Source organism: Carya illinoinensis, chromosome 16, assembly GCF_018687715.1.
Source record: "Carya illinoinensis cultivar Pawnee chromosome 16, C.illinoinensisPawnee_v1, whole genome shotgun sequence".
Classification (NCBI taxonomy): Eukaryota; Viridiplantae; Streptophyta; class Magnoliopsida; order Fagales; family Juglandaceae; genus Carya; species Carya illinoinensis.
Genome location: NC_056767.1, coordinates 25950717 through 26022805, shown reverse-complemented (window position 1 = coordinate 26022805; position 72089 = coordinate 25950717). Strand labels below are relative to the sequence as shown.

General features: G+C 39.9%; 3 protein-coding genes and 1 long non-coding RNA gene across 5 annotated transcripts; 3 read left to right on the top strand and 1 right to left on the bottom strand.

Moving 5' to 3' along the window:
• Positions 1 to 3309: 3309 nt before the first annotated feature.
• Positions 3310 to 10954, top strand: LOC122299938 (putative disease resistance RPP13-like protein 1). Its single transcript, XM_043110424.1, has 2 exons — positions 3310 to 8038; positions 10437 to 10954. The coding sequence occupies exon 1, from the start codon at positions 3509 to 3511 to the stop codon at positions 7742 to 7744; it is 4236 nt and encodes a 1411-aa protein (XP_042966358.1). The 5' UTR covers positions 3310 to 3508; the 3' UTR covers positions 7745 to 8038; positions 10437 to 10954.
• A 13519-nt stretch (positions 10955 to 24473) lies between these two features.
• LOC122298970 (putative disease resistance protein RGA1) lies at positions 24474 to 25466 on the top strand. The gene has a single exon (XM_043108813.1). The coding sequence runs from the start codon at positions 24474 to 24476 to the stop codon at positions 25464 to 25466; it is 993 nt and encodes a 330-aa protein (XP_042964747.1).
• A 3862-nt stretch (positions 25467 to 29328) lies between these two features.
• On the bottom strand, positions 29329 to 32438 carry LOC122298969 (amino-acid permease BAT1 homolog). Its single transcript, XM_043108812.1, has 7 exons — positions 32385 to 32438; positions 31141 to 31235; positions 30728 to 30988; positions 30306 to 30324; positions 29984 to 30203; positions 29695 to 29876; positions 29329 to 29472 (listed from the first exon to the last, which is right to left on the bottom strand). The coding sequence occupies exons 1-7, from the start codon at positions 32436 to 32438 to the stop codon at positions 29344 to 29346; spliced, it is 960 nt and encodes a 319-aa protein (XP_042964746.1). The 3' UTR covers positions 29329 to 29343.
• A 25-nt stretch (positions 32439 to 32463) lies between these two features.
• On the top strand, positions 32464 to 42440 carry LOC122298682. Of its 2 annotated transcripts, none has more exons than XR_006239505.1 (3): positions 32464 to 33749; positions 33841 to 33928; positions 42331 to 42440. It is a non-coding gene; the product is annotated as an uncharacterized LOC122298682 (long non-coding RNA). The 2 variants fall into 2 exon arrangements; XR_006239504.1 differs by lacking the exon at positions 42331 to 42440 and adding an exon at positions 40658 to 41351.
• Positions 42441 to 72089: the final 29649 nt, after the last annotated feature.

Below are 72089 nucleotides of genomic sequence, written 5' to 3'. Positions count from 1 at the left end.
GAGGTCGTTATGTTAAGTAGGACTTCGTAGATTTTTGTGTTTGGACTTTGGGCTGCACACGTTTTCAGGCAAATGTAGATATCAGATTTTAATATGGTCTTTGGACTAATTGTTTGGAAAAATTATGTGGATATTGATGAATATAGAAAGTGATGATATTTTTTTAGACTCAGAGGAATTTTAGGTTTCTGTGAAAAATTATAAAAGGGTATTTGGGGTCGATGTGAGGGCTGTCTAGTTTAATAAGTAGTTGTTTGAGTTGCGTTAATTTGCTGAATATAGTTAGGGATTATTTTTTTAATTATTTTAAATTGGGTTTGTATTGCAAGTTATTAAGACTTAGTATATATTTTATGTATTAGGTGGCAAGACTAACATAGGTTGGACTCAAGAATTTGATAGTAAACTACGAGAGTCGGGTAAGCGGAATTCCTATACTAGATTTGCATAAAAAAAAAATGAACTGAGATTCGTTTGTAAAAATGTGCATATTATATTTTGAAAAGAAAATATGAAAATAACCTTAGTTATGTGTTTTGCATTCGCTCATGAAATTTATATAAAAGAGAAAATGTTTTTTGACATGAAAAGTGTAGACATGAGCAATATTTGACATGTTTTGAAATGTGAAAAAGACTGAATATGATATTTGATTTTTGTTCATATGATATGAAATGTTTTGGATTTGTTATTGATATATTGAAAATGATATGAATGTGTTTGACTCGTGATTTGATATGACATGAAGTGCACCCACTTTGGAAGTAAATTGGTCTTTTTATGTATTCTTTCTTGTGTGCACACTCAGGCCTCCGAGATTGAAAAATAGAAAGTTTCATAGTATAATACTACCTGGTTTTACCACCAGAAATTGCACAACCCTACTACGGGAGTTAAATATGGTATATGATATGATACGATGCGATATGATATGATATTATGAGAATGTTCAATTATGTTATGCCAAAATATTTTAAAATATAAATAGTTGGTTTTTTGAATATGAAGAGATTGAAATGTCGCTCTGTTTTTTTAATAATATGTTTTGAGATCTGCATATGAAGATGAAATGTTTCTGTTTATTGCATATGAAACTTTGTGAAATGGCTCATGTCGTACACACTAGTATATGTGCTTTGTTTACTGAGTTATTGATAACTTACCTTCTTATCTCTAAATATTTTTCAGATGATGTAGATGATTCAACTGAGAATCTGGAATAGAAATTATGAGCAAAGCTAAACTGAGGATAGGGTATTGGGTACCTTAGGATACTGTTGTCCCTTAGATATATTATTGTATTTGGGTTTAGTAAGACTTAATGATTTATTAATTATTTTATTGAGACTAATGGCAAATTGTAAATCCCTTATTTATGTTGTTTCATAGTAATGACTATATGGATATTATTATGCATTTATTTAAAAAATATGATATTATTTATTGTTTTTGAAATCTTTGAAAATTTCAAATTTGTTGGGAGATAAATTTATAAGTGACATGTAGTAATTCCGTAACCCATCCGGATACGGGCATTACAAGAGTGGTAGAAATGCAGAGTGAAAACCAGTGGAGTGCTCCCCCTCCTCAATTGTTTAAAGCCAACTGGGACACATCAATTGATCAAGTTAATTGTTAGAGATTGGAATGGAAAAGTGATAGCCGCTGTTAGATCTCAACGTGACTTGTTTCCTGATGCATATCTAGCTGAGGCTTGTGCTGCACTAAAAGCTGTTATTCTCGTTAAACAGCAGGGATTGCAAGAGTTAGGCTCCTATTGTTTAACAAAATCTAAAATATTTTATATCATTTTTTTAAATTTTTAATTAATTTTTTAAAATTTTAAAATAATATTAATATTAAAAAAATTATATTATAATAATATTTTATTTATTATTATTTAAAATATTTCTTTTCAACAGAATATGAAACTTATATTGACGGGTGATGCTAAAAAAGTAGTCAATGATATTAAAAGGCAGCAGACAAGTGGGCTCTAGCTGGCATGATTCTGTCTGATATTAAATCGATGCTGCAACAGTTTCAGCAATAGTCTGTTTCCTATTGTGTCTAGGAAGTTTAATAGTGCTGCGCATTGTCTTGCACAGTATGCATTACGAGGTAAGGTGTCAAATCGTATTAACGAATCATATTTGTATCATGTTAAAATATGTATATTATATTATATAGCTCAACCTTAACCCGACCTGTTAAGTTTATCGTATCAAAATCTCAAATCCTAATACGATCTATTAACATAACGGATTATATCGTGTCAATCCATTTTGACTCATTAGTTAATATTATGAACTAGGTTAACACGATACAATACGACACATTTCAAACTATTTATGTAAATGGGTTGAATAGACGTGAAATTAATCAATTTGACCTGATTAAATTTAATATAATTTTATATAAATTTTAAAATCACAATATTTATAAAAATTATAAAACTAACTACAAGTTTAAAATTACAATCCAACAATAAAAATATGAAATTGAAATTCTAACAATTTTACTTTTAAGTATAAGGGTATAATTGTAATTTTAACTTTCTTATCGTGTCATAACGGGTTATAATGTGTCATAACGGGTTAATCCATTATCAACCCATTAAGTAATCGTGTCTTAACGAGTTAATCCGTTTTGATCCGAACCTATTAAGACTAAACTCTAACCCGTTATTATCGTATCGTATTCGTATTGAATTAACATATTGCCACCCTTACTAGGAGAGCATTGTTGGAGGAAGTCCCTCATTGTATCCGGTCTTTATTGCAATAAAGTGACTTTATTCTTCAAAGATTAAAAAAAAAAAAAAAAAAAAAAAAAAAAAAAAAAAAAACCAACCTCTTGTAGTGTACGAGTAGGAACTCTAGCAGTAAAAGTGCTACGTACCATGAATTTTTGCTTTTGTGGCTTATACAGTTCGCCGTACACGCATTTCATTTTTCTTTTTCTCTGTTGAATTTAAAAAATAATAAAAATAAAAGAGAAGAGATTTTTATTTTCTTTGTTTAATATTGTTAACAAATAGCAAATTAAAGTTAATCAAGAGAAGAGATATAGATTAGCCAGTTTTAGATTCCGTCATGATGAGTTGATTGATCAAGCTGCAAATTGTAATGGACTCCACCCAATCTGATTGAAATGTAGAGGCAATAAGATAAGGATTAAAAGATAAAGAATTACGGGATAAAGGTGATCGTGACAACAAATTAAAAGAGACCGCACAATTTGTAAAGAGAACGGCCACCTAATCGTGGAGTCAAGTGAGCATGCGCGCACTCGAGAGGGTTGCAGCCAGCAAGTGCTCTAAAGTACGTACGTCCCTTGTTCCTCCAAACGATTTGGGATCGTTGCAATAGCCAATAACAACTTTGTGACTACTTGTTAAGCCTTTTGCCAGAAGAAACGGCCAGTTACTTCTCCTTTATTCTCAGTGTTTGGCTAATCTTTGCATATTTAATTTCTTGATCATTGATTCCTTTTTCTGAAGAGAACAATGGTACTAGTAGGAGAGATGTTTCTTGCTGCATCCATTCAAGTACTGCTCGAGAGGTTATCCTCTCCCCAGTTTCTGAACTTCGTTTACCGAAGGAGACTTCAGAGACGGTTGGACGAGCTTTCAACAATTGAGATGTTGCTTGAAGATGCGAATGAGAAGCAACACACTGAACGGGATGTGAAAGCATGGCTTGATGATCTCAAAGACTTGTTCTACGATGTGGAAGATATTCTGGATGAGCTCGGCACCAAAGCTTTGCAGCACAAGTTAGTTGGTGAAAGTCAGGCTAGCACTAGTAAGGTACGGAATCGCATCCCTGCTTTGTTAACTGGCTGGACTCCAAGTGCTTTTAAGATGAAGATTAGGATGAGAGAAAGGATCACAGAACTCACAACTCGATTTGATGAACTTATGACAAGAAAAGATAAACTGAACTTGAATAAAAATTCTGATGGCCGGAGTCCAAACATAATAGATAAACAGATCAATAACCCCTCAAGTTCTATGGTGACAGACAGAGATCAAATGCATGGTCGGGATGGGGAAAGAGATTTTATCCTACAATTATTGCGCATGCACAGTGAAACACGTAGTGATGCTGCTTTTAAAGTAAATGTAATTCCTATATTTGGTATGGCGGGTATAGGAAAGACAACTCTCGCCAAGTTTGTATACAATAATCAAGATGTGCAGCGCTCTTTTAATCCGAAAGTATGGGTTTGCGTTTCTGCTTATGATGGAGATTTTGATGTTGCGACGATTACAAGAGCAATATTACACTCTATGACACCTGAAATTAACTATTACTCCTCCATGGATTTAAATCAGTTGCAAGTCGAACTAAAGAAACTGCTAAATGAGAAGAGGTTTCTAATCGTTCTGGATGATGTTCGGAATGAGAACTACCGTAAGTGGACTAGCCTATGTGCTCCTTTCGACGCAGGGGCTTCGGGGAGCAGCATTATCGTCACAACTCGCCATCAAGATGTCATGTCACTGATGTCAACGGTTGGAGTTCCACCAGCTTGCAGGTTGGGACTATTGCCAGATAAAGATTGTATGTCTATATTGGCCAAACATGCATTGGATACAAGAGATTTTAGTGCACATCGGCATCTTAAATATGATGCCGAGGAAATTGTTAGAAAGTGTGAAGGCCTGCCTCTAGCGGTAGAAACAGTTGGAAGCCTCTTGCGTGTTAACAATGATTACTGGAAAATAGTTTCAAACAGTAAGATGTGGGATATATTGAATGAGAAAAAGGAAATTGTTCCGGCTCTTATGTTGAGCTATTACCACCTACATTCACATTTAAAGAGGTGCTTTGCGTATTGTTCTATATTCCCAAAGGGTTATGAATTTGACGAGAAGCAGATGGTTCTATTATGGATGGCAGAAGGTTTGATTCAACCAGGAAAACAGAAAATTGAAATGGAAGATTTGGGTAAGATGTATTTTCGTAATCTGTTGTCGAGATCATTTTTCCAACAATCGCGCCAGCATAAATCAAGATTTCTAATGCATGGGCTCATCAAGAAGTTGGCTAAAATGGTTGCAGGAGATACATGTTATAGAATGAAGCTGGACAGAGTTAAAGGTAGACAACAAGGGAGTATTTTTGAAAAGACCCGTCACTCGTCTAATTTGGCAGGAAAATACGATGGAAGTGAAAAGTTTGAGGTCTTTTCTAAACTTAGATGTTTACGTACCTTCTTACCTCTCAAGTTGCCATCTCTAGGCGAGTCTTATTTGGCGCCTCATGTTCCTCTTCAATTGATTACAAGATTACGATACCTAAGGGTTTTCTGCTTGAGGGGGTACCGCATAACCGAGCTATCCTATTCAATCGGTAATTTAAAGCATCTACGGCATCTTGATCTTTCTGAAACTTTGATAAGAAGCATGCCAGAATCAATAACTACTCTCTACAACTTACAAACTTTGTTGTTAGAGAATTGTTTTCATTTAAATAAATTACCTTCAACATTTGGGAACCTTGTCAACCTTCGCCACCTCAATATTCAAGGAGCGATTCAACTGGAAGGAATGCCTACGCAAATAGGTAAACTAACGTGTCTCCGATCACTATCTAATATGGTTGTTGGTAAAGACAATACTTGCTCTGGGATAAAAGAGTTAGGGTCTTTGCCACATCTTCGAGAGACACTCTGCATTTCACGATTGGAGAACGTGACTAGACCCAAGGAAGCAGAGGACGCTACTTTAAGCAACAAGTCCGAAATTACAAGGCTTTCGTTGGAGTGGAGTGAAGATATTGATGAGTCGAAAGATAGAGCAAGTGAGTTAGAGGTACTTGAAAACCTAGAGCCTCACGAGAGCTTGAAAGAACTCACTATTAGATGCTATGGGGGTATAGATTTTCCGACTTGGTTAAGACGTCCATCATTTCTTAATATGGAGCTCTTGAAGATTGAAAATTGTGAAAATTGTAAATCGTTGGCGGCAATTGGGCAACTAGCATTTCTCAAATTCCTTTCCATCGGAGGCATGGCTAATGTGGAGAATGTTGGTCCTGAGTTTTGTGGGAATGATATCTCTCAACCGTTTGGGTCCTTGGAGACTCTTCACTTCCATGACATGATGAAGTGGGCGAACTGGAGTCCCTGCGAAGAACTCCCAAAATTACGTGAGCTTTCCCTTAGACGTCCCAAGATATACGGAAATATACCAAACCAACTCCCTTCACTGAAAAAAGTTAAGATATATGGTTGTGGGCAGTTACGGATCTCAGTTCCAAAAATTCCGGATGACTGTGAAATAGAAGTTGCCAGATCAAATGGAGTTCTGCATAGAAGTACGGTTGGCTTCAGCTCATTAGAAATCCGGTCTCTTTCTAAAATCTCAATGTTCACATCTCAAATTGTAGGGTTTGATAAGCAATGGATGACAAATGCAAAAGATTTAACTATTTCTACGTGTGAGGAGTCGACACATTTGTGGTCAGATGATTGCGAATCACTGCCGGATCTCCCATTTCTTGATCTATTGTGCATTGAGAGTTGTCCCAAACTTGTTTCTTTGGTCGTTGGGAGAAAAGAAGAACGGCTCGAACAGGATATGCCATGCCCGCCCACACAAATCGAGATCAAGAATTGCATAGCCCTGAAATCCTTGCCAGAGACATTGATGTACAACAACACTCGTCTTAAGTTGATTCGAATTGTAAAATGTGATTTGCTAAAGCATATTGCAAGACGCCAGCTACCTCCAACTCTAGAGCGGATAGAGGTAAGTGAATGCGAGGACCTGCAGTATTTGCTGGAAGATATTGCTGATACCAGTAGTAGCAGCAACACCACATCTCATCTTCAGTACTTGAAAATTCAGCGATGTCCATCTCTCGAATCCTTGACAAGCAGCGGAGAATTACCTGCATCACTCAAACACGTCGATTTGTTGAAGTGTAAAAAGCTAAAGTCAGTGGCGGACAGGTTACATCATTACTCGTGTCTTGAATGCATTGTCATCGTATGTTGTGAAAACCTTGAATACTTACCCAGAGACGTACACACTCTCAGCACTCTTCGTGAAATTGATATTACGGATTGTCCGAGTCTTAGTTTCTCCTTGGGCGAAGAGTGGCTCCCTGCCAACCTGAGAGCGCTTCATGTATCTGACTGTAAGAAAATGCTGGCCCTACCCAAAGGTATACACAACCATACCTCTCTTCAAAGTTTGACACTACACCATTGTCCAGACGATGTATCCTTTCCGGAAGAAGGTTTTCCCACCAACCTAAAATTACTTTCTATATCTCATCTCAAAATCATTGATGCCTTGTTGGAATGGGGGTTGAACAAACTTACCTCTCTTAATAAACTTGAAATTAGTGGATGTCCACATCTGGTGTCCTTTTCAGATCAGATGAAGTTGCCTAAATCTCTGTCAAGTCTCACCATATCACACTTTACGAATCTGCGAAGCCTATCTTCTGAGGGCCTTCAAAACCTCACATCTCTTAATGAACTTATTATCTTTGAGTGCGGAAAGTTGACTTCCTTTCAAAAGAATGGCCTACCTCCCTCACTCTCGAAACTTTATATTAGTAGGTGCGAAAGGCTCTTGTCCTTTCCAAAGAAACCCCTGCCGGCCTCACTGTTGCAACTTTATATATATCAATGTCCTCTATTAGAAAAGCACTGTAAGAAAGGTGGAGAAGAGTGGTGGAAGATATCTCATGTCCCTTGCGTTAGATTCAATTCATATCATTGAATGTCATGATCTCCATCGAATGTGGTTATTGAAGAGATCCGGTTGCTGGTATTTATCAAGTCTGGATAGTTTTGCACAAAAGTGGGAGCATATATGCACGTATAGTCATCACATCACAGTCAATTTCCCTTTTTTCTGGTTTATTTATTTTTAAAAAGGGGAATTGATTAATTTTAGTCTTATGATTAACTGGTTACATTTATCAGATCTCCTTTGCCCAGGACTGGTAAAGGGATTATGCCAGCACAGCATTCTTGGGAATGAACTGATCAAGAAAATGAATATGAATTAGAGGTATGTTTTACAGCTGATCATGCAGCATCATAGTCTTTAAGAACGCCATCCGTGGGGTCAAGATTAATAATTATTTTTAATTTTTATATAATACATATTTTTCTGTTTATAGTAATACACCAAAAAAATATTAACTATTTTCAATGGCAAAGTTTAAAATGGTTTCACATCAAGATGCCAAAAGACCAATAACAGGATAAAAGCAATCACATAATCAGCCTCCAACTATGGGATTACATTGATAGTTATGTGATCTCAGGACATTATTTCTAGCGTCATTACAGGAGCACTGATCGTGCTATTTATTTGTATAGCTTGTATAGCATATTCTGTAATGATCCTGTTAGGAATTGCTGTGATGTAACTAAGGAAATGGATGGAGTTGTAAAAGATGGCTGCTGCGATGAAAATAAGGAATGTATGGAAGGTATTTGTGAAAATGAGAAAGAGAGTCACAAGTATATTGATAAGGGATTCTTCGAGGGAACCCAACCTCCTTACAAATCCAAACTATTGACAATTTGCCAGATACCTCTTCCCTTCTCTCGGCTCTCCCTTATACCCATACAGTAGTGACAGCATATGCCATAACAGAAAAGGAAATAACTGTAAAATGATCAATAAAAGCAATAGTACTAAATGAAAGACTAAGGGACCCAAAACGCACACTTCAACTAAATGCACAGCTTAGACTTGAGAAACCCACATAACTATTTTATTCTCCCAAGCTTCAACGACAACGTTTCTCTTCAAGCTTCACGATGCCGTTTCTTAAGCCTCAACTTCAGACGGCAATGTTTCATCTTAGGTTCATGACAATCTCCTCCCCTTAAAGAACCTTGTCCTCAAGGTTTAGAGTAAAGAACAGCTTCCATACTAGTTCCAGCTAAATTTTCCACTCCAGCAGCACAAGACCTTGCCTTGCCTTGTCTTACTGCACAAGAATTGCCTTGCCTTGTCTTACTCCATTTGATGTAGTCCCTACTTCTACGAGCCAAATGCTTTCAAATGTCCATCCACCGGGGTAAAAAACAAGGATAATCTTTATATTATGATACATTTCCACATTCATCTTTATAGCCTCCTTGAAAGAAGAAGCACCATAAGAAGCATGAGCTCCAGCGTTGCAAGTTGCCCATCTTTAGATTGGGCCTACCACTCTCTTGTAATTTGTTCACAGCTATTCATATCTGAAAAAAATGACAAGTCCTTGCTTGTGTCCACATCACGCATAATGGCATAAATGACTTCTTCAGTACTTGTCTCAATTTCATCAGCCAAGGCATCTCGTATCTCCTCACTTTGTATATATCCACTTCCGTTTTGATCAAAAATTTCAAAGGCTTTGCAAACGTACCCATCATCCTTGCAATTTATTCGTACTGCATCTTGCCCCATTCCTAGCTCGCAGCAACTTTTCCTCTTGCAGGAAATTACAGTAACGCTCTATCACCCATATTGCATTGTTTGTACCAGCTAGCAACAAGTCCAACCCAAATTCTTCCATCCCCTTCATTGTTGGGTTCATAATATATTTATCACCTACAAGTTTAACATGTACTCCACCATCCCCTCTAAGATCAAAATCAACATAAAAATAGTGAAATACATTATCCAAAGTTTTGTTCACCCTATGATTCCCCACAATTTCTTTTCCCCTTCCTCTATCAAAGGGCCACAAGCCATCTTCTTCTATCAAATGATATTTCCAAAGCTTAAGTAATTTTATCCCATACCATCCAAAAACAACCCTACTAACGTTGTAAGAAGCTTCACCTAGAACCTGGGTATCCCACTCTTGTTTTACTACTTCCCAGCATTTAAAAAAAAAAAAATGACAAGTCCTTACCTTGGTTCCCTCCTTGTACGTACCCTGAAATCATAACATTCCAAGACCCCACATATATTCGAGACATTTTCTCAAACAACTCTTTCGCATCAAATAAACACCCCATTACTCTTCTATACCCAAAATTCATCCATGGGATCCACCGACAGACAAGCAAGCCCCTGCCCGAAACACACCCCACTAACCATGAAAAACTCAAGGAAATAGAGATTACTGCAATAAAAGCATCAAATCGACTCGCTTGTTTGATACCATGCTTGAGAATTGGATTGTGATATGAAAATAATGCAAGTGGGCAAGATAAATGTGGAACCTCATCGCGGACCTTTTGAAAACCATCAAGAGTTAGTTTCAAACCAACAGACCTTGCAATAGAAATCAAGTGTAATACAGCATGTGTAGAGCCACCTATTGCAATGACAATAACCATCGCATTACGTAGGAACTTTGGAGTGATAAGATCTCATGGTTTCAAGTCCATCTTTAGTAATTCCAAAAGATACCTTCCTGCTAAACGGCACTCATCCAACTTCAATGGATATTCAACAGGTGTTGAAGAGCTATAAGGCAGACACATTCACATTGCTTCAATAGCAGAAACCATGGTGTTGGCCATATACATCCCACCACAAGCCCCTGCTCCAGGGCATGAATTACGAACAACAATCTTCCTCTGCTCATCAGTTATGGATCCACTAACAAATTCTCCAGAACACTGAAAGGCAGAGACAAGATCATAAGAATGGCCTTGAAAATTACCAGCATCCTCTTGTGCATTAGCTTTTAACTTTTCATGAATGGTTTCAAGGAGAAGAAGGTAAGAAACTTCTTCAATAAAGACCCATTTGACAAGAACTCGATCAAATGAAGAAAGAACTTGAAAAAAGAGGAAAAGAAAGGAATTCTGAATTGTATTGAAGAGTAAAGATGAAAAGAAGTAATAATCTGTGTCTGCTATTACATCATATTTATATTGAAAATGTAAAGTAACAAAATTAACTAACTACATTGTATTGCCTATTTTAGCATTTTCTACTTTGGACTTTAATTCCATATTATTTATATGTGATGCAATACTCCAACACCACCCCCCCCCCCCCCCCGTTCATCTTGCGAAGAGTATGGTGAAAAGGCAATGATCCAAGTGGCTTTGTGAGTATATTTGCCAACTGTAGCTGAGAGGGAATATAAAACAACTTGATGAGCTTTTCCTGCAACTTTTCTCAAACTAAATGGCAATAAATTTGTATGTGCTTGGTTCTCTCATGTTGTACTGAGTTTGTGGCAATGCACATAGCAGATTTACTGTTTGTATACAAGAGTGTTGGTTGAGAGTGATCAATCTGCAAGTCTTGTAGTGCATAGATTAACCATTGTATTTCGCAAGTTGTAGTTGCAAGAGCCCTGTACTATGCTTCATTAGAGGATCGACTAATGGTGGCCTACTTTTTAGCCTTCCATGAGATCAAAAAATTTCTAACACTGGAAAACCTGTTATGCTTTTCCTAGTATCGATGTAGCCTGCCCAGTCACTATTTGAGAAGGCTTTTAACTAAAGTTCTGAGGATAAAGGGAAGAATAAACCCTGTCCAAGTGTGGCCTTTTAAGTATCTAAGTACCCTCATTGCTGCTTTGTGGTGATTGACTGTCGGTTTTGCCAGAAATTGGCTCAAAACTTGGACAGAATAGGCAAGGTCTGGTCTGGTAATTGTTAAGTATAACAATCTGCCAACCAGTTTTCTATAAGCTGATGGATCTTCATATGGTTCTGAATTATCAATAGTCAGTTTAAGATTAGATTCCATAGGAAATGCTGCAGGTTTGGAACCAATGAGGCCAGTATCTTGTAGTATGTCCAGTGTATATTTTTGTAATTGGCAAAGAGAGATCCCAATGTGAGATCTTGCTACCTTTAGTCCAAGAAAATATTTCGTTGGCCCCAAGTCTTTAATTGTAAATTGATCATCTAGAAACTTCTTCAATGGTTCAATATCTTATAAACTATCACTGGCTAATAATACATCATTGACATATACTATCAATGCCATAAAGGATGTTGTTGACTTTTTGATTAACAATGAACAATCAGAGCTACCTTGAGAGAAACCATAGCTGATGAGAGAGTTAGACAGTTTTTCAAATCACTGTCTAGAGGCTTGTTTAAGACCATAGAGACTTTTTAAAAGTCTTCAAACTTTGTTGTTTTGATTTGGCAGACCAGGAGGCAAATCCATGTAAACCTCTTCATGTAGTTCACCATGTAAAAATGCATTGTTCACATCTAATTGATGAATATGCCAATTCTTAATTGCAACAACAGCAAGTAGAAGTCTAATAGAAGTAATCTTAGTAACAGGTGAGAAGGTATCAAAAAAATCTAAGCCTTCTTGTTGAGTGTAAACTTTTGCTACTAATTTTGCTTTATGTCTCTCTATTGTTCCATTAGCTTTGTATTTGATTCTAAACACCCATTTACAACCAATGGTCTGTTTATGTTTAGGTAAAGTAACAAGCTCCCATGTTTTGTTTAACTCTAAAACATTAAGTTCATTTTTCATAGCCTTTTGCCATTTTGGAAATTGAGCAGCTTGTTTATATGTTTTGGGTTCTAATGAAGTTGTGATAGAAGCAAGGAAGACTTTATGAGATGATGAAAGTCTATTTATAGAAAGGGAAGGAGAAATGGAGTAGAAATTACCTTGTCTAGAACCATTAGCAGAAGAAGTTGAAGGAGCTGCATTTGAAGAAACTTGACTACAATAATAGTCCTGCAGGAAATGAGGTGCTTGTCTAAGTTGAGTGGATTTTCTAAGTTGTTGAGGATTATTGGAAATCTGATTGTTCTGAGGTATAGGAGAATTGATGGTCATCATTATGGTCATCATCAATATGTGAAGTTGATAATATAGGTTGATTAGCAACTGGATTACCATGGAAAATATCATAATTGTATGGATTTTTTGATGGAGGGAATAGAAAGGGGTGATTTTGACGATCAGGTGGTACAGCTGTAAAAGGAAGAATGTTTTCATGAAATATAACATTTCTGGAAATGAAGACTTTCTTAGTATGGAGATCCATTACTTTGTAGCCTTTTATAAGGACAAATTATATTATAGCAATCTTAGACCAAAAACACTTCCTTCACTAGGATTGTTGCACCATATTTTAGAGTACTCTCTCATTTGCTTTTTTTTCCTCTCTTTAGCCAAGTAATAAGCACTTCCAACTGAGAACTTCCCAATCTCACTGCAATTCCAAATTAACTTATGTTCCCCCCCCCCCCCCCCCCCCCCCAGCTGATGGTTAAACTACATATCAATGTAGCGTCCTCATTACTGACATGCTCCTGTACTACATCTTCCTTCCATACCCTTAAATCTTCTTCAATAAGCTCACTAACTCTTGCACACCGTATATGTAGTTTACATAATGAACATCTAGAAATATGATATTAATGAAATAAAGGAGCGAGTCAAGAAAGCTTCTAAGGATCAAGATTGTTGGCACTTTCAATATTTCTGTCTCCATATCAATATTCTTGCTTGAGGATATATGGCACTGATGCCAAGCCATAACTCAAGTCAATGATCTCATAGTTTCTTATCTTCTGGAACCTTTGATAGAAATTCTTAATCCCATAAAGAAGATAGATATCATTCTGGCTAGAATGAAAGCAGCTAAGAGCCAGCAAAAGAGTTATGTTGATAATCGCCAACATGAGTTAGAGTTTGAGGTCGGAAACAAAGTGTTTTTTAGGATAGTACCAACGAAAAGAGTTATGAGGTTTGTGAAGAAGGGCAAGTTGAGCCCCATATACATCGAGCCCTTTGAGATTCTTGATCGGGTTGGACCGGTGGCTTACAAAGTAGTACTCCCACCTTCACTTTAGGGGGTGCATAATGTTTTCCATGTGGAGGAAGTACGTCTCCAACCCCACCCACATTATTAATTATAAGCCACTGTAGATTTAGAAAGATATGACTTATGCTAAAGAACCAGTGCGGATCTTAGAAAACAAAGCACATGTATTACTGGCTCGAATCATTCCTTTGGTAAAGGTGTTGTGGAATAATCACGCTACAAATGAAGTTTCTTGGCAACTTGAGGAAGAGATGTGAGATAAACACCCACGACTTTTTTATGGAAACTTTGATAACTTGTAGTAAATTCTGAGAACGAAATTTTTATAAGGGGGGAGGATGTAAAGCCCAAGATTGAGATCCAAACTATTGTATAGCTTAGCCATAGAGATCATGAAACGCCGTCGTTACTAGTAAGTATTCTTCACCTTCATTTTTCTTGATTTTTCTTTCCAGTCGGTTATCTCTCTCATTCTTTACGGTTTTCACTTTCGAAAACTACTCCACTAGGACATATTTTTCCTCCCTAAAAAACATACAGTTTTTATCTTTTCAAATTTGCAAAAGATTTTTCTCTCCTCACTTTCAGGACTCTTGCATACTCACTCTCTCTCCCTGCCTCATGCCTTTTGATTTTTCTGGTAGTTTTTGGTGTTGCGGTTTGCAAGATTTTCTGACTTTGTAGCCAAAGAGAGAACTTGAGTAAGCATCATCTCCCTCTCCATCTTATTTTTTTTCTCTTTCTAGCCTCACAGCCGACCCACTCTTTCTCACCACTTGCAGATTTCTTGTGAAATTGGTGCTATGTTTTAGATAGGATTTCATTTCTGAGTTATCGATTTGAACCCAAGGTAAGCATCATTCTCTCTTTCTCTCTCTCTTCCGCTCTATTTTTTTTACATTTCACCAAAATATTCTAGATCTCTCTTAGTTTATCTTTAAACTTGGTGTTTGTTTATTCATGTTTCAGTGCAAACCAACGAACCATATATTTTTTTTGAGTGGATTTGTTTTACATAATTAAATTCCAATGATGCCCCGTAAACTTTGCAGTAATATTTTATTTTATTTTTTCCGTATGGCAAATTCTAGTGGTTTCGGTAGTAGTATTCTTGGGCTTTTGTTTTAAGTTAGGCCACTTTAAGTGTAACTTTTGTATTTTTTACAATGGACTTGGGTCTTGTTTGGGCTCATTACATCTATTACTAAATTTATTTTTGTTAAGCTTGTTATTAAGACATATTTAGTTTTATTTTTGGGTTTAAGAGTTTGAAGAATGACGTTCTTGTTCACGAGGTCCTTACGTTAAGTAGGACTTAATAGATTTTTGTGTTTGGACTTTGGGCTGCACACGTTTTCAGGCAAATGTAGATATCATGATTTTAATATGGTCTTAGGATTTAATGGAGTAATTGTTTGGAAAAATTATGTGGATATTGATGAATATAGAAAGTTTTGATATTTTTTAGAGTTAGAGGAATTTTGGGTTTCTTTGAAAAATTATAAAAGGGTATTTGGGGTTGATGTGAGGGCTGTCCGGTTTAACAAGTACGTAGCTGTTTGAGTTACATTAATTAGCTGAATATAGCTAGGGATTTTTTTTTTAATTATTTTAGATTGGGTTTGTATTGTTGGTTATTAATACTTAGTATTTATTTTATATATTAGGTGGCGAGACTAACATAGGTTGGACTCAAGAATTTGACAATAAACTACGAGAGTCAGGTAAGTGGGATTCCTATGCTAGATTTGTATAAAAAGAAATGAACTGAGGTTGGTTTGTAAAAATGTCCATATTATCTTTTGGAACCTTTGATAGAAATTCTTAATCCCACATTACGCTACTTCTTTTAATTCTCTAATATTTTTTTCAAATCAGACCTACTTTTGGAGAATTTTTCAATAGCCCTGTTACTTGAATCTTATTTCTTTTATATTCAGATATGCACCATGCCAACATAAATCTTAAAGCAACTTTTATTCAATGGTGTGGAGTCAAATGGTGTGGAATTTAATTGGTATTGCTGAGACTGGTTCTGGTAAGACTTTGCATATCTGCTTCCTAGTATCAATAACTGCAGTCATTACTCCTATTGCATCACTCTGTTTACATGACCATTCCATTTGAGTCTAAAAGATAAAACAAAATGGGTTGTCATCTTGGATCCTGAATGGATTTTAAGTTGTGTTTTATGTTTTCATAATACTAATAAAGACTGATCTCTTGCTTAAAGAATGAAAGTTATGATTTGGTTGGTGTGTATTAGATTAGCCTTCACCAATTACTTCTTATTGTTGAATTATATTTAGTTGCTTCGATGAAATTAATTAAGGAATGCAACTGTCAAACTTTCGTACAAGTGGATCTCTGACATACCTTTGTACTGGACATATTAATATTAGCAATATTAGTAATTATTTCTATTGAGGACGTGTTTCGAGGCTTGGGCAGTAACATGGGCGCACTCTCAGGACCTATAAGATAGACAAATGATGGACTCGGACGGAGCTCGTGAGTCCTCCAATGCTTAAATTAGTTGAGGGTTTAGGTGTGTGTAAAGAGTATCTCTAAAGAAAAAAAAATCCTTTTCACGAAGGGGTTGGGGCATTTATACCTAGCCTAAACCCTATCTCATTCCTGATCTGGTGATGTCTTGTCATACTGTTGTCGCATGCGGGTATATTCTGTCATGTAATAAGTGCGACGTACCTTAGGCTGTCCACGACTGGACTGGTCATAAATGTAATGTACCTCAGGCTACCTACGCTTGGATTGGCCTGACCTCCTTTCTTGAATCTGAGTAACCTGGTCGCGGCCCCAATCTAGATACGACTTCGAGGAGGGCAAGGTTCATGATGGGCTTCAGCCCGACCAAGGCCCATCCCCCAGGGGCCTCCTTGTCCAACACGGTTCTGGGTCACTGGAAGGTCCTAGGCTGGGTAGCCAGGCCCAAGGGTTTGTTCCTCCCACATTACCCTGCAAAATCTTAGCGTGGCCACGTGGTGGGATTTCTAAACGAGACGACCTTTCTGATTCTTCAATTGCTTTGGTCAACCCAGGGGTCATGCCCCATGGGCTTCTTGTTCTTTTGAGCACCAGTAAATCGTTGGTCTAGCCTCCTTGCCACTTGTCCCCTGCTGGACATGCGTCTCCTCATTTCCTGCCCATCCTATACCTGACAGGACTGCTGGGCTGCATGTCCGCTGGTCTCCTCAAGACCTTACTGGGCCATGTCGTACACACACCTATCACTTCTCCGTTACTCATGACGGTTGGGGATTAGCACGTCTCTTCATTGACGTCAGCCACGTCGGTTCCACTTTGTTTCCCGCACCCTGCCCCGTCGTTCTGGCTATTTAAAACCCTGGGTTTGCCTTCCTCCTCTGCATTTCTGCAACTTCCTCTCTTCGAGCGCTTCTTTCCCTTAGTCTCCCAAAACTTCTTCCTTCCCCTTGGGAGTCTCACATCTCTCTCCTTTTGTCCTCATGGTTTCACAGTCCTCCACCGACATCCCTGGTCCTTTTTATGACGGTCGATGCTGGATCTCCGTGGTCACCAGTAGGGATCTTCAATCTCTCTGAATGAGGTTTAGCATTCCTCGGTCAGTTGTTATGGAGATTCCTCAACCGTTGGAACATGCTGTGTCCTCTTAGGGACTAGCGTCTTGGGTCATCCTCTAACCTGGGATGTTCACTTGTGGAGTTTACCTCCCATTCTGCCGCTCTGTCTGGGAGGTCCTCCACTACCTGGGGTTGGCTCTTGCCTAGCTCAACCCAATGGCTAGAGACTGCGGATGTCCAGCTATGTGATTGCCAGGAAGTCCCTCTCTTGGGCCAGGGAGGTGTATCCCGACCAAAACAACTCAGGAGTTTCTGTCAATATACTAGATCAATCGTCATTTGGGCACCTTGTGCAGGTTCTAGGCTAGGGTCATGGGTCGAAGGATCACAACACTAGAGTCCCGTCACTCAAGCGTCAAGAACCACACGAAGAGGTTCTTCTTTGTCTCCGGTTTGGGTTAGGAGTTTCCCGAAGAAGAGCAAGCTCAGGGGGGAGGGGGGTTTTCCATTCAAGTCAACTACGGGCTCCTCCCCTCTGCACAAAGCATGGAGATTTGGCCGACTCTTGAGGAGGAGACTCATGTTAAGAAGGTGATGAACTGGGCTCGGAAGCATGAGTACGAGTCGAATATCGACATTGCCCTTTCCAACCCCTACGTGCTGGAGTATTACCAATCGCCGAGCGGCTCACCCCGTAGCATTCGGGGATCTTCCCCTCGTGGACAAAAGAGGACGATCGAACCCACCCAGTAAGAGGCCAGACGGTTGAAAGCTTGCTGACTCCTTTCCTGGGTCCTCGAGTAGTGTTGGTTCCCAGGAACATTTTCATTGCGACGGGGAACTGGTCAAGCCCTCTCCTGTCAGGGTTCCTCCTCCCCCCACCTGGGGGAGGACGACATCGTATCCTGCCTGACCGAGCGACGCGGTTGATGTATCTTCGTCATTGGCTCCTCGGCCTGCTCCCGGATCTTCCGCTTCTACGAGCCCCTGCTCGGCCCTCGCCGAGCTGTTGCTTCCCATCCTTGAAGAAGAGGATGACTCGGTCTCCGAGGCCGCCTTTCTTGAATCTTTTGAACGTTTTCCCTCATATGTCTCAGGCAAGGAGGGAAAGTTTGAGTCTTTCGAGGACACCTTGAGGGAGGAGCTCATCCATGAAAGCTTGGGGGCAGTAGTAGTGACAAGATGGGGGGAAGAAGAAAAAGAAGAAGAAGAAGAAGAAGAGGAAGAGGAGGAAGAGGAGGAAGAGGAAGAAATAGAAAAAGAAGAGGAAGAGGAGGAGGAGGAAGAAGAAGAGGAGGAAGAAGGGGGAGAAGGAGACGAAGAAGAGAGTGAAGGGGAAGAAGAAAAAGAAGAGAGAGAAAGAGAAGGAGGAGGAGGAGGAGAAGAAGAGAGAGAGAGGGAAGGACACGGGGAGTTAGATGACGATAGGGAGCGGTCCTCTGAGGGAAGGGAGGAGGGTGCGTCAAGGTGGTCCCCCAGTTCTTCTTTTATGTCTGAGTCTCACCGCGATGAGGAGTCCCCAATCTTGTCCCCCTCAGTCGTTGAGCTGAGCAATGACAATCGTCTCGAGGAATCGGGGTTGGAAGCTCGTCGTGATTTCCATGGGGGATTGCCCACTTGGCTCCACAGTAGGGCCGCTTGAATGGTCTTGGAAGAGCCATAGCAACGGAGAAATAGGGACGTCGCGTTCAGGCCACCCCTGGCCCCTAGGTCCTACTAGTTCGCCTCCCAGAGTTGAGACCGGGGCAGAGCAGAGCCCAGAATCGGAGCTTGAGAGGGCTTGTGCAGCTGCCACCGAGTGCGTAGCCGGGAAGCTGCGACCCGCCTTTGCTCAGGTATAATATAGCCTATCCTTCCTTACTGCAAGTTGGATTCTTAGGTCTTTTTTTTTTTGGTGCTGCCAACGTTCTATGGGTTGCCGACTGATCAGCTTATAATTTTGTCTTCCAAGCGTAGAAGCTATCAAAGTAATACAAGGGTAAATCTCATGATCGAATTCACAGGGACAATGAGAATTAAGCAAACCTTTTATAATCACAAGATAAAATATTGACATTTATGGTGACAAGAAATTTTGAAAAGAAGAAAGTCTTGAACTAAAAAGGGGGCTATTTACTAAGGAAGTGTGGACTGAATTAAGAGTATGATTAGTGGCTGTTTTGGAATTTCAAGCTCGAATTAAACTGAAAATAAAGGTAAATCTATGATTCTAAAATGACCAAAACTGTGACGCCCCCAACTCCCACGTACGGACACGTGGAAATCGAGGCGTCAAGATTATGACAACACGGGTCACACATCCCATCGTCAAGTGCCAAGTGTGTGTATATGCAACATGTGTACAATAAAACCACACAACAGATAATAAAAGTCTTCAACTAAGTACCATAATTTTGTTTAAATACAAACTTGCTTAAAACAAGCGTAATAAAATATTACAAGTTTAACATTGTTTCAAATCCAAATTACATAACATAAAAGCAAGTGAAATAATTTCCGAAAACAAAACAACTCCAAACTTAGTACTTTGGCGGAGCATCCTCCTCAGGCTCAGCCTCTTCCTCCTCATCTGCAACAAAGTCTACGGTACCCAAGACGGTACCGTAGGTAAGTAATAATCCAAACAAACCTCAAGATAAAAATACATTTATGCAATAACCAAATGCATGAACATGATACCATATACATATATCCCAAAAATCCACATTTTCCATGCACGCCAAAATCCCATTTTTGACCCAAAACATTTCTTTTAAAACATTACTCGCCATTATCCCAGATAATGGCCCGAAAATCCAATCTCGTCATTTTTCCAGAAAATGGCCCATTAACCAAACTATCAGAACACTGTAGGCGGGAATCACAGGCGGGACTCTACCACCATCCCTGCTCACCACCATCCCTACGCGTGCACCGTAGGCAGAATCGCAGGCGGGACTCTACCACCGTCTCTGTTTACCATCATCCCTACGCCGCGTGCACTGTAGGCGGAAATCACAGGCGGGACTCTACCACCATTCCTGCTCACCACCATCCCTACATGTGCCTTTGACTCAAACCAGTCAATCCAATCGTTCACATATTTCAAAAATCATTTCTCGCTTGAAAGCCCAGTTTTCAAGTTCCAACACATGTACATGCATGCCATTACACGAAAATCCAGTTTTCCTTTTTAAACATGAACATGCATGCACTATGCAATGCAAACATCAAGACACAAAATATCCAACAAATCTCATCATCAACCAAACATAATTAACTCCATACTCAAATCCATCCGACCCCCGACTCCTCGGACTCAGTCCGGAATAATCAACCAGTCACAATTTATTGTTAAAGAAAAAATATATTTTAATCTAAAAGAAAGCTTGAAAAATACTTACAGCGCTATATAATTATTTTCGGAGGATCAACAAGCTGCAAAAGGCAGAAGAAAAACAACGTAACAGTACAAAAGTATTGTGGCCGTGGGTTGTAAAATACCCACTTTTGAATGGGGATAAACAAAGGCTTGGGATTGATGGAGAATGGCTTAGAGTTGTTTATGAAACTAGTGGAAGTGAGGGTTGGCCGTGGGTAGTAGAAGGTGGTAGAAGGCCAAAAATCACAAAACGAAAAGTGAGGTCGTGGGAGCTGCTTCGGCGATGGATCAGAGCAGGAAATGAGTGGTTTAGGATGGCAACAAGTTGGTGATGAAGTTGTGAAGAGGTGGTGGCTAGAGGTGGAACGACAGCGACGGAATGGCCCAAAAACCGTGCGGCTTGGAGGAGCTCGTGGTGGTTAACGGTGGCTCAGATGGAGGTGAAATTTGGTGGAGATGATCACCAGTTGGAGGGGAAGAAATTTGGGTGGCTGGTGCAGGTCACGACGCCGGTGAACGGCGGTTCTGGGTGGACGACGGAAACGAGGGTAAAGGGGAGAAAAGGCTTCACACGAGAGAGAGAGAGGGAATCGGGGGAAAAGAGAAGAAAAAAGAAAGAAAAAGAGAAAGGAAAGAGAAAGGAGAAAAGAAAAGATGGGGAAAAGAAATGAAGTCCAGTCCTCACCTCTGGAGTCCAAAAACTGATCCGACGAAAACAAATTTAAAGGCTATAAATCGAATAAAATAATTTAAACACCATATCTAGCTAAAATATAATAAATAACTAGTAAATACTAACAACATAATTTTAAATCCAAAAACAAACTAAAATAAATTAAATTGCAATTTAAACTCAAAAAAATAATTAATATTAAGAAAGCTCTACAAAATAAATTTCACAACTAAATAAATTCAATTAAAATATGATAATTCAAAATAAAGGGACTAATATTTTAATTAAATTAAAATACTCATTCAATAAAAACACACGTAAAACGGGATATCACAAAAACTAAAAGGTTTAGAGAAAGTGTGTAGCAAATGAATTAAACTTGTAAGAAACAATAAAACAAACACTTGGGATGCAATTTTCACCCACTGATTTGGCGATGGATTCACTTCTATTTTCATCTTTTCTCAACCATGCTCCCATTTTTAGAAGTCATGGTCGGATAATATAGCAATGAACCACAATTCTTAGCCTAATAAAACCACTTGACAGATTATATAACAATTGTAAAATAGTGAAAGAAAGCCATCAAAGTCTTGTTACTTGTTCAAGTATTAATTGTGCCTTTACGTTTACAACTAATCTAAACCAAGAACAAAGAACTTCAATCCTTTCTAGATGTAAACTGAAATATCATCCAACAAGTTAATTATTGAAATCATATAACATTGAAGAAGATCCACCTCAAATCACAGAACATTGAAGAAGATCCACCTCAAAACAGTCATAGGTTACTCATTGAATCCCAAGTCCAAAATTTAGCCTATCATCTCTAAATTAGTAAAATGCTAAAAAATGATGAAACCTAACATTTCAAATTGTTGTATAAAAATGAATGCAGAAGAATAAATAAAACAGGCCGAATGCTAATCAAAATGATTTCATGAAAATAAGTGCCAAAAACATCCGAAAGAAAAACTGCAGGAAAAATAATCCAATGCCGAAAAAAACAGCACTACGCCAACTCCACCACCTCATAAACCCAGAAAAACTACAATAAAGAAGAGAACCCACTGACCCAAGTAAAATAAAACTAAGAAAATAAGAGTCCAAACCGATAGAGCTAAGAACGAAAAGCAATTGGGAAAAATCCAAAAAAATAAAATGAAATCCGAGAGAAAGAGAGAGACTTCGCCCCTTTGTTCTCCGTCTGAACCTACCAAAATGTAAAGAAAAAAAAGAAAAGCCTTTCACGCCGCTCAGGTCTGGAACGAAAAGAAAAATCCACAAAATGCCGAAAACCAAAAAATAAAGTAAATGAAAGATGCCCCTCTAAACCCGTAAAACTCGAAAACGAAGAAAAGAAAAATAAAGCTGAAAACTTGGAGAGCGGCTGCTTTCCACGCAGTTTCCTATGCTTTTAGGTCTTGCTCTGTGTGATTTTTTTTTGCTCTCCTAACCTGCTGCACGTCCAGAATTGAAGTGCTATTGGTTGCCATTAGATTGGTTTCCACCAAAACCATAATCAATTCCTCTATTTCCTCATAGGTCCCCACTCTTTCTTTCCTTCCATAAATGCCCTACAATATTTAAATAAAATGATATTATAGTTTAATTATTTCAAGGGCAAATATGAGACTTTGATGTGCAAAATATTAGCATCAATAAATTTTGTCATTAAGTGTTAAAATTTGATGCATAATTAAGTGTTTAACCCTTATTTGGTGTAATAAATCACTCACTAAAACAACTTAATTATGCATTTCTAACACTTCATCACACCCCCTAACTTGCTGCTATGGTCGGTGAGGAGATCGACGAGCTGTCTGAGGTCAATCGCCAACTGGCCTCCCTGGTTCACCTCGAACGCTTCAAGCTCTAGCAGATGGGGTGGAAAAATGAAGAGTTTGAGACTAATCGGGGGGAGTGGCTCCAGGAGATCGACAAGATGCGTCAGCGCATCGAACAGTTAGAGGAGGAGGCTACTAGATGAGATCGCCAGAGGGCAAACCTGAGGCAGGAGTTAGACACCGCCATGGATAGCGTGTCTCAACTAGCCAACCATAATAGGGAATTAGCAGGAGAGCGTGATGCTGCCATGCAGAAGCTGGCCATCCAAGAGATCGAATGGGCTCGAGACCAAGCCATATTGAGGCAACTCCGTTGGGATCATGCCAGGGCTCGGAGGCAGCATTCGCGACTGTTGTCTTCGAGTTTCGAGAGCCTGGGAGAGGCTTAGGCCTTGAGGGGGAGGCTTGAGCAGGCCGAGGGGGAGGTCCAAAGACTGAAGTGGGAGGTGTTCGAAAAGAACGAGACCCTTTTGTCATAGGACCTTTCCATCACAGGGTTGAAGTCCCACTTGGAGAGTGTTGGCCACAACAGTAGAGATTAGGGCTCGTATTCAGAACTGCAGTGCCATCTGGGACACGGCTTGGTCCTTCGGCTACTGGGAAGGCCTCGAGCAATTAAGGAACAATTGGCTGGAGTTCCTAGATGAGGACTTGCACAAGCTGGATCTACAGTCGCTCAAGTCGAACCCCAAGATGTGGGCTTGCTGCAAGAATATTGGAAGGCCGGGGTACCCTCATCTTCCTCCTAGCATCTCGGCTCTGCGAGTCCCTCAAACACGGAACCATTCTTCGTCAAACACGGAACCATTCTTCGTCAGCACAAGCCATCCCTCACTATGCTCATGGATGAAAATGAGTACTTGCAACGGTTTTTCATTGCAATTATACGCTTATTAAGGTGATCATGAAATGAAAAACCGTTGCAAGTATTCATTATTTTGCAACAACACTTTCGTTGCAATTATACGCTTATTCGCAATGAATTAATTTTACGTAGGGAAAATTTGGTATTTGCGAGAAAATCTAAAAACGATTGCAAATATCTCATTATTTGCAAAAATGGAACTCTAGCAGTAAAAGTGCTACGTACCATGAATTTTTGCTTTTGTGGGTTATACAGTTCGCCGTACATGCATTTCATTTTTCTTTTTCTCTGTTGAATTTAAAAAATAATAAAAATAAAAGAGAAGAGATTTTTATTTTCTTTGTTTAATATTGTTAACAAATAGCAAATTAAAGTTAATCAAGAGAAGAGATATAGATTAGCCAGTTTGTAAAGAGATGTTGCTTGAAGATGCGAATGAGAAGCAACACACTGAACGGGATGTGAAAGCATGGCTTGATGATCTCAAAGACTTGTTCTACGATGTGGAAGATATTCTGGATGAGCTCGGCACCAAAGCTTTGCAGCACAAGTTAGTTGGTGAAAGTCAGGCTAGCACTAGTAAGGTACGGAATCGCATCCCTGCTTTGTTAACTGGCTGGACTCCAAGTGCTTTTAAGATGAAGATTAGGATGAGAGAAAGGATCACAGAACTCACAACTCGATTTAATGAACTTATGACAAGAAAAGATAAACTGAACTTGAATAAAAATTCTGATGGCCGGAGTCCAAACATAATAGATAAACAGATCAATAACCCCTCAAGTTCTATGGTGACAGACAGAGATCAAATGCATGGTCGGCATAGGGAAAGAGATTTTATCCTACAATTATTGCGCATGCACAGTGAAACACGTAGTGATGCTGCTTTTAAAGTAAATGTAATTCCTATATTTGGTATGGCGGGTATAGGAAAGACAACTCTCGCCAAGTTTGTATACAATAATCAAGATGTGCAGCGCTCTTTTAATCCGAAACTATGGGTTTGTGTTTCTGCTTATGATGGAGATTTTGATGTTGCGACGATTACAAGAGCAATATTACACTCTATGACACCTGAAATTAACTATTACTCGTCCATGGATTTAAATCAGTTGCAAGTCGAACTAAAGAAACTGCTAAATGAGAAGAGGTTTCTAATCGTTCTGGATGATGTTCGGAATGAGAACTACCGTAAGTGGACTAGCCTATGTGCTCCTTTCGACGCAGGGGCTTCGGGGAGCAGCATTATCGTCACAACTCGCCATCAAGATGTCATGTCACGGATGTCAACGGTTGGAGTTCCACCAGCTTGCAGGTTGGGACTATTGCCAGATAAAGATTGTATGTCTATATTGGCCAAACATGCATTGGATACAAGAGATTTTAGTGCACGTACATCGGCATCTTAAATATGATGCCGAGGAAATTGTTAGAAAGTGTGAGGGCCTGCCTCTAGCGGTAGAAACAGTCGGAAGCCTCTTGCGTGTTAACAATGATTACTGAAAAATAGTTTCAAACAGTAAGATGTGGGATATATTGAAGGAGAAAAAGGAAATTGTTCCGGCTCTTATGTTGAGCTATTACCATCTGCATTCACATTTAAAGAGTTGCTTTGCGTATTGTTCTATATTCCCAAAGGGTTATGAATTTGACGAGAAGCAGATGGTTCTATTATGGATGGCAGAAGGTTTGATTCAACCAGGAGAACAGAAAATTGAAATGGAAGATTTGGGTAAGGTGTATTTTCGCAATCTGTTGTCGAGATCATTTTTCCAACAATCGCGCCAGCATAAATCAAGATTTCTAATGCATGGGCTCATCAAGAAGTTGGCTAAAATGGTTGCAGGAGATACATGTTATAGAATGAAGCTGGATAGAGTTAAAGATAGAGAGCAAGGGAATATTTTTGAAAAGACCCGTCACTCGTCTTATTTGGCGTACGATGGAAGTGAAAAGTTTGAGGTCTTTTCTAAACTTAGATGTTTACGTACCCTCTTACCTCTCAAGTTGCCATCTCTAGGCGAGTGTTATTTGGCGCCTCATGTTCCTCTTCAATTGATTACAAGATTACGATGCCTAGGGGTTTTCTGCTTGAGGGGGTACCGCATAACCGAGCTATCCGATTCAATCGGTAATTTAAAGCATCTACGGTATCTTGATCCTTCTGAAACTTTGATAAGAAGCATGCCAGAATCAATAACTACTCTCTACAACTTACAAACTTTGTTGTTAGAGAATTGTTTTCATTTAAATAAATTACCTTCAACATTTGGGAATCTTGTCGACCTTCGCCACCTCAATATTCAAGGAGCGATTCAATTGGAAGGAATGCCTATGCAAATAATTAAACTAACGAGTCTCCGATCACTATCTAATATGGTTGTTGGTAAAGACGGGATAAAAGAGTTAGGGTCTTTGCCACATCTTCGAGAGACACTGCATTTCACGATTGGAGAACGTGACTAAACCCAAGGAAGCAGAGGACGCTACTTTAAGCAACAAGTCCGAAATTACAAGGCTGTCGTTGGAGTGGAGTGAAGATATTGATGAGTCGAAAGATAGAGCAAGTGAGTCAGAGGTACTTGAAAACCTAGAGCCTCACGAGAGCTTGAAAGAACTCACTATTAGATGCTATGGTGGTATATATTTTCCAACTTGGTTAAGACGTCCATCATTTCTTAATATGGAGCTCTTGAAGATTGAAAATTGTGAAAATTGTTAATCGTTGCCGGCAATTGGGCAACTAGCATTTCTCAAATTCCTTTCCATCGGAGGCCGGCATGGCTAATGTGGAGAATGTTGGTCCTGAGTTTTGTGGGAATGATATCTCTCAACCGTTTGGGTCCTTGCCTCCTTGGAGACTCTGCACTTCCATGACATGGTGAACTGGGCCACTACAAGAAATTCGGTCTTTTGCAGCGCTTAAAATCGTTGCAAATACACTCAAAAAATGCTGTAATTGATCAATTGCAGCGTTATTACCCTCCTTGCATGTTCGACAGTATAAAAGTGATATTTTTGATCAATAGCAACGTTATTGAAAAAACGCTGCAAAAGATTTCATTTGCAGCGTTTTTAAACCGCTGCAAACTCACTAATTTCACGCTGCAAAAGGCCACCCCATGTGACTGCCATGGCGCTGCATTTGATCAATTGCAGCGAAATTTATCCTTGCTATATCATTAAATATCGCTGCAATAGCCTCCAACAACAGCAGCGCTACATTTGGTTCGTTGCTTTTGCCATTTTTTGCAACACTTGAAATCGCTGCAATTGATTTATAAGCGCTGCAATTGTGTACGTTAAAAGCAACATACCGTTCTAGCGCTGCTTTTGATTGTTTTTGCAAGGACTAAAATCGCTGCAAAAAAATCAAAAAGCGCTGCAAATGGGCAAAAGCAACGCTTGCTTCCTGTGTTGCATTTTGCATACTTTTCAAGGACTAAAATCGCTGCAACTGATTATTTGCAACGAATTTGGCGTATTTGCATCGACTAAAAATCGCTGCAAATACTTAATTACAAAATTAAAAAAAAAATTACTACTGAAACATACACTTTCAGTAATTTTTTTCACTTGTATTAGAAGCAAAGTTAGTAGATCAGCTAGGATTTAATTCCCTTTACTTAATAATACAAAGGGTACATAGAAAATGTTCTACAAAGTACATTCAGTATACAACAAGTAGAAATATGTTCAGTACATTCAGTATACAACAAGTAGAAATATGTTCAGTACATAGCCAAAAACCAGTACTTCCAAACTTATATCAAAAGTTTTGTAGAGGATTAAAAACTATTATTTACATAGCTGAACCAGGAAGTCGTTGTCATCATCCCTGAGAACATCACAATAAGAAATAATTAGCATATTGAGGACAGTGTTGGGTAAAGGATTAAATAATCTCACACAGAAACATAGACAAAAGCAAGTAAAATAAAGTGTTGCAACAAAGTAATTGCACTTTACTGCACTTGTCAGAGCATTGGCATTGGATTGGCTATACTAATCTTCAAAATTTGAAGAATATGTAACTTTTTATTTTTTAGCTAATCACTTAACTCTTAAAATCTACATTGGATTAGCTATTCCACTTTCTATAATAATAAAATATTATTATTTTTTATTTTTATCTATTTTTTAATGAAATTATTTTTAACTAATTTTTTATTTTCACTTTCATAATCTCCAACAATCATTTTCACTTTCATTTTCACAATCCAATAATCTACATAATTAGCATCTCTAGTTGAGCAACAAATTGTGCTATTCCCTACTTGCACAGAAGTTGTAACTTCTTCATTTTGGAAGAAGTCAGCTGACTTCTCAAAGTAAACAATAGACTGCTCAATGTTCTGTTCAAACTCATACAATTCAGCAATTTCCAGCAGTCCAGACTCATACAACAGCATGACTATAACAGTATATAACAGCACATTCACAAGATTCCAGCATATAAAGTCCCATGTATGCAGTCCCACTATCACCACCTTATCACAAAATATAACAGCAGCATATATGCAATCCCAAATTTCACCCAACACAATACATTGCTTAAGGTAGAGTCAAAATAGTAAGAGAGCTTTTTAAAGCCATTTTTCATTTCCTACAATCATTTCAATCCAGCAAAACATAGACAACTTCCAGTCCAAAACAACTTCAGGCTTTAGGGTAGTGCTTTTGTGGTATGGAACAAAAAAAAAAAAAAAAAACAACCCAACAATTAGGTATGGAATAAAAACGTCCAAAACAACACATTAAAATTGCTATGAACTGCTCCTAAACTTCATGAGAAGTGATTTAACAGTATGGACACAATTTTCTTTCCACCTGAAACCCAAAACAACCAATCTAAGACAACTATAAATCAAATCACAAGCTTTACAAAGGGAGAAAAACAACATGCAAAGGAGCAGTACCACTATTACCACATTATCACAAAATATAACAGCAGCATATAGATTGGTTTGAGTTACTGGAGTTCACAAAATTATAACAGCAACATATACATTCCAACATATAACAGCATCAGATGAATAACAAAAAGCCCAGGAATTCCACCCACTTCTCATATATAACTCCTCCATTAAAATATTTCACCCCTGGTTTTGTAACCCACTCAAACCAATGAAACCATAAACCTCCCTTGCTGCTATATTCTCATACTACCATAAACCTCCCTGCCCCCTTTCCCAACCAAACATGTTTCAAACTAATAGACTAAATCAAATGCTATACATATCTTATAAATATAATGAAAAAAGGAAAACCAGAAAATTAGCTGAACTAAATTTGAGAAACCCAAATGGGAAAGGTGACTCCAAGTATGTAACCCCATCCAACAATAATAGATATCCCAATGGAGCTTATTATTCCTCTTGGTCCATTCTTATCAGCATTCTTAGTTTCCTCTGTCTAGAAACAGAAAAAGGAAAATATTTAGTTACTACAAAGGTCGTTTGCATATTAACGTAACAAAACAAGACATCCATGGTAAAGTTAAATAACATCTGGAGTTCCCTTGATATGGTGTGAACAAAGCAGTGCATTATATTTATATTATATTGAGGAGATGAAAGGGGCAAAAAGAGGAAAAAGAAGAAAAAAGAATAAAGAATAAAGAAAAAAGAAACTCACCATATGAGCAGAGGCATCATACCCAGTAAGCGTGTACTGACTCATTAGAAGGCCCAGAATGAATATGTATAATTTATTATTGATTCCATCACCATTATCGGTGTTGAAGTAAGCGAAAACGAACTTGGCACTAGCCCTTTCTGTTGCAACACAGGGAATGAGAATCATAAGAACAAATACACCTAAATATACCAAGAAACATAAGAGGTCCAAAAAAGAGATTGCCCCAAATAATAACATGGGGAAAAACTAGAAAAAGAAAAGGAAAATTCTGGTAAACACTTCATACCTACACTGTTCCATCCTGCAGCTAACTGTCCAAATAAAGATAACCAAGAGATTGGAAGACTGTTAATGATAGCATGTAGGAGTAAAATCCCCCCGTGGAAACCTATAACAACATATTTAGATGCCTCATATCCACCTCCATTCTTCCCACCTGTGCTAAGTAGAATGATCACTTGAATCAGCTGTGCAAGTGAAAAATCTACACTCGTTGTAACAGTCCACTGCAAATGAAAAAGTATCTAAAGTGGTTAACAACATCCAAAACAAACTCAATCTCCCTGTACATTTTGAAGGACATGAAACTCCAGGATACTCAGTAATACCTGACCAACAATGTTGAACCTGCATAAACATAAAAATCATGTACCGTGCATCAGGTGTTGCAGCAAGAAACTTATCCATATTTTATGATTAATTTGAGATGCTGCTTAAGCAATATATCTAAAGTTTTAGGCTCAGTGACAAGAAGAAAATGAAACTGGACATTACACTCATTGGTTCTTAGAACAATGGAACTCAATCTAATATGAGCTGGTTAAAAAAAAATGTTCTTCAATGTAATTCATTCCACAAAATCAGATAGCAAGAGAGGCAATAAAAAAATCAGATAAAAGCAATCAAGGTGTGAATAAATTATTTTGTTTCTATTTTTTCGATGAATGTTGTGGTTCAATGTTTATAGGTCAAACTATCGAAGTAATTGAAAATTGAACTTCCTGAGAAAACTAGCTAGGAAAAAGATTACCAGCCAGTTAACCATGAGGCAAAAGGTGCCCAGCTTGGGCCAGCAAGCTTAGCACTCCAATAGTAGAGTCCACCAGAGGTTGGGAAAGAGGAACAAATCTCAGCCATGGAAAACCCAACAAACATGGTGAAAGTCCCGGCTATTAACCAGCCGATAGAGAAAGACACTGGCCCACCAAACTTTAACCCAGTGTTGTAAAGGGCGGTTACACCAGTAAGCATAGAGATGATAGAAAATGAAAACGCAAAGTTGGAAATCACCCTGCAATTCCCAACAAACACCCTTAAACCAAAAAACCACAACAAAAAACACATCAACCGGTTCGACCCATTTCATATTCCGCTATGAATTGGGGATCAAACGGCAAAACCAAGCAAAAGAATATAGAGAAGGTTGCAGTCGAGAATATTTACGAGAGATCACGCTTGAGCTCTTGTTTGTAACCGAGCTCATGGAGACGGGTATGCCCTGAATCAACCAAGACGTTTCCATTTTCACGATCCAATTTCTACACGTAGCCAAAATGTAGAAGAACTAGTAAAAAGTGGTGAAAGAAAATTGCTGCTTTCAGATGCAAATATCTAGCAAAAGGTCTACAAAGAAAAAGCTCCCATTTTTTTAAAGCAACGAGCTCGGATGAAGGGAGAGAGAGAGAGCAATGAGTAGAATCAATACCTGTGGTGCCGAAAGGTATACCCAAGTAACTGGTTCGACAATGTCAACTACCGATTCAAACAAAAATCGGTGTCCCAAATCACTCCGACAGAAATCAGACACACACAGAGCGGGATGGGGAGGAAACGGGAACCGTAGCTGCCGCGGAAGGGAAATGAAGTGGTGCACGTTCTAGGGTCCCGTTGTCGTAGTCGACGATGGAGCTAGATTTCCAGCCGTGTGTATTTCTGTTAATCGGTCACCTGGGCACTGAAGGTAGGAGAAATGGGCAAGAGGCTCGAAGTGGAGATGGTACTCGCGTGGTAACAGAGTGATTTCGGGGGGAAAATGAAAATCTTCAAAGGCTTTGGCGCCCAAAGCCTATTGCAACGATATTACTCTGATGCAACAAGTTTTTAATTATTCCAAGGCATGTTTTCGCTAATATAGATTATTATTTCGCTGCAAAAAGTTTAATGAAGCGCCCCGCTTCATTAAACCGTATGTCGATGTGAAAAATTTGCAAGGGAAAATATTTCGCTGCCAAAGTATATCTATTGCAGCGATTTTAATTGCAACAAAATAAAAAACGCTGCAAAAGCCCTAATTTCTTGTAGTGGGCGAACTGGAGTCCCTGCGAAGAATTCCCAAAATTACGGGAGCTTTCCCTTAACGTTGTCCCAAGATATACGGAAATATACCAAACCAACTCCCTTCACTGAAAAAAGTTAAGATAAATGGTTGTGGGCGGTTACGGACCTCAGTTCCAAAAATTCCGGATGACTGTGAAATAGAAGTTGCCGGATCAAAAGGAGTTGTGCATAGAAGTACGGTTGGCTTCAGCGCATTAGAAATTCGGTCTCTTTCTAAAATCTCAATGTTCACATCTCAAATTGTAGAGTTTGATAACCAATGGATGACAAATGCAAAAGATTTAACTATTTCTACGTGTGAGGAGTCGACACATTTCTTGACCTATTGTGCATTGAGAGTTGTCCCAAACTTGTTTCTTTGGTCGATGGGAGAAAAGAAGAACGGCTCGAACAGGATATGCCATGCCCGCCCACAAAAATCAAGATCAAGAATTGCATAGCCCTGAAATCCTTGCCAGAGTCATTGATGTACAACAGCACTCGTCTTAAGTTGATTCGAATTGTAAAATGTGATTTGCTAAAGCATATTGCAAGACGCCAGCTACCTCCAACTCTAGAGCGGATAGAGGTAAGTGAATGCAAGGACCTGCAGTATTTGCTGGACGATATTGCTGATACCAGTAGTAGCAGCAACACCACATCTCATCTTCAGTACTTGAAAATTCAGCGATGTCCATCTCTCGAATCCTTGACAAGCAGCGGAGAATTACCTGCATCACTCAAACACGTTGATTTGTTGAAGTGTAAAAAGCTAAAGTCAGTAGCGGACAGGTTACATCATTACTCGTGTCTTGAATGCATTGTCATCGTATGTTGTGAAAACCTTGAATACTTACCCAGAGACGTACACACTCTCAGCACTCTTCGTGAAATTGATATTACGGATTGTCCGAGTCGTAGTTTCTCCTTGGGCGAAGAGTGGCTCCCTGCCAACCTGAGAGCGCTTCATGTATCTGGCTGTAAGAAAATGCTGGCCCTACCCAAAGGTATACACAACCATACCTCTCTTCAAAGTTTGACACTACACCATTGTCCAGACGATGTATCCTTTCCGGGAGAAGGTTTTCCCACCAACCTAAAATTACTTTCTATATCTCATCTCAAAATCATTGATGCCTTGTTGGAATGGGGGTTGAACAAACTTACCTCTCTTAATAAACTTGAAATTAGTGGATGTCCACATCTGGTGTCCTTTTCAGATCAGATGAAGTTGCCTAAATCTCTGTCAAGTCTCACCATATCACACTTTACGAATCTGCGAAGCCTATCTTCTGAGGGCCTTCAAAACCTCACATCTCTTAATGAACTTATTATCTTTTGAGTGCGGAAAGTTGACTTCCTTTCAAAAGAATGGCCTACCTCCCTCACTCTCGAAACTTTATATTAGTAGGTGCGAAAAGCTCTTGTCCTTTCCAAAGAAACCCCTGCCGGCCTCACTGTTGCAACTTTATATATATCAATGTCCTCTATTAGAAAAACACTGTAAGAAAGGTGGAGAAGAGTGGTGGAAGATATCTCATGTCCCTTGCGTTAGATTCAATTCATATCATTGATTGTCATGATCTCCATCGAATGTGGTTATTGAAGAGATCCGGTTGCTGGTATTTATCAAGTCTGGATAGTTTTGCACAAAAGTGGGAGCATATATGCACATATAGTCATCACACCCTCAGTTTTAAATGATGAAGATAATCCTCCTCGACACGATATTGATGGTAATGTTTTGCTCTTTTTTCTGGTTTATTTATTTTTAAAAAGGGGAACTGATTAATTTTAGTCTTATGATTGACTGGTTACATTTATCAGATCTCCTTTGTCCCGGTCTGGTAAAGGGATTATGCCAGCACAGCATTCTTGGGAATGAACTGATCAAGAAAATGAATATGAATTAGAGGTATGTTTTACAGCTGATCATGCAGCATCATAGTCTTTAAGAACGCCATCCGTGGGGTCAAGTTTAATAATTATTTTTAATTTGTATATAATAAATATTTTTCTGTTTATAGTAATACACCAAAAAAATATTAACTTTTTTTAATGGCAAAGTTTAAAATGGTTTCACATCAAGATGCCAAAAGACCAATACAAGGATATATGCAATGACAAAATCAGCCTCCAACTATGGGATTACATTGATAGTTGTGTGATCTCAGGACATTATCTCTAGTGTCATTACAGGTGCACTGAGCGTGCTATTTATTTGTATAGCTTGTATAGCATATTCTGTAATGATCCTTTTAGGAATTGCTGTGATGTAACTAAGGAAATGGATGGAGTTGTAAAAGATGGCTGCTGTGATGAAAATAAGGAAGGTATGGAAGGTGTTTGTGAAAATGATAAAGAGAGTCACAAGTATATTGATAAGGGATTCTTCGAGGGAACCCTACCTCCTTACAAATCCAAACTATTGACAATTTCCTAGATACCTGTTCCCTTCTCTCGGCTCTCCCTTATACCATACAGTAGTGACAACATATGCCATAACAGAAAAGGAAATAACTGTAAAATGATCGATAAAAACAATAGTACTAAATGAAAGACTAAGGGACCCAAAACGCACACTTCAACTAAATGCACAGCTTAGACTTAAGAAACCCACATAACTATTTTATTCTCCCAAGCTTCAACGACAACGTTTCTCTTCAAGCTTCACGATGCCGTTTCTTAAGCCTCAACTTCAGACGGCAATGTTTCATCTTAGGTTCATGACAATCTCCTCCCTTAAAGAACCTTGTCCTCAAGGTTTAGAGTAAAGAACAGCTTCCATACTAGTTCCACCTAAATTTTCCACTCCAGCAGCACAAGAACTTGCCTTGCCTTGTCTTACTCCATTTGATGTAGTCCCTACTTCTACGAGCCAAATGCTTTCAAATGTCCATCCACCGGGGTCAAAAACAAGGATAATCTTTATATTATGATACATTTCCACTTTCATCTTTATAGCCTCCTTGAAAGAAGAAGCACCCATAAGAAGCACGAGCTCCAGCGTGTTGGGAGCTGTTCTGGCCCAGAAACGAATCTAAATAAAGGAGGGACGAAATTTAACGTGGTTCGGCAACTGCCTACGTCCACAGAAGCTGTAATTTCACTATGAAATTGATTTTTACAGAAACTCTCTCTCACCCACTCTCTGTTTCTCTCTTCTGTCTCTCCCACTCTCTGTCTGCACGCTACACTTTCGCTGCACTTAAGCTCTCCTATTTATAGGAGAGCATATCAGAACTATGCAGCAAATTGCTGCATGATTTTAGGAAGATGTGGGGAGGTGCCTAACAAAAGCACCGAACGGTGCCTTCGGTGCCTAACATGCCAAAATAGTAAACGGTGCATGGCACCGTTTACTTCTTTGTCTCCATCTGCAACAATCTCCCACTTGGAGACAAATGAGTCTACATATCTTCATAGCAATTATCACAGCAACTTCAAATCATGCCTTTAAGTACGGAGGCCAACTGAAGCTATACACAGCTTCAGTTTGTCAACAGTAACTACTTTTGTAAACATGTCTGCTGGGTTTTCTGCTCCTCGAATCTTCTCAAGTATCAGCTGTCCACTATCGAGAAGAGATCGGATAAAATGGTATCGCAACTGTATGTGTTTTGTTCTGGAATGAAAGGCTGGATTCTTTGCAAGAAAAATAGCACTCTGACTATCACTGTGCAGAATGCCTTTTTCATTCTTCTTTCCCAATTCCTCCAAGAATGACTGCAACCAAACCATTTCCTTCCCTGCTTCAGTTATAGCAACGTATTCCGCTTCTGTAGTTGAGAGAGCAACAATCTTCTGTAACTTAGAAGCCCACGATACAGCTGTACCACCCAGCGTATACACAAATCCAGTAGTACTTTTCCTGCTGTCAACGTCACCTGCTAAATCAGCATCTACATATCCCTGTAGTTTTAAACCTGCTTTTGTAAAGCATAATGACGTATCTGAAGAGCCTTGTAGATATCTCAAAATCCACTTAACTGCTTCCCAATGCTGCTTTCCTGGATTACTCATGTACCTGCTCACAGCTCCCACTGCTTGTGCAATATCTGGCCTTGTACAGACCATGGCGTACATAAGACTACCAATAGCAGATGCATAGGGTATTCTGTCCATGCATTCTTGCTCTTCCTCCGTCTTTGGCGACTGATCCTTAGTTAGTCGAAAGTGACTAGCTAAAGGTGTGCTCACTGGTTTCGCCTTGTCCATGTTAAACCTTTTGAGCACCTTCTTTACATACTCCTCCTGGGAGAGCTTGAGAGTATCATTAGACCTGTCTCTAATAATTCTCATACCAAGGATTTGTTTTGCAGCACCCAAATCCTTCATCTCAAATTGCTTTGACAACTGCTTCTTCAGTTTATTGATCTCCTCGATGCTTGACCCTGCAACGAGCATATCATCCACATACAACAGTAGGATAATATAAGAGTTGTCAAAGTTCTTCATATAGCAACAATGGTCAGCCTGCAGTCTTGTAAATCCATTACTGCACATGAAGTTGTCAAACTTCCGGTACCATTGTCGTGGAGCTTGTTTTAGGCCATACAAGCTCTTCTTCAGTTTGCAAACTAGATTCTCTTTTCCCTTCACTGAGAATCCTTGTGGCTGGTGCATATAAATGTCTTCCTCCAAATCACCATGAAGGAATGCAGTCTTCACATCTAACTGCTCAAGATGTAGATTCTCTGCAGCCACAATTGCCAACACTAGCCTGATCGTAGTCAATTTTACAACTGGGGAGAAAATGTCTGTGTAGTCGACACCTTCTTTTTGTTGAAACCCCTTCACGACCATTCTGGCTTTGTAGCGCTTGCTACCATTGTGCTCTTCCTTAATTCTGTACACCCATTTATTGTGCAAAGCCTTCTTGCCTTTTGGAAGCTTAGTTAGCTCCCATGTCTGATTTGACATCAGTGACTCCATCTCATCTTGCATGGCTTTCTCCCACTTGATCGAATCTTCAATTTGTAGAGCTTCATCATAACTTTCTGGTTCACCACTATCTGTTAGCAAGATGTAGTATAGAGATGGTGAGAACCGCTGTGGTGGCCTGATTGTCCTTGAAGATCTTCGAATAACAGTGAGTGGTGTACGTTGTTCGATCTGTGGATCATCATTCTCTTGATCCTCGTTTTGATCAGTGTTGACTCGAGTAACATCAAAGTCAACAACCTCAGGTTTCTTTGGCTGCTCCTCAGGTTCAGCTTGTGACCTAGCTTTGTACAGAATCTGCTCATTGAAAATCACATTTCTACTTCTGATGATTTTGCGATTTTTATCATCCCAAAATCGATAGCCAAATTCTTCATCACCATAACCGATAAAAAAACATTTTCTAGATTTGGCTTCTAACTTGTTACGATCAGCAGAATCTATGTGAACATATGATACACAGCCAAAAACTTTCAAATGGGAAAGATTTACCTTCTTTCCGCTCCAGACTTCCTCTGGTAGATCAAACTTTAAGGGAACTGAAGGTCCCCGATTAATCAAATAGGCTGCAGTGTTAACTGCATCAGCCCAAAAACATTCAGGCAATCCTGAATTCAGCCTCATGCTTCTGGCACGTTCGTTGAGAGTTCTGTTCATGCGTTCAGCTATGCCATTCTGCTGCGGTGTCCCGGGAATAGTCTTCTGAAATCTAATCCCATTTGCAGCACAGAATTCTTTGAACCCTCCGTCGATGTACTCTCCTCCATTGTCTGACCTCAGACATTTTAACTTCAAGCCTGTTTCATTTTCAACCATGGCTTTCCACTTCTTGAAAGTATCAAATGTGTCAGATTTATTTTTCAAAAAATAAACCCATACTTTCCTGCTTGAGTCATCAATAAAGGAAACATAGTACCGCGATCCTCCAAGAGAAGCAACTGGGGATGGCCCCCACAAATCTGTGTGCACCAACTCCAACTTTGTAGATTTTGGAGTTCTACCATTTTTCAGGAAACTAACTTTTTTCTGTTTCCCAAAAATGCAACCTTCACACATGTCGAAATCAGTTGATTCCAACTTTGGTAACTTCCCCTTGGATAATAGAATTTTCATTCCTTTCTCACTCATGTGACCAAGCCTTTGATGCCATAGGTTGGCATTTGCATCAGCAATTGCAATAGTATCTCTAATACTTGAAGTCATGTATAGAGTACCTGTTTTTGTGCCTCGAGCTACTACCATAGCTCCTTTTGTTATCTTCCATGTGCCACCGGTAAATAGTACCGAATGCCCGTCAGCATCAAGTTGTCCTACAGAAATCAGGTTCCTCATGAGTTTGGGAACATGTCGCACCTTCTGTAGCAACCATGCACTTCCATTGGGCAGATTGATTGGTACATCTCCCATGCCTTCGATTTCCAACGCTTCTCCATCTGCTAAGTACACCTTCCCGAAATCACCAGTGACATAATTCTGCATGATTTCTCTGTGTGCTGTAGTGTGGAACGAAGCTCCTGAATCTAACACCCAAGATTCAATTTGATTGTCGACTGAAAGAAGTAAGGCATCTTGGAGATCTTCTGTTGTGGCATTAACAGAATCATGCTCATTCTTCTTCTTTGCTTCTTTGCAATTATTTTTGAAGTGGCCAATCTTGCCACAATTCCAGCACTGTACTTGTTTTCCGGACCTTGATTTACTTCTGCCTCTTCGGGACTTCGATCTGCCCCGATTTGAACTTCTACTAGCTCCTCTACCTCTCGTCTCGAGATTTAAGGCAGAACTGGAAGTTGATGCTTCTCCTGTATCTCTTCTGCGAACTTCCTCGCTAAGAATATGGTCCCGGATTTCTTGATACTTCATCTTTGTTTTGCCATAAGAATTGCTAATAGCTGTTCTCATGGCCTCCCAGCTTTTTGGCAATTGAGCCAGAGCAATTAGTGCACGTACTTCATCATCAAATTCAATCCCCACTGAAGCTAATTGATTGATGATGGTGTTGAACTCATTCAGATGTTGAATAACTGGAGTTCCTTCTGCCATTCTCAAGTAGAATAGCTTGTACATCAGATGCACTTTGTTATTGGCTGATGGCTGCTCGTACATATCCGATAGAGCTTTCATCAAATCCGCCGTGGTCTTCTCCTTTCCCACATTGTGTGCAACTGATCTTGACAGTGTTAGTCTAATGACTCCCAACACTTGTCTATCAAGGAGACTCCAATCTTCATTGCTCATGTCATCTGGCTTTCTTCCTAGGAGTGGAAGATGTAGTTTCTTCCCATAGAGATAGTCTTCTATCTGCATTCTCCAGTAGCCAAAGTCTGTACCGTCAAATTTCTCGATACCAGCACCTTTAGCTTCTTCTCCAGCCATGAGTTCAAATTTAAACAAAGATCACCGCTGCGTCCGAAACACTCGAATTAGCTGGAAACGAGTCCGGAATGATCCAAATAGTTTGTCAGCACTATTTGATCGTCGCGATGGAACTCCAACTGGCGTGATCTAGCCCAAATTGATCTGCAACACGTGGATGGTTCAGATCCAATATACTGACGCCGAATATCAAAATTTCGACCGTACGGATGAGTCCGGAATGATCCAAATAGTTGGAAAGCACTATTTGATCGTCGAAATTGGACTCCGAATGGCTTAGATCTAGCCAAAAACAGATCTGAAAAAACGGACGGCCTTGATCTGTCTGGCGCGTGAGATGCACGCGCTGTACAGTGAGCGTGGTGAAGCACGTGGCGCGTGGGATGCACGCGCTGTACAGTGCGCGTGGCGCGTGATACGCACGCGCTACAGTGCTGTGCGCGTGGGGAGAGTGAGGCGCGTGTGCAACACGCGCAGAACCTCTGTAGGGCGCGTGGGGGCGCGTGAAGCGCGTGTCCGTCACGCGTCTTCAACCTCTGGCGCGCGTGGGGGCGCGTGAGCGCGTGTGTTGCACGCGTCTTCAACCTCTGGAGCGCGTGGTGCGCGTGGATTTGCAGCAGATGCACGCGCCGATCTTCTAGGGGCGCGTGTAGCCTCGTCCGACCTCCGTTTTCGATTCCGTTTGCGGCAACGGATTCGTCTCGGCGCGAGGAACACCGTGGAGTTGTCAAAAATTGATTTTGAACAACTTGAATTTTCGGACAGATTGAACCGGTGCTCTGATACCAGTTGTTGGGAGCTGTTCTGGCCCAGAAACGAATCTAAATAAAGGAGGGACGAAATTTAACGTGGTTCGGCAACTGCCTACGTCCACAGAAGCTGTAATTTCACTATGAAATTGATTTTTACAGAAACTCTCTCTCACCCACTCTCTGTTTCTCTCTTCTGTCTCTCCCACTCTCTGTCTGCACGCTACACTTTCGCTGCACTTAAGCTCTCCTATTTATAGGAGAGCATATCAGAACTATGCAGCAAATTGCTGCATGATTTTAGGAAGATGTGGGGAGGTGCCTAACAAAAGCACCGAACGGTGCCTTCGGTGCCTAACATGCCAAAATAGTAAACGGTGCATGGCACCGTTTACTTCTTTGTCTCCATCTGCAACACAGCGTTGCAAGTTGCCCATCTTTAGATTGGGCCTACCACTCTCTTGTAATTGGTTCACAGCTATTCATATCTGAAAAAAATGACAAGTCCTTGCTTGTGTCCACATCACGCATAATGGCATAAATGACTTCTTCACTACTTGTCTCAATTTCATCAGCCAAGGCATCTCGTATCTCCTCACTTCTTGGATTTTACCGCATAGAGATTGAGTCCGACTCCCAACTTCTTGTAAACTGGATTACTAGAGGGAGCTGCAACATTTGGTATTTAGAAGAGTTCTGGGACGAGCTTCAAGACAATCTTTCTAATATGGAGTATACGATGAAACATGTTTTTCGAGAAAGAAATGCAGTGGCTGATTTTCTTGCTAAGCAGGGAGCTGGGGGATTTAACGCGGATTGGTTTGATGCTCATGATCTTCTGCCCAGCCCTCTTCGGGGACTCCTTCGCATGAATAGACTTGGTCTTCCTTACCTGCGAACCATGTAGTGCTCTCCCAGGTTTGTCTTTCTTTTTAGCTCTTTGTTTTACCCTCTGGTTTTTCTGTGCTTTTTTCTTGCAGGTTCTTGATCGTGTTTCGCCCTTTAGTTTGTGCTTTGGTCTGTCCTATAATGTTTATTTGGCCATTATAGTTTTTGATGCCTGGGTTTTGGACTTATTGTGTATTTGTAACCCTCAGGCGTCGGGTTGTTACCACGGTTTTCCTCCGCCAAAAGTGAGGGCTTATTAATAAAATTGGGGTACCGTTCTCTTTCCAAAAAAAAAAAAAAAAAAGTATCTCCTCACTTCCTATATATCCACTTCCGTTTTGATCAAAAAATTCAAAGGCTTTGCGAACGTACCCATCATCCTTGTAATTTACTCGTATTGCATCTTGCTCCATTCCTACAGCTCGCAGCAAGTTGCAGAAAATTACAGTAACGCTCTATCACCCATATTGCATTGTTTGTACCAGCTAGCAACAAGTCCAACCCAAATTCTTCCATCCTCTTCATTGTTGGGTTCATAATATATTTATCATCTACAAGTTTAACATGTACTCCACCATCCCCTCTAAGATCAAAATCAATATAAAAATAGTGAAATACATTATCCCCTTCCTCTATCAAAGGGCCACAAGCCATATTCTTCTATCAAATGATATTTCCAAAGCTTAAGTAATTTTATCCCATACCATCCAAAAACAACCTTACTAACTTTGTAAGAAGCTTCACCTAGAACCTGGGTATCCCACTCTTGTTTTACTACTTCCCAGCTATTAAAAAAAAATGACAAGTCCTTCCCTTGGTTCCCTCCTTATGCGTACCCTGAAATCATAACATTCCAAAACCCCACATATATTCGAGGCATTTTCTCAAACTACTCTTTCGCATCAAATAAACACCCCATTACTCTTCTATACCCAAATTCATCCATGGGATCCACCGATAGACAAGCAAGCCCCTGCCCGAAACACACCCCACTAACCATGAAAAACTCAAGGAAATAAATATTATTGCAATAAAAGCATCAAATCGACTCACTTCTTTGATACCATGCTTGAGAATTGGATTGTGATATGAAAATAATGCAAGTGGGCAAGATAAATGTGGAACCTCATCGCGGCCTTTTGAAAACCATCAAGAGTTAGTTTCAAACCAACAGACCTTCCAATAGAAATCAAGTGTAATACAGCATGTGTAGAGCCACCTAGTGCAATGACAATAACCATAGCATTACGTAGGAATTTTGGAGTGATAGGATCTCGTGGTTTCAAGTCCATCTTTAGTAATTCCAAAAGATACCTTCCTGCTAAATGGCACTCATCCAACTTCAATGGATATTCAACAGGTGTTGAAGAGCTATAAGGCAGACACATTTCCATTGCTTCAATAGCAGAAACCATGGTGTTGGCCGTATACATCCCACCACAAGCCTTTGCTCCAGGGCATGAATTACGAACAACAATGATCTTCCTCTACTCATCAGTTATGGATCCACTAACAAATTCTCCAGAACACTGAAAAGCAGAGACAAGATCATAAGAATGGCCTTGAAAATTACCAGCATCCTCTTGTGCATGAGCTTTTAACTTTTCAAGAATGGTTTCAAGGAGAAGAAGGTAAGAAACTTCTTCAATAAAGACCCATCTGACAAGAACTCGATCAAATGAAGAAAGAACTTGAAAACAGAGGAAAGGAAAGGAATTCTGAATTGTATTTTAGCCTTTTATACTTTGGACTTTAATTCCATATTATTTATATGTGATGCAATACTCCAACCCCCTCCCCCCCCCCAATTCATCTTGCGAAGAGTATGGTGAAAAGGCAATGATCCAAGTAGCTTTGTGAGTATATCTGCCAACTGTAGCTGAGAGGGAATATAAAACAACTTGATGAGCTTTTCCTGCAGCTTCTGTTGAACTAAATGGCAATCAATTTGTATGTGCTTGTTTCTCTCATGTTGTACTAGGTTTGTCACAATGGATATAGCAGATTTGCTGTTTGTATACATGAGTGTTGGTTGAGAGTGATCAATCTGCAAGTCTTGTAGTGCATAGATTAACCATTGTATTTCACAAGTTGAAGTTTCAATAGCCCTGTACTCTGCTTCAGCAGAGGATCGACTTATGGTGGCCTGCTTTTTGGACTTCCATGAGATCAAATAATTTCTCAAGAACACTGCAAAACCTGTTATGTTTTCCCTGGTATCGATGTAGCCTGCCCAGTCACTATCTGAGAAGGCTTTTAACTGTAGTTCTAAGGATGAAGGGAAGAATCAACCCTGTCCAGGTGTGGCCTTTAAGTATCTAAGTACCCTCACTGCTGCTTTGTGGTGATTGACTGTCGATTTTGCCAGAAATTGGCTCAAAACTTGGACAGAATAGGCAAGGTCTGGTTTGGTAATTGTTAAGTATAACAATCTACCAACCAGTTTTCTATAAGCTGATGGATCTTCATATGATTTTGAATCATCAATAGTCAATTTAAGATTAGATTACATAGTAAATGCTGCAAGTTTGGAACCAATGAGGCCAGTATCTTGTAGCGTGTCTAGTGCATATTTTTGTTGGCAAAGAGAGATCCCAGTGTGAGATCTTGCTACCTCTAGTCCAACAAAATATTTCAATGGCCCCAAGTCTTTAATTGTAAATTGATCATCTAGAAACTCCTTCAATAGTTCAATATCTTGTAAATTATCACTGGCTAATAATATATCATTGAAATATACTATCAATGCCATAAAGGATGTTGCTGAATTTTTGATGAACAATAAACAATCAGAGATAGCTTGAGAGAAACCATTGCTTATGAGAGAGTTAGACAGTTTTTCAAACCACTGTCTAAAGGCTTGTTTAAGACCATAGAGACTTTTTAAAAGTCTACAAACTTTGTTGTTCTGATTTGGCAGACTAGGACGCAAATCCATGTAAACCTTTTCATGTAGTTCACCATGTAAAAATGCATTGTTCACATCTAATTGATGAATATACCAATTCTTAATTGCAACAACAGCAAGTAGAAGTCTAATAGAAGTAATCTTAGCAACAGGTGAGAGGGTCTCAAAAAAAATCTAAGCCTTCTTGTTGAGTGTAACCTTTTGCCACTAATATTGCTTTATGTCTCTCTATTGTTCCATTAGTTTTGTATTTGATTATAAACATCCATTTACAACCAATGGTCTATTTATGTTTAGGTAAAGTAACAAGCTCTCCTGTTTTGTTTAACTCTAAAGCATTAAGTTCATTTTTCATAGCCTTTTACCATTTTGGAAATTGAGCAGCTTGTTTATATGTTTTGGGTTCTAATGAAGTTGTGATAGAAGCAAGGAAGGTGAAATGAAAATGGAGTAGAAATTACCTTGTCTAGAACCATTAGCAGAAGAAGTTGAAGGAGCTGCATTTGAAGAAACTTCACTACAATAATAGTCCTGCAGGAAATGAGGTGCTTGTCTAAGTCGAGTAGATTTTCTGAGTTGTTAAGGATTATTGGAAATCTGACTGTTCTGAGGTATAGGGGAATTTTGATGGTCATCATTATGGTCATCATCAATATGTGAAGTTGATAATACAGGTTGATTAGCAGCTAGATTACTATGGAAAATATCATAACTGTATGGATTTTCTGATGGAGGGAATAGAAAGGTGTGATTTTGACGATCAGGTGGTACAACTGTAAAAGGAAGAATGTTTTCATGAAATATAACATTTCTGGAAATGAAGACTTTCTTAGTATGGAGATCCATTACTTTGTAGCCTTTTATAAGGACAAATTATATTATAGCAATCTTAGACCAAAAACACTCCCTTCACCAGGATTGTTGCACCATATTTTAGAGCATTCTCCCATTTGCTTCCTTTTCCTCTCTTTAGCCAAGTAATAAGCACTTCCAACTGAGAACTTCCCAGTCTCACTTCAATTCCAGATTAACGTATCTTCCCCCCTACCTAAGCTAATGGGTAAACTACATATCAATGCAGCGTCCTCATTACTGACATGCTCCTGTACTACATCTTCCTTCCATACCCTTAAATCTTCTTCAATAAGCTCACTAACTCTTGCACACCGTATATGTAGTTTACATAATGAACATATAGAAATATGATATTAATGAAATAAAGGAGCGAGTCAAGAAGGCTTCCAAGGATCAAGATTATTGGCACTTTCAATATTTCTGTCTCCATATCAATATTCTTGCTTGAGGATATGTGGCACTAATGCCAAGCCACAACTCAAGTCAATAATCTCATAGTTTCTTATCTTCTAGAACCTTTGATAGAAATTCTTAATCCCACATTATGCTACTTTTTTTAATTCTCTAATATTTTTTTCAAATCAGACCTATGTTTTTGGAGAATTTTTCAATAGCCTTGTTACTTGAATCTTATTTCTTTTATATTTAGATATGCACTATGCCAACATAAATCTTAAAGCAACTTTTATTCAATGGTGTGGAGTCAAATGGTGTGGGATTTAATTGGTATTGTTGAGACTGGTTCTGGTAAGACTTTGGCATATCTACTTCCTGGTATCAATAACTACAGTCATTACTCCTATTGCATCACTTTGTTTACATGGCGATTCCATTTGAGTCTAAAGATAAAACAAAATGGGTTATCATCTTGGGTCCTGAATGGATTTTAAGTTGTGTTTTATGTTTTCATAATACTAGTAAAGACTAATCTCTTGTTTAAAGAATGGAAGTTATGATTTGGTTGGTGCGTATTAGATTAGGCTTCGCCAGTTACTTCTTATTGTTGAATTATATTTAGCTGCTTCAATGAAATTAATTAAGGCATGCAACTGTCAAACTTTCGTACAAGTGGATCTCTGACATACCTTTGTACTCGACATATTAATATTAGCAATATTAGTAATTATTTCTGTTGACGACATGTTTCGAGGCCTGGGCAGTAACATGGGCCCACTCTCGGGACCTGCAAGATAGACAAATGATGGACTTGGATGGAGCTCGTGAGTCCTCCGATGCTTAAGTTAGTTGAGGGTTCGGGTGTGTGTTAAGAGTATCTCTAACGAAAAAAAAAATGCTTTTCGTGAAGGGGTTGGGGCATTTATATCTGGCCTGAACCCTGTCTCATCCCTGATCTGGTGATGTCTTGTCATACCGGGGTCGCATGTGGGTATATTCTATCATGCAATAAATGCGATGTGCCTCAGGCTGTCCATGACTGGGTTGGTCATAAATGTGACGTGCCTCAGGTTGCCAATGCTTGGATTGTCCCAACCTCCTTTCTTGGATCTGAGTGACTTGGTCACGTCCCCAATCTAGATACGCTTCGAGGAGGTCAGGGTTCATGATGGGCTTCAGCCCAACCAAGGCCCATACCTTGGAGGCCTCCTTGTCCAACATGGTTCTGGGTCACTAGAAGGTCCTGGGCTAGGCCGCCGAGCCCTAGGGCCTGTTCCTCCCACATTACCCTGTGAAATCTCATCATGGCCACGTGGTGGGATTTCCAAATGAGATGACCTTTCCAATTCTTCAACCGCTTCAGTCAGCCCAAGAGTCGTGCCCTATGGGCTTCTTGTTCTTTTGAGCACCAGTAAAGCATCGGTTCGGCTTCCATGCCACCTGTCCCCTATTGGACATGCATCTCCTCATTTCCTGCCCGTCCCATACCTGACAGCAGTGGACGGAACTGTTGGGCTGCACGTCTGCTGGTCTCCTCGAGACCTTACTGGGCCGTGCTGTACACGCGCCTGTCATTTCTTCGTTACTCATGACGGTTGGGGATTAGCACATCTCTTCATTGCCGTCAGCCATGTCGGTGCCACTTCGTTTCCCTCACCTTGCCCCATCGTTCTAGCTATTTAAAACCCTGGGTTTGCCTTCCTCCTCTACATTTTTGCAACTTCCTCTCTCCGAGCGCTTCTTTCCCTCAGTCTCCCAAAACTTCTTCCTTCCCCTTTGGAGTCTCACATCTCTCTCCTTTTGTCCTCAGTCCTCCACTGACATCCCTGGTCCTTCTTATGACGGTCAAAGCTGGATCTCCGTGGTCACTAGCAGGGATCTTCAATCTCTCCAGATGGAGTTTAGCATTCCTCATTCAGTTGTTCTGGAGAATCCCCGACCGTTGGAACATGTTGTGTCCTCTTCGGGACTAGCGTCTCAGGTCACCCTCTACTCTGCGATCTTCACTTGTGGAGTCCACCTCTCGTTCTACCGCTCTATCTGGGAGGTCCTCCATTACCTGGGGCTGGCTCCTGCCCATCTCATCCCAGTGGCTGGAGATTGCTGATGTCTACTTGTGTGATTGCCAGGGAGGTGGATTCCTACCAAAAGGCTCAGGAGTTTCTGTCAATATACCAGATCAATCGTCATCCGGGTAGCTTGTGCGGGTTCCAGGCTAGGGTCCTTGGTCGAAGGATCGCAACACTGGAGTCCCGTCACTCAAGCGTCAAGGACCACACGAAGAGGTTCTTCTTTGTCTCTGGTTTGGGTTAAGAGTTTCCCGAAGAAGAGCAAGCTCAAGGGGAGTTTCCCATTCAGGTCAACTGCGGGCTCCTCCCCTTTGCACAAAGCATGGAGATTCGACTGACTCTTGAGGAGGAGACTCATGTTGAGAAGGTGATCAATTGGGCTCGGAAGCACAAGTACGAGTTGAATACCGACATTGCCCTCTCCAACCCCTATGTGCTGGAGTATTACCAATTGCCGAGCGGCTCACCCTGCAGCATTCGGGGATCTTCACCCCGTGGACAAAAGAGGGCGACCGAACCCACCCAGCAAGAGGCTAGGTGGTTGAAAGCTCGCCATGACTCATTTCCTGAGTCCTTGAATGGTGATGATTCCCAAAAATGCTTTCACTACAGCAAGGAACAGGTCGAGCCCTCTTCTGTCAGGGTTCCTCCTCCACCCACCTAGGGGAGAACGACATCTTATCCTACCGGACCAAGCAACGTGGTCGGCGTATCTTCCTCATCGGCTTCTCGGCCAGCAGCACATCGAACAGTTGGAGGAGGAGGCCACTAGATGAGATCGCCAAAAGGCAAACCTGAGGCAGGAGCTCGACACTGCCATGGACAACGTGTCTCAACTAGCCAACCATAATAGGGAATTAGCGGGAGAGCACGATGCGGCTGTGCAGAAGCTGGTCGTCCAGGAGATCGGATGGGCTCGACACCAAGCCATATTGAGGTAGCTCCATTGGGATCACGCCAGGGCTTGGTGGCAGCATTTACGACTGTTGTCTTTTAGTTTCGGGAGCCTAGGAAACGTTCAAGCCTTGAGGGGGAGGTACAGAGACTGAAGTGGGAGGTGTCCAAAAGGATCGAGACCCTTTTGTCATAGGACCTCTCCATCATAGGGCCCGTATTCAAAACTGTAACGCCATCCGGGACACGGCTTGGTCATTCGGCTACTGGGAAGGCCTTGAGCGATTAAGGAAGCATTGGCTGGAGTTCCCAGAAGAGGACTTGCACAAGCTGGAGCTGCAGTCACTCAAGCCGAACCCCAAGATGTGGGCTTACTGCAAGAAGATTGGAAGGCTGAGGCACCCTCCTCTTCCTCCCAGCAGCTTGGCTCTGCCCCTACCTTGACAAGCTCTATATATATACATATATACGTTTACTATTTTTATTTTATTTTGGTGCCCCCTTCGTTTCTTTCTCCCTCTTGTATAAACGGTGCTTTGAATATTCTTATTAATGAAAATATTTATTTTCATAGCAGTGTCACGTTCACCTCACTCTTCATGTTTTAGAAGTAAGAGAGGTAGGCTCGCTTGCACCCATCTGACTGGTTTGACACGATGCCTAGTTGGATGGAGATCAACTTGTCGTGGGGCTCAGCTAGTCTAGGGATTGGACTTTGTTGGATGGGGGTTTCCCAATATAGGGATGTGGCCTTACCCCATGGTTGGTGCGATTGTTAGGACTCGGCTTGGTTGGACGGGGGTCTGCCAATCCAGGGACTTGGCCTTACCCCACAGTTGGTGTGAGTCTAGGAACTCGACTTCGTTGGACGTGGGTCTACCAGTCTAGTGACGTGACTTTACCTCGTGGGTGGTGCGATCTAAGGACTAGACATCATTGGACGAGGGTCTACTAGTCTAGGGTCTGCCAGTCTAGGGACTTGGCCTTACTCCCGAGTTTAAGGACTCGGAGAGTCGAGGGACTCAACTTTGTTGGACAGGGGTCTGCCAGTCTAGGGACTTGGCCTTACCTCCCGGTTGGTACGAGTCTAGAGACTCGACTTTGTTGGATGGGAGTTTGTCAGTCTAGGGACTTGGCCTTACCCCGCTGCTGGTGAGACTCTAGGGATTCAACTTCGTTGAAAGGGAGTATGCCAGTCTAGGGTAAGTGGCATACCCCATGGCTGGTGGGAGTTTAGGGACTCGACTTTGTTAGACGGGGGTCTGCCAATCTAGGGACTTGGCGTTACCCCACGGCAGGTGTGAGTCTAGGGACTCAGCTTCGTTGGATGGGGGTTTGCCAGTCTAGGGACTTGGCCTTTCCCCGCCACTAGTGCGAGTCTAAGGACTCAATTTTGTTGGAGGGAGTATGCCAGTCTAGGGACTCGGCTTATTTGGATGGAGGTATTGCTAGTTTAGAAACTTGACCTTAACCCCCGAGTCTATGGACTCGACTTTGTTGGACAGGGGTCTGCCAGTCTAGGGACTTGGACTTACCCCGCGACTAGTGCGAGTTTAGGGACTCGACTTTGTTGGCCGGGAGTTTGCTAGTCTAGGGACTTCACCTTACCCCGCGGCTGGTGCGAGTCTAGGGATTCAACTTCGTTGAAAGGGGGTATGCCAGTCTAGGGTAAGTGGCCTTACCCTAGACTGGCATACCCCGCGGCTGGTGGGAGTTTAGGGACTTGACTTTGTTAGACGAGGGTCTGCTAGTCTAAGGACATGGCGTTACCCTGTGGCAGGTGCCAGTCCAGGGACTCAACTTCATTGGATAGGGTCTGCCAGTCTAGGGACTTGGCCTTTCCCCGCCGCTAGTGCGAGTCTAGGGACTCGATTTTGTTGGACGGGAGTATGCCAATCTAGGGACTCGGCTTATTTGGATGGGGGTCTACCAGTCTAGGGACTTGGCCTTACCCTTCGAGTCTAGGGACTCGACTTTGTTGGACAGGGGTCTGCCAGTCTAGGGACTTGGACTTACCTCGCGGCTGGTGCGAGTCTACGGACTCGACTTTGTTGGACGGGAGTTTGCTAGTCTAGGGACTTGGCCTTACCCCACGGCTGGTGCGAGTTAAGGGATTCAACTTTGTTGGACAGGGGTATGCCAGTCTAGGGTAAAGCCACTGGTGTGGGTTTAGGGACACGACTTCGTTGAACGAGGGTCTGCCGGTTTAGGGACTTGGTATTACCCCACAGCTGGTGCGAAGTCTAGGGACTCGATTTTGTTGGATGGAAGTCTGCTAGTTTAAGGACTCAGCTTCGTTGGACTAGAGTTTGCCAGTCTAGGGACTTGGCCTTACCCCCCGAGTCTAGGGACTTGACTTTGTTGGATAGGGGTTTGCCAGTCTAGGGACTTGGCCTTACCCCTCGTCTGGTGCGAGTCTAGGGACTCGACTTTGTTGGATGGGAGTCTGCCAGTCTAGGGACTTGGCCTTATCCCGCGGTTGGTGCGAGTCTAGGGATTCAACTTTGTTGGACAGGGGTTTGCCAGTCTGAGGATGTGGCCTTACCCTGCGGCTGGTGCCAACTTAGGGACTCGGCTTTATTGGATGGGGGTCTACCAGTCTAGGGACTTGGCCTTACCCGATGGCTGTTGCGAGTCTAGGGACTCGACTTTATTGGACGGGAGTCTGCCAATCTAGAGACTTGGTCTTACCCAGCGGTTTGTGCGAGTTTAGGGATTTAACTTCATTGGACGGGGGTCTGCCAGTCTAGGGACGTGGCCTTATCCCGTCACTGGTGCCAGCTTAGGGACTCGGCTTTGTTGGACGGGGGTCTGCCAATCTAGGGACTTGGTCTTACCCTGTGGCTGGTGTGAGTCTAGGGACTTGACTAGACGGGGTTCTACCAGTCTAGGGACTTGGCCCTACCCCCCAAGTCTAGGACTCGGCAAGTCTATGGACTCGACTTTGTTTGACGAAAATTTGCCAGTCTAGGGACTTGGCCCTACCCCTGAAGTCTAGGACTCGGCGAGTCTAGGAACTCGACTTTGTTGGACGGGGGTCTGCCAGTTTAGGGAATTTGCCTTACCCCACGGCTAGTGCGAATCTAAGGACTCAACTTTGTTGAATGGGAGTTTGCCAGTCTAGGGGCTTGACCTTACCCCCCGATTGGTGCGAGTTTAGGGACTCAATTTCTTTGGACGGGGTTCTGCCAGTCTAGGGACGTGGCCTTACCCCATGGTTGGTGCGTGTTTAAGGACTTGACTTTGTTGGACGGGTGGGTGCTAGTCTAGGGACTTGGCCTTACCCTGTGGTAGATATGAGTCTAGAGACTCGACTTCATTGGATGGGGGTCGGCCAATCTAGGGACTTGGCCTTACCCTGCGGTTGGTGCAAGTCTAGGAACTCAGCTTCGTTTGACAGGGGTCTTCCAGTTTAGGGACTTGGCCCTACTCCCCAAGTCTAGGTACTCGACTTTGTTGGATGGGAGTCTGCCAATTTAGGTGTGATACCCCGTATTTACGTATATTTTTATTGAAGGATTAGTTAAAATTATTATAATTAGTGGTTCCTTTATTTTAAATTAAACGTGTCTCTCATTGTATTGTTTTATAATTTTCTAAGTTGTGAGATTTAAATAATTTTTTTTCTTGATATTAATTATTATTTCACATTTAAATTAATCTCTTGCTTGAATTGTTTTATTGTTAAGCTTTAACCATTTTATTTTATTAATATTGAGTTACAGTGTTTTAATTTGGCTTTTATTTATTTTATTATGCTCTTTATTTTAAATTAGTTTATTTTTGAATTTTATTATTTTAGTTTACTATGTCACTGCAAGTATTTTGTTTACATTTGCTGTTTTAAAATCTATTTCGTTGGATCTGTTTTGAGACCCAGATTGACAATACTAGATCTCATTTCTTTCCATTCATTTTTCTTTTTTTTTTCTTTTTCTTTTTTTCCTTTTTCTTTTTCCTTCTCTTTTTTTTCTTCTCCCATTTTCTTTTTCCCCTCTGTTTTTCCCCAGGCGTCATGACCTAACCCCCTCTTCCCTCCTATGCATCTCTCTCTCATTGCCATCGGTGCTGCCATGCACCACCGTCCGGCGTCACTGCCCAACCCACAACCTTCCCCACCCTCCGGCGAGCTTAACCAACCCGACCACCACCCCCACGCCCCACCCTCTCTCTCCTTACCGTGTAGAGTCTGATTAGGCTATAAATTCACTGCATCGCCGTGTGCCACCGTCTAGCGCCACCACCATCACCACAACTTGCCCTCCCAACATACTGCACCAATCTTAGCCTCTAGTTCCCAGTCGTTTACTCCCACAAATCCCATCAAGCCGCACGGTCTTAGCCTCCCCGCGCCGCAGTCGTGCCACTATTGGCCACCAGCTCTTCACCACTTCACCAGCAACAGTCCTACTACCTAACCCATCAATCCTCAGCCCCCGATCTGTCACCGGTGAAGCCCAGCTATCTCACTTTCCGTTTTAGCCTTTTTGGCTTTTGACCACCATTTGTGCTGCCACCCAAGGCCAACCATCACTTCCATTAATTTCATCAACACCCATAAGTCCCACCCTAGCCTTCCCTAGTCTTCGTTTGTCCCCATTCAAATTTGGGTATTTTGAGAACCACGGTCACAGTGCAAATCCGCCACCTTTTGTAGCTCAATTATCCTTCGAAAAATATTTTATAGCACTGTAAGTATTTTTCCAAATGACCTTTAAGATTTAAATATATATTACTTTAACAATACTTTGTGATTGGTTTGTTGTGCTGGACTGAGTCTGAGGAGTTCGAGAGTCGGATGGATTGGAGGACGGAGTTGGTTGTATGTTTGGTTGATGTTGGGATCTGTTGGATATTTTTGTGTCTTGTTGTATGCATTGCATAGTGCACACATGATCATATTTGGAAATGAATCCTGGGTTTTCATGTGTTAAATGGATTTTTGGATGCGTGTGTATCATGACCCTAAGTCGGGATAGGGCATTATCTCGGTGGAGCTCCTCTGGTCACTCGGGAGTAGAATATACTGAGTGACATCCCTGGGTTGTCACAAGGTGACAACAGGCTCAGACGATACGGTAATACTATTATGCCGACTTTGTGGCCCCTTTGCTGGCGGGGGCTAGAGGATACCTAGTCATGGTACGCGCTTGGCACAGAGCTGGGTATCGCTCATTATGATGTCACATGCGTGGTTGTTACCTGCAGTGTGGCATTGCCAGGGTGTGTGGATGATCCCTAGGGGAGATCATAGTGCATAAGGATAAAATTGGATATTGGTCTTGACAAATTTGGATAATGGGTCATTTTCTGGGAAAATGACGGGTTTTGATAAATTGGATTTACGTGGACTATTTTATGGGAAATGGTGATTTTTGTGTTGGGCCATTTTCTAGAAAAATTGCGGTTGTTTTAATGTATTTTGGTTTTATGATGTTACTGGAAACTTGTAATCTTTTGATATGCTTGTGTTTAAGCAAGATTATATTTAAACAAATTATGGTACTTACTCGGCTAATTTTTATCATCTGCTGCGTTGTTTTTGGTGTACACTTATTGCATGCACATACACTTGGCACATAATGATGGGATGCGTGACCCGTGTTGTCATCATCCTGATGTTTTGATTTCCACATGTCCGTACGTGGGAGTTGGGGGTGTCACACTAGAGACTTGACCTTACCCCGCAGCTGGTGCAAGTCTAGAGACTCGACTTTGTTGGATAGGGGTCTGCCAGTCTAGAGACTTGGCCTTACCACGCGGCTGGGGCTAGTCTAGGGACTCGGCTTCGTTAGACAGGGATCTGCCAGTCTAGGGACTTGGTCTTACCTCGTGATTGGTGCGATTTTAGGGATTCAACTTTCTTGGATAGGGGTCTGTCAATCTAGGGACTTGGCCTTACCCCGGGGCTGGTGTGAATCTAGGGACTCGGCTTGGTTAGATGGGGTTCTGCCAGTCTAGGGACTTGGCCTTACCCCGCAGCCGGGGTGAGTCTAGGTACTCAACTTTGTTGGGCAGGGGTCTGCCAGTCTAGGGACTTGGCCTTACCACGCGACTAGTGCTAGTCTAGGGACTCGACTTTGTTGGATAGGGGTTTGCCAATCTAGGGACGTGGCCTTACCCCCGACTAGTGCGAGTTTAAGGACTCGACTTTGTTGGACGAACTCGACTTTGTTCCAGGTCTGAGACAACATAGAAGTTTGGGGAGAACACCAATAGAATTTCATTCATTCAGTTCACCTTTGTATACAAGTTACTACCCCCGTCCCTATACAAAATACTTCTTCAAGTGCTCGGTGTTCCAGGGGTGGGGAAGCTCGACCCCTTCACTAGTCTTAAGGTGATATGAGTCTTACCATGTACGAGCCTTCCCACCGGGGTCCCAACTTTCCCTCTTCCTGGTTCGTGACTCCTTTTTGCTTTAGCACTAAATCTCCTACTTTGAATGACCATGGTTTCACCCGTTTGTTAAAGTACTGTTTTGCTTTTGTTTGTTACTTTTTGTGTGCACGGCTACTACTACCCTTTTTTCTTCTAGGTGGTCTAGTTCTTCTGCCTCCCTCCTGCCCTCTAATGATGGGATGGAAGTGTTGTAAGCGAAACATGGGCATCCCGACCTCAACTGGGATTACTGCCTCACTTCTGTAGGCGAGGGCAAAGGGCGTTTCCCTAGTGGGTGTTCGGACTGTGGTTCGAAATGCCAACAAAATGCTCGAGAGCTCGTCCCTAATTTTTTCTTAAAGGTAGAGAGGAGGGTCTTGTTTGTCACCACGGCTTGGCCATTGGCTTGCGGGTGCCTCAGTGATGAGTACTTTACTTTGATTCGAAGCTCCGCACACCAATATCTGTAATGTTGGCAGTTGAATTGCTTCTCGTTATCTGAGACGAAGGCATGTGGTATGCTAAATCCGCAAACAATCGATTTCTAAAGGAACACGTGATAGTCCGTGAGGTGATGCTTGCTAGGGGTTCGGCTTCGACCCACTTCATAAAGTAGTCAACTGCCACTATCACGAACTTGGCCCCTCCTCTGGCTGTTGGGAATGGACCGATCAAGTCGACACCCCATTGTGTGAAGGGCCACTAGGCCGTTATTGATGTTAATTCCTCTGGGAGGCAATGCAGCACTAGTCCGTGTTCTTGGCACTTGGGGCATTTTTTGACGAAGTCTTGTGCATCTTTGAGCAGATGGGGTTAGTATTACCTGGCTCAGGTCACCTTTGCAGCCAGCGCTCGGCCTCCCGTGTGGCTTCCACACACGCCTTCATGAACCTCTACCAGCATGTACTGTGCCTTTCCTAATGTCAAGCACCGGTGAAGGGGCTTGGCGAAACCCCTCTTGTAGAGGACCCTTTCGATCAGGGTGAACCAGGCCACCCTATTCCTAACTTTCCACCCTTCTTCTGGGCAAACAGGCAACATGCCCTCCTGTAAGAAATCCTAATGTCTGTTGCCCATTCAGGGGGACTCCAGGGCAACGACGAGTTGTTCTATTCCGATCGACGAGATGTCAATTGTCCTGATATCGGTCTATTCCGGGAGTAGGGATTCCTCTTGGCTTGACACGACCCTCGCTAGCCAATCTACCTTTTGGTTTTCCACTCTTGGGACTTGCTGGATCTAGAAGTACCAGATGATCGCGTTCATTGCAGACAAGCTGAAGGTATTTCTTCAGTCTATCTCCCTTTTCTACGAATTGCCCAAGCACTTGGTTAATGATCACTTGAGAATCGGCTTTAACATCTACCTCCTCTGCCCCTAGCAATCGAGCCACCACCATTCTCGCCAGGAGCACCTCATACTTGGCTTCGTTGTTGGTTGCCTGAAGGTGAGCTTGGCCGTATAGTTATGTTCCTCTCCTCGTTCCGTTACAACGTGGAACCCTACACCGCCATCAGCCTTGCAGGACGAGCTGTCCACGTAGACCTGGTAGGGTTTCCCTAGGGGTGCCATAGAGGCCTCATCCAGGAAATCTGCAAACTCCACGATGAAGTCTGCCAATACCTAGGCTTTAATCATAGAGCGGGGGCGATACTCAATGTCAAGCTTGCTAAGTTCAATTGTCCACTTAGCAAGTTGCTCGAAGGTGTCTGGTCTCTGGAGGATTTTCTTTAGAGGTAAGTCTGTCAAAACCTTCATTGGATGAGCTTGGAAGTAGGGCCCTAGTCTTCTAGCCGGGACCACCAAGGTGAACACCATCATCTCCATTCGAGCAACACCATCATCTAGTTCATCAAAAAATAATTACAACTTCAGCTTGTTCATCTCTCTACTACTTGAGAACATACAACAACTCAAGTTACTCATCAAAAAATATTTACAACAGCTACTTCATCAAAAAATAATTACAACTTTAGCTTGTTCATCTCTATACAACAGCTCAAGTTACCCATCAAAAAATATTTACAACAGATAGTTCATCAAAAAATATTTACAACTTCAGCTTGTTCATTGATCTATACAACAGCTCAAGTTACCCATCAAAAAATGGTCATTGATCTACTTCAAGTTACCCATCTCTTACTTGACTGGCTCCACAAATCTGGCCAATACGTCATCACTCAAGATATTAGACATCGAGCTGCTCGATTCCCCATTGTTCTTCCCCTTACTCTTCCTATTTTTGTACAAGAGTCCTATGAATGTACCCATTTTCTTCCTGAAATGACAGTACACAACATTAGCCACAAATAATCATCCGATATTTCAATTACCAAATCAAGGCTATATGCTCAATTGATAGCATAAATTAAGATCTGACAAGATTTTAAAAAATGTCAGTTTTTGAAAAAATTCAACGAAAGTATGAAATAGGAAAGTTTGCAATGACACTCCAAGAACTCCTACAAAAGCCAGATGAAGATTGTAGTTGTGATAATTTGGCCAATACACCATGTGACTTATTGAGAAAAGCCTCAAGAGGTGGACGGGATCAATGTTACCCTCCCAGCTCTTATATAGATCAAAATAAGCCCATATTTATGCAATGGATTACATAGGCAAGTCAAATATAAGGGATTCTCTTCCTGCTTATAGAAACCGAAAAGAGTTTCCACTATGTTGATATATTAGTTAGATTAATGCATCAATGAAAGAAAAGAAAGCCATCCAGAGCTCCAGATTGCTTTCTTTTCTAAATAAATATATCCGGCCAACTACTACTAATAGAAACACAATCAACATAATCACTTTAGTTACGTTGTGATTCAGTTTCTCTCCTTAACTCAAATCGACGCCATCTCCCAAAACCACTTGTGCTTAATCACAATAAAATTTTGAGAATAGTATAAAAAAACTCAAATATCAATTGAAACCACATCTTTTTGCAAGTATATCAAATCCAAAAGCTCCAGAATTAAATGGGTATCGTAAAAGAAGAGCACAAATCACCAACCCTGTAGCTCCACATACATACCACAAGTGGTAAAATGGCTCTATCTTTTCCATCTTGATTTATATATAGTTGCGGTTGTGTCCCAGGTAAGCTATCCCGTTGGGTTTCATCCACTCCAAGTTGTATCTGTGAGCATAATATAATAGTTAAAAATCAAACCAAAATACTCACAAAATATGGAACATTTTGTGATGCCACCAACTCCCACGTACAGACACGTAGAAATCGAGGCATCGGGATGATGACAATACGGGTCACACATTGCATCGCCAAGTGCCAAGTGTGTGTACATGCAACATGTGTACAACAAAAAAACGTAGGGGGTAATAAAAGTCTTTCAATTAAGTACCATAACTTTGTTTAAATATAAGTTTGCTTAAAAATAAGCGTACCAAAAATATTACAATTAACCAGCATAAATATAATACAAGTAAAAAACAATAAACAAACCAGGGAATAAATCACAATCTACGAGTGATCCCCGATCACTCCTTTGGAAAAACCGCCTCCTCGGGCTCAGCCTCCTCTTCCTCTGCATCAAAATCTACGGTACCAAAGATAGTACCGCAGGTAACTAACAAACCAAACAAATCTCAAGATAAAAATACATTCATGCAATAACCAAATGCGTGAACATGATGCCATATGCATGAGGTCCGAAAAATCTACATTTTCCACGCACGCCAAAATCCTATTTTCGCCTAAAACATTTCCTCGACATTATCCTAGATAATGGCCCAAAAATCCAATCTCGCCATTTTCCAGAAAATGGTCCATTAACCAAACTATCAAAGCACTGTAAGCGGGAATCACAGGCGACACTTTACCACCATCCCTACTCGTGCACCGTAGACGGGAATCACAGGCGGGACTCTACCACCGTTCCTACTTACCACCGTTCCTACAAGTCCGTCTATAGGCGGGAATCGCAGGCAAGACTCTACCACCATCCCTACGCATGCACCGTAGGTGGGAATCAAAGGCAGCACTCTACCACCATCTCTGCTTACCACCATCCCTACTATACTTCTAATTCAAACCAGTCAATCCAATCGTTCAAATATACCTAAAATCATTTCTTGCTTGAAAATCCAGTTTTCAATTTTCAACACATGTACATGCATGTAATTACACGAAAACCTAGTTTTCCTTTTCAAACATAAATATGCATGTACTATGTAATGCTTATGACAAGATACCAAAAATAACTAACAACAAAAATTTCCAACATCAAACAACATTAAACAATTATATACACAACTCCGTCCTCTAATCCAACCGACCCCTAACTCCTTGGACTCAGTTCGGCACAAACAACCAATCACAAATTATTGTTAAAGAAAAAATATATTTAAATCTTAAAGGAAGATTGGAAAATACTTACAGCGCTATAAAATATTTTTCGAATGATCAAGGAGATGAAAAAGGTGGTGAAAAAGTAACATAACAGTGTAAAATACATTGTAGCCGTGGGTCATAAAATACCCACTTTTAAAAGGGAACAAACCAAGACTTGGGATTGATAGGGAATCGTTTAGAGGTGTTAGTGAATCTAGTGGAAGTAGTGGTTGGCCGTGAGTGGTGGTGAAAACGGCGGTGGAAGTGAAAAAAAAAAGGCCAAAACGGAGTTGAGCTTGTGATGGTTGCTCCGGCGACGTATCGAAGCTGAAAATGGGTGGGTTAGGTCGGTAAGGGGTTGGTGATGGCAGTGTGTGGAGGATTTTGGGTTGCGGCTTGGTGGGGCACGTGTGGCTTAATGGTGGCACAGGAGGGGTTGAAATTTGGTAGGAGGTGCGCCGGCCAGTGGGGAAGAGGATGGGGCTAGACGATAGCAGTGCTGGGGCTAGACGAAAGAAACGGACGGAAGGGAAGAGAGAGAGAGTGTCGCGCGGGAGAGAAGCAGGGGAAGGAAGGAAAAAAAGAAAAAAATGAAAAATAAAAAATGAAAGAAGAAAAAGACAAAAGAAAAAGAAGATTGTTGAACATAAGGTTTCAAGTTTTGTGTAATTATATATCTACACATGGATTTTGATGATAACAAATGAATTCAAAGAATGAAGGAGTCTCAAGCTCAAGTTGTTCACACAATGGAGTCAAGCACATCAAGGAACCAAGTATGAGCAAGAAGGGAACAAGTTCACATTAAAGTCATAGAGTAATATGTAAATCTCTTAAAAATTTGAAATTAGGATTAAGGCTTAAAAATTAATATTTTATCATAAAGCATTAAAATACATTTTTCACATATGCATGAATTTTTTGAAAATTAAATTTGAAAATTTTGAAAGATGATTGATTGTCATCTTTCACATGTGTATACCTTGATTAAAGGGTTGAACTTTGAAAATATTAAAGATGATTGATTGTCATCTTTCAAATCTGCATGTTTTATTTGAATATTTTCAAAAGTGATTGATGCTTTTTTAGACTTATACAAAAGGTAGATGATTTTGTTTGAAAAATTTGAAAAGTAAAATGTGCTCCTTTTGTCTTATGCAAAAAGTAAAAGATTAGGTTTGAATTTTTGAAAAAGGAAAGTGTGCTCCTTTTGTCATATGCCAAAAGTAAAAGATTAGGTTTGAAGTTTTTGAAAAATGAATGATGTTGTCTTGGACAATTGAAAAGGAAGAACCTTTTATTTGAATTTTTTAAAAAAGTGAATGATGTTGTCTTTGACATGTGAATCTTTTTAAATTTGAATATGAAGTCTCATATGCCTATAAATAGATCATTTGAGAGCTTCACATTTACAACATCTAGAGCATACAACATTCATTCAAAACTTTCATTCTCTCTTCTCTAAGCATTGAGCCTTAATTCTTGTTCATTTTGAGAGATATAGTTTGTGCTGTATTGTTCTTATTTCACTCATTGAGGAGTGTTTTCTGATAACCTACCCACTATCAGCTCTTGTATCAGAAAAATGGTGTGTATAACCCTTGTGTGTGTAGAAAGTATTCTACACGGGGAATAGTTGAATCACCACGTGTAAGGTGATTGCAAGTGTAGAGAGTGTTCTACACGGATCCTTTGTAGCGGTGTTGTTCAAAGGTGTAATAGGTTTTTATCTCCACCTGAAGGAGATTGAATAGTGAACTCGGGAATCCTCAAGGGGTAGCTTGAGGCGAGCACGTAGGCAGTGGGGCCGAACCTCGTTAACATACTGAGTTTGCTTCTCTTTTACCCTTACTCTTTATATTTATTGCTATTTCATATTTTGTTTATATTTTATATTATATATTTGATTTATAATTGTTATTTTTTTTTATACAACTCAATTCACCCCCCCTCTTGTGTTAGTCATCTGGGCAACAGAAGAGAAAAAGGAAAAAGGGAAGGAAAGAAGTGAGATCCAATCCTCACATCTTGGGCCAAAAAAACTGATCCAACGAAAACTATTTTCAAAATAACAAGTTAGATAAAATAATTCAAACGCAGTGATTAAATAAAATAAAATAATAAAATCTAAAACACAATAATTTTACAGCTCAAAAATAAACTAATTTAATTTAAAAAGAAATTTAAATACAAAATAATTATTATTATTAATAAAGCACCTCAAAATAAATTTCACAACTAAATAAATCTAACTAAAATCTGATGAATTTAAAACAAAAGAACCAATATTTTAATTAAATTAAAATAATCATTCAATAAAAAATACACGTAAAAACGGGGTATCACACATTTAGAGGGTACGACCAAATTAAACAAGATGGTTTACACTTTCTTAACTCTTAATGATTGCAACGCCTAACTCAGTGGTACTAAAGTCCATCACTTCGGTAGTGTTTTGAGGCAGCTAACAATATATAAAATTATCATTAGATCAAAGTAACCCGTAGAGCATATAAGTTTTCCTAGCATTAACAAACATAATATAATTTGTCCTAGCATTGAAACCTCGTATGTAACCTGAACGACAACACTTTGTTGTGTCTCAACAACTGTTTGCCCAAAGAAATTCCTACACATTGCAGCAACTTCGCATTCTCTTCCATGCAGCTGCAAAGCAAACACAAATATATATATATATATATATCATTACTAATAAAAAAAATTGCATAATATGAAGCTAAAGTATTTAGAACGGAGCAATGATTTTACCTGTTTATGATTTCCTTTCTGAGTAGCCTTCTTCATCTTAGGTTTGACTCTCTCAATCATTGATTTTTTTCTGAGAGATGGCGGTTTGCCTTTTCCTCTCATTACAAGGGGACTCAGTACTTTCTTCGAACACCTAGCCATCATTGTATCAACAGTTATAACTACAACGTTCGAACAAGTTTGATGGAGCGGCTTGTTTGTGCGGTAGCCTAAACTCATTGCATCTAACTTAACTAGTATATCCTCAGTATGCTCATCACATGAAGATACATTTGTGGCTACTTCGTAGCATCTCTTGATGATACGTGAATATTTGCTCACTTCATGCCTCTCATCAACTATGTCATAACTCTCATAATGCCGAACAGACTTTGCTAACTCTTATAATGCCTAATACATGTCTACACAATATCCTTCTCATCTCAAACAAGGGACATGAACACTTCACCTTGCATTTGGCCTTATTAAAGTACACTGAGTGGGTCACCTCCTTGATGAAATTATCAATATTCACTTCATCTTCTACATGGTACATTGCAATTACAACATCCTTCCTGTGTAGAGTTGGAAGAGTTGCAAGCATCCCTATTACTTCTTTCTAAACTTTACTAAATTTATTACAAGTGTATTTGTTCTAAAATATCTTCTCAAGTGGAGAGGGAGAGACAATGGGCATTGTGACGTTGAATAAGTGGAAGGCTGCATTTTCATTCTCAATCTTCTTCCTCAACGCATTATCACACTAATCAAAAAACTCTTTTAAGTTTGTGTTAGTAAGAACATACTCGTCAAAAAAAGCATTCATACTCTCGCTTTATTGGGTTGTACTCATTCCAACCCAAAAAACTTCTTCCATGAATATCGATGCCCAATACGTACGCTTAGCGCATAAACTCTGCAACCAAGCATTCTCCTGCAAGTTTTACTTCACAATTAACACTTACCTGCCAAGACCCCTCAACTCCTCTATTGTTTGAGAGTCATACACGCAATTTAGTGTTACAATGAAATAAACTCTTGTATTCCTCACTTACTTTTACAGTAGGGTTTAGCCTCTATTTATATATACATTGTTCAGACAAGGACAAGAATGAATACTACGGTTAGCTGAGATTGTAAAATGACAGTGCAGTGTGAGTGCTATAGTAGATGGTTGGTTGCAGGCAGCTTGGTGGTTGCAAGCGCTGTATGGACTGCAGACGTGCTTTGGTCTGCTGCATGCACACCATCGTTAGTGATGGATGTTGCATGTATTGGGTGTGAAGATGTAGCTTTAACATTTAGCAACTGATCACTTGTCAACCCAGTTTTGTATGCACCATGTGAACCAATCTTCTTAGGTAATTTTTTCAATATGTGCCATAAGCAAAATCTGTGTCAGCAATTTGGAAAGAAGAGCGCAATTGCATTTTTTATGACTTTATCTTGCTCTATGATAATAGCCTTCGGAGCTTCACCATCCATACAGTTCAAACAAGTCTTAAATAACCATGTAAACATTTATGTATCCTCACTAGAAATTAATCCTACCCCCAAAAAGAATTGATTGGCAATGGTGGTTTACACCAACAAACTATGCAAACGGCATCTCATATCTATTTGTCAAATATGTCATATCGAATGTGGCGACCTCACCAAAATATTTGTAGGCTACCCTACTTCGTGCATTCACCTAGAATACATTCCTCAACCGCTCGTCATCATCCATATCCATTAGTGAAAAGAATCTGTCATTCTTGTATTTCATCCTAGAAAAATACTCACAGAGGGTTCCAGCGCCACATTTCCTAAGTCGAAGGTGGCGTGCCTTGTCAATATAATTACGTCAATCTTTTTTATTGAATGGCAAGCTCTCAAACCCACCAACTTCTTGCACAAGAGAGGCAAAACTCTTATTCATTATGATCCCAACCTAATCATTTATATCTAACTTTCTCTTAATAGAATCACTCACTTCTCTATTGCAGCAAAAGAACCTCAACTTTTGTGGACTTAGGCTGTGATTATGGGAATTGTTAACACTCGACACCTTCAACACCCATTTTTCTAACGTAGTATTTATCATTACCTTACAGTCTGTCTTTGATGTCGGACATGGCCTCGTGACATTTGACGTACGGTTCCGTGCCTTCCCACCACGAGCACAACCCAATGTGACATATCTAAGGCTCGCATCCTTAAACCTATGACTCCTTTGTGTTTTCCATATATTTTATAATAAGAAAGTAACTCCTCTTCAAATTTAAACACCATTCTCAACTTCAGCTCCTAACGATATCGGCCCCTTAGTATGCACAGTATTTTGTTGGCCCAGGTTGATCGTCATCTTTGGATTCAGTAGTATCATGAACAGAGGGTGTAGACATACTTTTTTCAGTAGAGTCAAGTGTGTCATTTTGGATTTATCCACATGGCTTGAACTTGTGTAGTGTAAAACGATCGAAGGGTTAACTGATGAGTGAAATGGCGGGAGTGAATTTCCCTGCAGTTTACACCCAACAAATGAATTAAATCTACTACAAATATGGTTAAAAATAAGCACACTACTTAACGAACGAATTTATCACTTGACTATTCCATGTAGATAAGTTGGCATCAAGATGCTCCACAAATGGTGGTAACCATGCATGTGGCATTGGTGGATGGCAACCTACATATAGTTTGAGAAATTTGGATAAAATGGTATTGGTATTGCCTAAGATATAAAACAGTAATGATTATAAAACAAAGATGTACTGAATAGCCTCACGTCATTTGATTGAGTTATTTGTTTCTTTTTTACATGCGAAAGTAGAAAAATTAAATTTAGAAAACAAGCAACACAAAGTATAGACGTTCTTAGAACAATCAAATGAACTTGATTTAATATTCACTTCACCTAAGTTGCGAGATTGGTTGATGGATTTGCAACAAAACAAAACCATGATAATGAACAAAAACTAAATTTTAACTTTGATCAATGAATACCTGGGTTGATGGATTTGTTGCTGGATCTGCAGTAGGAGGTGTTATAGGAGATGCATGCTCCTTCCCTTTCTCCATCTAGAGAATATTTTAGAACATTAAAAATCATCTTATATAAATTTATTCAAAGGCAATAAAGTAATTACTTGATTATCAAATTTGTTGGCAAAGTTGGTGACTTGTAAATTGTTTATCAAATTGCACTGAATCGTACTCCTTGGTTGTAAGTATAAATAAGATATATTAAAAAAATATATCTTTATTCAGATTATGTATTCCTAGAAGAAAAATGCTAGTATGCTAGTGTATTGGTATATATATATTTAAAATATTTAAATATATTAAAAAATATATAAAAAAATAGAAAAGAAGAAAAAATAAGAAGGGAAATTTATGCTAGTGGGCACGCCCAGTGGTCAAAGTTGGGCGCCACACTAGCACTACTCTTCCCAGAAAATCACATATATAGGAACCCTGTCATGCTCTGGTCAGCTTTTATTATTGTCAATGTTGGCATGAAAAATAAAAAAACAAGAACCCTACTCCTAGTTTTTAACTAGGGTGTGATACTCCGTTTTTACATGTATTTTTATTGAATGAGTATTTTAATTTAATTAAAATATTGGTTCTTTTATTTTAAATTATTGAATTTTAATTAGATTTATTTAGTTGTGAAATTTATTTTGTGGTGCTTTCTTATTATTAATTATTGTTTTGTGTTTAAATTGCTGTTTAATTTATTTTAGTTTCTTTTTTGATTTAAAATTTGTTGTTAGTTTTTACTACTTAATTATTATATTTTAACTAGATATTGTGTTTAAATTATTTTATTCAATTTATACCTTTTAAAGTTGCTTTCGTTGGATCAGTTTTTGGATCCCAGAGGTAAGGACTGGACCTCATTTATTTTTCCTAACTTTTGTTTTTCTCATTTCTATTTCTTTTCTCTTTTTCTTTCCTTTTTTTCCACTTTTTCTTCCCGTTCTCTCTCCTCCCGAGCGCATTCTCTCCTTCCTCTCCCTGTCGTCGTTTTCTTCAAGCTGCCTAGGACCATTGTTCACTACTGTCGTGCATCTCACCACCCACCCCATTTTCTTGCCCTCTAGCCGGTGGTCATCCCCACCAAATTTCACCCATATCCGAGCCCTCGTTAACCACCACGAGCTCCTCCAAGCCGCGGCGTCATTTTGCTCCAGCGCCGCCGTCGTTCCACCTCCGGCCACTACTTCTTCACCACTTCATCATTGACCTCTTGCTGACCTAAACCACCAATTTCCAGCTCCGATCTGTCACCGGAGCAGCCCCCACGATCTCACTTTCCGTTTTGGGCTTTTTGGCCTTCCACTGCCATTTTCGCCACCACCTACGGCCAACCCTCACTTCCACTAGCTTCATAAACACTTCTAAGTCATTCCCTATCAATTCCAAGCCTTGGTTCATCCCCATTCAAAAGTAGGTATTTTATGACCCACGGCCACAATGCATTTTGCACTGTTACATTGCTTTTCTTCCTCCTTTTGCAGCTCGTTGATCATCTAAAAATTATTTTATGGCGCTGTAAGTATTCTCTAAACTTCCTTTAAGATTTAAATGTATTTTTACTTTAACAATAAATTGTGACTTTTTGGTTATTCCGGACTGAGTCCGAGGAGTTGGGGATCAGATGGATTTGAGGATGGAGTTAATTATGTTTGGTTGATGTTGAGATTTGTTGGATTTTCATGTCCTGATGTTTGCATTGCATAGTGCATGCATGTTCATGTTTGAAAAGGATAACTAGATTTTCGTGTAATTTCATGCATGTACATATATTGGAACTTGAAAATTGGGTTTTCAAGCGAGAAATGATTTTTGGTATATGTGAACGATTGAATTGACTGGTTTGAGTCAGAGACACGCGTAAGGATAGTGAGCAAGGATGGTGGTAGAGTTCCGCCTGCGATTCCCACCTACGGTGCACGCGGCATAGAGATGGTGGTAAGCAGGAATGGTGGTAGAGTCCTGCCTGCGATTCCCGCCTACAGATGGACTTTTAGGGATGGTGGTAAGCAGGAACGGTGGTAGAGTCCCGTCTGTGATTCCCGCCTACAGTGCATGTGTAGGGATGGTGGTGAGCAGGGATAGTGGTAGAGTCCTGCCTACAGTACTCTAATGGTTTGGTTAATGGCTATTTTCTGGAAAAATAGCGAGATTGGATTTTTAGGCCCTTATCTGGGATAATGACGAGTAATGCTTTGAGCCAAAATGGGATTTTGGCGTGCGTGGAAAATGTGAATTTTTAGGACATATGCATATGGCATCATGTTCATACATTTGGTTATTACATGAATGTATTTGTATCTTGAGGTTTGTTTGAATTATTACTTACCTGCGGTACTGTCTTGGGTACCATAAATTTTGTTGCAGATGAGGAGGAGGAGGCTGAGCCTGAGGAGGAGGAGGCTGAGCCTAAGGAGGTGGCTCCGCCAGAGTACTGACTTTGGAGTTGTTTTATTTTCAAAAATTATTTTACTTGCTTTTATGTTATATAATTTGGATTTGAAACAATGTTAAACTTGTAATATTTTATTACGCTTGTTTTAAGCGAGTTTGTTTTTAAACAAAATTCTGGTACTTAGTTGAAGACTTTTATTATCCGCTGCATGGTTTTTTTTAACACGAGTTGTATATACACACACTTGGCACTTGGCGATGGGATGTGCGACCCGTGTTATCATCATTCCGACACCTCGATTTCCTCGTGTCCGTACGTGGGAGTTGGGGGCATTACATAGGGTTCTTAAACTAAAAATTGAGACAGAGTTGAGTAGCTTCTCCTTTTTGACATTTTAAGATGCTAAAAACTGGCAATTAAAATATTCAAAGCTTTTAGACTTGCAAAAGGTGTATAAGAATTGAAACTATTACCATTTGCATGGATGATAACTAAAAACTATTGACTTGTATACATTAGAAAATTTCAGCTTCAGGAAACAGGTGAAGTCGATACTCAAAGTTGAGATCTTTATGGAAGGAAAGATGAAACTCAAAGTCAAGGTCTTTCTCAAGAACATATTTCTTTGCTCCTAATTTCAAAGTATGTGTTACCCAGATGACTAACATAAGAGGGGGGGTGAATTGAGTTGTATTAAAAAAATAACAATTATAAATCAAATATATAATATAAAATATAAACAAAATATGAAATAACAATAAATATAAAGAGTAAGGGTAAGAGAGAAGCAAACTCAGTATGTTAACGAGGTTCGGCCCCACTGCCTACGTCCTCGCCTCAAGCTACCCCTTGAGAATTCCCGAATTCACTATTCAATCTCCTTCAGGTGGAGATAGAAATCTATTACACCTTTGAACAACACCGTTACAAAGGATCCGTGTAGAACACCCTCTACACTTGCAATCACCTTACACGTGGTGATTCAACTATTCCCCGTGTAGAATACTTTCTACACGCACAAGGGTTATACACACCCTTTTTCTGATACAAGAGCTGATAGTGGGTAGGTTATCAGAAAACACTCCTCAATGAGTGAAATAAGAACAATACAGCGCAAACTATATCTCTCAAAATGAACAAGAATTAAGGCTCAATGATTAGAGAAGAAAGAATGAAAGCTTTGAATGAATGTTGTATGCTCTGGATGTTATAAATGTGAAGCTCTCAAATGATCTATTTATAGGCATATGAGACTTCATATTCAAATTTAAAAAGATTCACATGTCAAAGCCAACATCATTCACTTTTTCAAAAAATTCAAATAAAAGGTTATTCCTTTTCAATTGTCAAAGACAACATCATTCATTTTTCAAAAACTTCAAACCTAATCTTTTACTTTTGACATATGACAAAAGGAGCACACTTTCCTTTTTAAAAAATTCAAACCTAATTTTTTACTTTTTGCATATGACAAAAGGAGCACACTTTACTTTTCAAAATTTTCAAACAAAATCATCTACCTTTTGTATAAGTCTAAAAAAGCATCAATCACTTTTGACAATATTCAAATAAAACATACACATGTGAAAGATGACAATCAATCATCTTTAATATTTTCAAAACTCAACCCTTTAATCAAGGTATGCACATGTGAAATATGACAATCAATCATCTTTTAAAATTTTAAAATTTAATTTTCAAAATATTCATGCACATGTGGAAAATGTATTTTAATGCTTTATGATAAAATATTAATTTTTGAGCCTTAATCCTAATTTCGAATTTTTAAGAGATTTACATATTACTCTATGACTTTAATGTGAACTTGTTCCCTTCTTGCTCATGCTTGGTTCCTTGATGTGCTTGACTTCATTGTGTGGACAACTTGAGGTTGAGACTCCTTCATTCTTTGAATTCATTTGTTATCATCAAAATCCATGTGTAGATATATAATTATACAAAGCTTGAAACCTTATGTTCAACAATCTCCCCCTTTTTGATGATGACAAATACTTGATAGAACCTGAAGCCTGTATTAATACTTAAGCTCCTCCTGAGAATGTGCGTTAGTTTTTCAAGCAAAAATATATAAATATAATTCCAAGCATATATAACAAGTTTAGCAATTTAAACAATGTTAATGTTCTATTCTAAAACTTCTCCCCCTTTTGGCATCATTAAAAAGGATCGGCAGCAAATAAATGGACTGAAGAAAACGGTGCGTTAATAGACACTGTAGATAGTTGAAAAATGGAGCCGTCCGTGACCCGACAAATGCTGCAAAGCCTCGAGGCCTAACTCTATGAATTTAGTGCGGCTGAAGATTTAAACAATCGCCTGATGTTGTTGACAAACGGGATTGAAGGCTCTAAGTTTCTATAAAAAAAATGATCATTTTCACCTATTGGATACCAAAAAAAATACATCGCTTCTTGACCTAAGTTTTGTTTTTCCATAACGATAGAATGGCCGAACAATTCTCTTCCACTAATGTTCCAGACTTGAATCAGGAACCCTTGACGCATCAACCATCAATCTTCTCTCCTGAGGCTGTCAATACCATGATAGGAGCAGAGAACTGTTTTTCTAGTAGGACTGATTCTGAGATTATTGCAGAATCAAGAATGCTCAGTAGTCAATATGCTGCCTCTATTATGATCATGTCTCGGAGGTTAATGGCGAGGATGAGTGAGATTGATCATCTTAACATCCAAATATCTGAGTTACGACAGAAGCTTGCTAATAAGGATAGAGAGAATAAAAGGCTAAAGCAGGAAAACAAAGAGTTGAAAAATTTACAGATTGGTATGCTCATGATCTGCAACCACGAATAGAGGAGCTGGAACGAGAAAGGGTTCAGATACAAGGTCAACATCGGCAGATAACAGCAGAGGTTCATCGTTTACTAGAAAAATAGGGACAATCTACTGTTAATCTCGTTGGCTTAGTAAGAAAACTTTTGACAATGTGTATCCAGCATATCTTGTATTTCTTTTGACTAAATAAGATTTGAAGAGACAATTGTTTGTCTTGTTCTTTATGCTATCTCTATAAAATCAGTCTTAAAGTTCATCCGATTTGTATCAAATCTTATTCTCATCTCTATAACTCATCTGCATGCCTTCAACATTCTCGCTTTAAGTTTTCAATTCTTTTCTCAATGGCTCATTCTTCTAACATTCCTTTAGATTCATCCATGAGGTATTCAGCACCTCAACCTCCTGTCCTTTCTGCAGCTACCATTGGTGCCATGTTGCAACAAGAGAATAATAGTTTGGCTAATAAGTCAGACTCCGATGCTATCTACGACTTGGTGAGTCTTGGGACTCGCTACTCATCCTCTATTGTTGCTTTTTCCCAGCGAGTACAAGCCAAAAACCATGAGGTTGAAAGGCTTAAAGAACAAATTGTTGTACTTCAACGAATTGTTCAAGAGTCTCACACAAGGGAAGGAATCATTCGGCAGAAGAACAAATTAAAATCTCTATTAGATTCTTCATTCTGCTTACCAGTTCCCATGGATAGGGATGACATGATATTGTATGAAGAGAATGAGCGTTTCAAACATGAGGCTAAGAACCTCAAGTTTATGTAAAAGTATTTAAAAAATATCTTTCTATTTTTATGAACTCTGATCTATCTTTTAAGAGATATTCATAACATGCATCATACCTATTTCTCTTCTAATCATACACAATCTATCTTCTGGTAAAGGTTTTGTGAATATATCTGCTAACTGATCGTGTGTGTTTGTGAACTCTAGTACTATATCGCCTTTCTGCACATGATCTCGAAGAAAATGATATCTTATTTCAATATGCTTAGTTCTAGAATGTTGTATTGGGTTCTTCGAAAGATTTATAGCACTTGTATTATCACATTTGATTGGAATGTGATTATACATGAGTTTAAAATCTTCAAGTTGTTGCTTCATATAAAGAACTTGAGCACAACAACTACCCGCATCAACATATTCTGCCTCAGCAGTAGATAGTGCAACAGAATTTTGTTTTTTACTAAACCAAGAAACTAGTGCATGACCTAAGAAATGACATGCTCCACTAGTGCTTTTTCGATCTATTTTACAGCCAGCATAATCTGCATCCGTGTAGCTGATTAGATCGAAAGATGTGTGCTTAGGGTACCATAACCCTAAGTTAATTGTACCACTAAGATATCTAAGAATGCGCTTAACTGCAATTAAATGTGATTCTTTTGAAGATGATTGAAAGCGTGCACATAAGCACACACTAAACATAATATCTGGTCTACTGGCTGTTAAATATAATAAGCTACCAATCATACCTCGATATATTTTCGAGTCAACTGGCTTACCGGATTCATCTTTATCAAGTTTAGTTGATGGGCTCATTGGTGTTCCAATTTCCTTAGCACTTTCCATCCCAAACTTCTTCAGTAATTCCTTAATATATTTTGATTGATTGATAAATGTCCAACTTTTTCCTTGCTTAATTTGCAATCCGAGAAAGAATGTAAGTTCTCCCATCATGCTCATCTCAAATTCTTCCTGCATAGTCTTAGCAAAAACTTGACACATATTTTCATTAGTAGTACCGAATATTATATCATCAACATAAATCTGAATCAAAAGAATATCATTATTTTCATATTTAATGAAAAGAGTTGTGTCGATTTTTCCTCTTGAAAAACTTTTTTCAATCAAGAAACCACTGAGTCTCTCGTACCAAGCTCTAGGAGCTTGTTTGAGTCCATACAATGCTTTTGTGAGTTTGAAAACATCATTTGAGAAAATATGATTTTCAAAACCTGGAGGTTGCTCAACATATACCTCTTCATTTATAAAACCATTTAAGAAAGCACTTTTAACATCCATTTGAAAAAGTTTGAAATCTTTATAACAAGCATATGCAAGTAGCATTCGAATAGCTTCTAATCTTGCGACTGGTGCATATGTCTCATCATAATCGATTCCTTCTTCTTGATTAAAACCTTGGGTTACAAGTCGAGCCTTATTTCTAGTAATGATTCCGGACTCATCTTTCTTGTTTCTAAAAACCCATTTTGTTCCAATAATAGTATGATTTTTGGGTCTAGGAATAAGTGTCCAAACATCATT

Bases quoted from the DNA above. Each gene is read 5' to 3' on its own strand.
- LOC122299938 (XM_043110424.1), top strand. From the start codon at position 3,509: ATGGTACTAGTAGGAGAGATGTTTCTTGCTGCATCCATTCAAGTACTG.
- LOC122298969 (XM_043108812.1), bottom strand. From the start codon at position 32,438: ATGGCATATCCTGTTCGAGCCGTTCTTCTTTTCTCCCATCGACCAAAG. The intron at 31,236-32,384 runs GTTTGGGACAAC...GGCTACGTGTAG, and splicing joins CCCATCGACCAAAGAAACAA to AAATTGGATCGTGAAAATGG. The intron at 29,473-29,694 runs GTGAGTTTCTTT...TTCTGTTTCTAG, and splicing joins ATGATGCCTCTGCTCATATG to ACAGAGGAAACTAAGAATGC.
- LOC122298970 (XM_043108813.1), top strand. From the start codon at position 24,474: ATGTTGCTTGAAGATGCGAATGAGAAGCAACACACTGAACGGGATGTG.